The 70,123-nt window shown below is 51.8% G+C and overlaps 2 long non-coding RNA genes and 5 gene segments (V, D, J or C); 2 read left to right on the forward strand and 5 right to left on the reverse strand.

Annotated features, from left to right (window-relative positions):
• Positions 1-2,490: 2,490 nt before the first annotated feature.
• LOC137144273 (Ig heavy chain V region 3-like) lies at positions 2,491-3,263 on the reverse strand. The segment is given in 2 exon segments: positions 2,491-3,125; positions 3,218-3,263. Coding segments are annotated over 2 exon segments (681 nt in total).
• Positions 3,264-9,267: 6,004 nt separating this feature from the next.
• On the forward strand, positions 9,268-11,694 carry LOC137144278 (uncharacterized). The gene is made up of 3 exons (XR_010917367.1): positions 9,268-9,497; positions 9,878-9,955; positions 11,422-11,694. It is a non-coding gene; the product is annotated as an uncharacterized lncRNA (long non-coding RNA).
• Positions 11,695-35,558: 23,864 nt separating this feature from the next.
• On the reverse strand, positions 35,559-36,057 carry LOC137144274 (Ig heavy chain V region 3-like). The segment is given in 2 exon segments: positions 35,559-35,905; positions 36,006-36,057. Coding segments are annotated over 2 exon segments (399 nt in total).
• A 2,960-nt stretch (positions 36,058-39,017) lies between these two features.
• On the reverse strand, positions 39,018-39,486 carry LOC137144275 (Ig heavy chain V region PJ14-like). The segment is given in 2 exon segments: positions 39,018-39,331; positions 39,441-39,486. Coding segments are annotated over 2 exon segments (360 nt in total).
• Positions 39,487-42,721: 3,235 nt separating this feature from the next.
• Positions 42,722-43,465, reverse strand: LOC137144276 (Ig heavy chain V region 3-like). The segment is given in 2 exon segments: positions 42,722-43,038; positions 43,414-43,465. Coding segments are annotated over 2 exon segments (369 nt in total).
• Positions 43,466-44,061: 596 nt separating this feature from the next.
• On the forward strand, positions 44,062-46,525 carry LOC137144279 (uncharacterized). Its single transcript, XR_010917368.1, has 3 exons — positions 44,062-44,179; positions 44,556-44,614; positions 46,134-46,525. It is a non-coding gene; the product is annotated as an uncharacterized lncRNA (long non-coding RNA).
• A 7,023-nt stretch (positions 46,526-53,548) lies between these two features.
• LOC137144272 (Ig heavy chain V region 3-like) lies at positions 53,549-54,375 on the reverse strand. The segment is given in 2 exon segments: positions 53,549-54,037; positions 54,130-54,375. Coding segments are annotated over 2 exon segments (495 nt in total).
• Positions 54,376-70,123: the final 15,748 nt, after the last annotated feature.

Here is a 70,123-nt window from a genome sequence, read left to right on the forward strand (position 1 = left end):
GCAGGGCCACAGGCCTCTCTGCTCGGCCCCCTCAGAGGAGCAAATTTCACCCCCAGAGAATTACCGATGGGCGGAGGGGGCAGGTCACCTCTAGATTAGTGACCCACCTTTCCAGTCAATCACCTTCACGCAGGGCTCCGCATCCCCACCGGCCTTCCCTCGGGGGGCTCAGTTTCTCCCTCCAACGGGGGAAGGAGGGAGCCGCTGTCTCCTGAGAAAGCCCCGCTGAGTCAGGGGGAGCGTCGCAGAGGGAGGGCGGACGCATCTGCTCCTTCTTGGCTATAAAAATATCCATTTCAGCGTCTGCTCCCTCGCTCCCCAGGGGCGATGAAATCCGCAGAGCCTCCCCCTTCCCTGCCAGCTGTGTGCGGTGTGCGGAGGGGAAACACTTTGTGTCTCTGGCTTCTCACTGCGGTGGATGGAGAGCGCCACCGCCAGGAAAATTCTCCCCCGTCTCTGCAAGGCGAGGTTTTTGTCTGAAATTACCCTGACTTCCCCTCGCTGTGTCTCTGGCACAGTAATACACGGCGGTGTCCTCGGCTCTCAGGTTGTTCATTTGCAGGTAGAAATTGGAGCTGTCCTTGAAGGCTGTGAATCGCCCCTTTATAGTGGAGGAATAATACTCGCTCTGTCCTGCTTTCCAGTAGCTGACCAGCCACTCCAGCCCCTTGCCCGGCTCCTGTCTGACCCAAGACATCCACCGGTCGGTAACAACAAAGCCGCTCACGGCGCATTTCAGCCGAGTGGATTCTCCGGGCTTCTTGATTTCTGGGCCCGACTGGGTCAGAACAATCTGTGCCCGGGCCCCTGTGGGACAGGGAGAGAGAAAAGACAGCAATGAGGGAAGCAGGCACATGACACACATTCCCCTGCAGCTACCAGGGGAAGACGAGCCTGAAAACACATGATCAAATAGGTTTAGAGCCCTGCAGTAAACCAGTAAGGCGCGCCCGCTGCTCCAGGAAAAGTGATGGGGACCAAGTACCTGCCAGAGCCGCCGCCAGGAAGAGTAAATGGAGCCAAAGTCTCATGTTCCCGGGTGTTGGAGGGGACAGATCTCAGGGGCGGGGCTGGCTGGTAACTGCACAGACACCGGGGCTGCAGTTGGTCTGTCCAGCTGCTGCTGTTTCTGGGAGACACAAAGAGATTTAAACAGGAAAAAGTCACCCTTATTTGCATGTCCCTCTCCTTATAAGTGAGGTGCTCCTTCCTTGAGCCGTCACGTTTTCTTTTCATGGGGTGCAGAGACCATGGAAAAGTCTTTTCTTCTTGCTCTGGGCCTGGCCCAGAGCTCACAGCATTCGGTGGGAGTCTTTCCTTCGCCTTCATTAAGCCCTGCCTCTGACACAGCTCACAGCAATGCTACAGACACCTGTAGTGAGATCTGCCATCGCCTGTTCTAGGGACTTCTGGGAACCCCCATGATTACAGCATCTCAGCACCCCGCCGCTTTTAATTCATGTCACAGCACGGCACACCAGTGGTGCACAGAAATGCTCTTTTTTAACAAAGCTGGGCCCACTCAGCGTGGGGCAGGATTTTCAAGGTATTTAAGTGCCTGACAATGCGGGAAAACACCTTGTGGGATCTACAAAATGTGCCTAGGCCTCTAACGCCTCTTGGTTTCAATGGAATTTAGGGGTTTAGGCTCCTCATGCCTTTCATTAGGTGTTTATATCCTTTTTCGGGGACCCAGACACCTCTTCCGATCTGGTTCCGAGTGACTCGCTCTCACCAGATGATCGATGTTAAAAACAATCATATTTGCGGATGTCTTCATCTAGGACTGAAGGGGAAGAGGCAGACAGTAATTTGGGCCTCCTCTCAAAGTCACTGGAGGCCACGTGGTTGGCTGTGAGTGGAACCTGAATATTTCATTTTGTGGCTGCTTTTCTTTTGGAAAAATTTACCAGAGAAATTTCTCACAGGTTTGAGGGGCAGTTGCCAGAGTCCAAGTGCACCTGCAGTTTCTCTGTGTAACCGAGCAGTGTGTGTTGGCACAGAGTTGAAGGGAGGTTTTCCAGACCCAGGGCCCTTTTCCACTCTTGTCCCCAAACCTGTTCTGTTTTTGTTATTCCTACCGCTTCATGGTGAATGGAAGAAGGGGAGTCTGCAGCCCTCCTCTCTCTCTTTCTCTTTGTCCTCCCTCTTTTGCATTATAATTACAACCAAAAAATGAACACTTTGGGGGGTTCTTTATTTATTCGTTTTAAGCAGGATAGTTTTCTCCTAAGAAAATGCTCCATGTGCCAGAAAAGCCACTTTTGGTGGAAAAATTATTCAACTGAAAGAACAAAACAAAGAAACAAACAAACACAAGCATAGAAACTTGGTGCGTTGCAGTGTCAAAAGCTGAGAGGTGCCTGTCTTTCTGCTTGAATGTACCACGGACAGGGGTGACGCTAATCACAGCATGGTGTGTTATGGAGTGTGCTAGCCGGAACCCGAAGGAGTCAGGTTGAGGATCTCTGGTCTGTGTTACGCAGGAGGTCAGACCAATTTATCTGACCGCTTCTGTCTGGCCTTTAAGTCTGAGTCTGCGACTCTCCCGGATCCCGTGGCTGGTTCAGAATTTGTCCCCGGGAGAGAAAAGACGTAAGAAGGGCCCCATCTAAGAACGTTCTGTCCTGTGTGGGAACTTGTGGGAAGTCTTTGAGCTGCAGAAAGATGAAAGAAGCAGAATGCGAATTCGTTCTTGTTTTCTCCTCTCTCATCACTGGTCTCATTTTCACTGTACACCCTGGGCGCCCCTAGAGCCTTCTCTATCCTTGCAGCGAGACGTTTTTGTCTTGGTTCGGACCGGCTTCCCTGCACCGTGTCTCTCGCACAGTAATAGCGGGCGGTGTCCTCGGCTCTCAGGCCGGCCATCTGCAGGTACAGCAGGTTGTTGGAGTTGTCCCTGGAGATGGTGAATCGCCCCTTCACTGCGTCAGGGTAGTATGTGCTGCTGCCACCGCTGCTGATACGGGCCACCCACTCCAGCCCCTTGCCGGGAGCCTGCCGGACCCAGTCCATATCGTAGCTGCTGAAGGTGAAGCCGGAGGCTTTGCAGGAGAGGCGGAGAGACTCTCCGGGCTTTTTCACATCCCCGCCGGACTCCACCAAGCTGATCTGGGACCGGGCACCTGGGAATAAGGACACGACACAAACATTAGTATCAAAAGAGCAAACACAAAATATTCGTCAGCCTCCCCAGGGTATTTAGGTTAGAAAATACCTTGCAAGGCGGCTGCAATGAAAACGAAATAGACGGAAAGTCTCATTTTCCCTGGTGTTGGAGCGGAGAGGTGGCTGGTAACTGCGCAGACACTGGGGGCTGTGGATTGTCTCCCTGGGTGCAGCCTGGGCAGAGAGAGGGGCAGATTTAAATAGGAAACTGTCACCTTCATTTGCATATTCCTGCTGCTTATACGAGAGACAGACCCTTCCCTTGTTCATCTGAACTCGTTTCACAGAGTCTCTGACAGACGTTATTCCTCACTGTGTGTTTGTGCAGCGCCTAGGACGCTGCGGTGGGGCCCTGACTTACTTTCCTATCGCTGGAGGAACAAGGAGACGATGTGAATCGCTCGCCATTGATTTCTGAGAATTGCTCTCAAATCTTCTGAGGACAAGGTGAACATTTCCAACGTCTGTAATGGTCTTCGGGTCATGATGTGTGAGAGAAGAGTGCTTGGCCAGGGAGCAGAACGGCTGGAAGTTATACAGCCCGTGATAACTGGGATCAGAGAAGTGTTAATAATTATCCACTCTTTTACGGCTAGGTTGGAATTACAGCTGTGGGCCGGGAGGTCCAAAGAGTTCTAATGGAATTAGGTCCCCGGCTCGCACTGACGGTCAATATAGTTTTTGCACCTAACTCCTTTGCGACCCTTTTAAAATATGACCCAACCCCCCCCCCCCCCAGTGCATCCCTTTTCTGTGATTTTCATCCCACTAACTTTCCTGCTGCATTCAGTGATTTTGATTTTGTGAGTGATCAATGCCACTTCCACTTTTCTGTCCACTTCTTGAGACTGGGATTTACAACGCAACCTGAGGGACACACGTTCTCACCCCCAGGAAATTCCATCATGAATAAAATAAATGCCTAACTCGTTTAATCACCTTTAAAGCCACTCCGGAACAAGCATCATTTTCTTCTCACTGGTTCTCCATTGATAATGTAGAGGAACACTGGGCAGATAATGGAAAGGACAATATCCACGTGTAGCGGAAATCTCTTTCTTGGCAGATTAGATAGATAGGTAGATATAGGAATGGATGAAAGGAAGGCACAGTAATCTGAATTGGCTGTATGTTCTCATCTTGTATAGGTAATAGTTTATTGATGAGCCGACAGAGAGGACATCGATACTTATACGAAGTATTTAATACCTTTCTAAGTCAACATTGCACAATTATAGAACATCTCTCCACAATGTCCTTAGGTGTAGCTCTGTGACTTTCTAGATCTGTGAGGCTTTGTGTTTTGGTTTCTCCTGCTTTTTCCTCTCATTTGGTGTGAATCTGTAGTATCTTCCACAGTGTGGTGTCATACTGATTATATTTTGGGATCAGGGAAAAATCAACAGCTGACTTGAATGACCAAAGACGAGAGACAGGAATCAGTGGTCTGAACCAATAAATATTTGTGCATATGCTAAACCCCCCATTAATTTTAAAGATTTTGGGATTAGACACACAGAAAAATATTTGGTTAATGAACAGGGAAGATGCAGATGATAAACTCTTTTTGAGTATCAGGTTAATAGGTACATGAAAACTGATGCTCTGTCTCGAGGCTGTGTAAGACGTAGAGCTGCGGGATGGCATTTTCTAAAAGGTTTAAGGTACTTAGGGATTCCATGCCCTACGAATTTCAATTTGATTTTAGGCCCTTTGATAATCGCACGTGTATTAACCATCCTCTGCAGATTTCTTTCCCAATAATCTCCCGCTCCACTGTGGGTTTCCTAGATTCTAGGGTCAGAAGCAGTCACTGTAACCAGCCATGTGACCTCCGGCACAGCACAGGCCACAGAACTTAACTGCTTCCTGTTTTGCCCCAAATTCTTGTTGATTTCATCGAGATGGGGGGTGCCTAGCGCCCACAGGAAGCTGTGAAGCGCCCCTGTGTGCCAGAGACACAGGGTGGTTTTCTCATCGCACTAGCTTGCCCAGTCTTTTAAACCTGCTCACGCTACACAACAGGGTACAAGACTCTCTGGGCTTTCTGACCGCTGAACCAGCCTGGAGCAGAGCCATGGTATAGGGGAGAAAGAAAAACTTTTTCACTGTGGCCCCAGTTTCTAGCTATCTGCACGAGAACGCTTTGTGTGATTTTCCCTTCGTCCTCTGTGTATCTGCTGCCCCCTCCTGATTAACACGGTCCGTGGGCCTTCAGACGTCTGGTTTTTGTATGAAGCACAACAGGCTTCCCCTCACTGTGTCTCTCGCACAGTAATAAACCGCGGTGTCCTCCGGCTTCAGGCTGGTCATTTGCAAATAGAAATTGGAGCTGTCCTTGGAGGCGGTGAATCGCCCCTGGATTGTCGGGGAGTAGCTCTTGTCGGACTCTGAATAATAGTAAATCAGCCACTCCAGCCCCTTTCCCGGAGCCTGCCGGATCCAATACATACTAGTGCTCATCACGTTAAAACCGCTGCCTGCACATTTCACCGTATGGGACTCTCCGGGCTTTTTCACCGCCGTCCCCGACTGGGTCAGCACCACCTGCGAGCGGGCACCTGAGGGGGAAATGCAAAGCGAGAGATGGCCCGTGAAATTCAGATTATCAGACTAAATGATGGGCAAGCGGAGAAAGGAGCGACGCCGAGCCCAACTCACAGGAGAGGGTGGCCAGGGCCAGGACCAGCTGCACCAGAGGCCAGGTAGCCATGGAGCGGTTGGGGGGGAAGCAATGAACGGTTGGGTCTGACGCGAACAGGCGTCCCTGAGCCGGATCCGGGACTCTGTGTGTGGACGGAGGCGGTGGGGTGGCGTTAAGTAGGAAGGACGAGCGGTCAGTTTTTGCATATCGCTGGCAGGAGGGGCTGTGACGGTATTAATGTTAGCTCCCGCCCTAGGGGTGCGTGTGAGATCCCCAGAGGGGGCACGGCCTTGGAGACGAGTGAGGCGCCTGAGTTAGAAAGGAGCCAGCCCAGCTGTGTGGCCCCGAGAGTAGCTGGGGTGGGGGTGGGGGTAGCTTTGAGCAGACGCTGTTCTGCTATGAGTAAAGTGGCTTGGGGGGGGTATAGTGGGGTGGGGAGCAGGACGTTAATTTGGGTTTCTATGGGGCTAGATGCCTGCAGAAGGGAGAGGCACACAGGGAAGGAGTGAACCTCTCCGTTGGAGTCTGTACGGGTGAGAGTGGTTGGCCAGTGACGATGGATGTTTTCGTTAATGTGCGTACTAAGGAGGAGTGTGTGCTTATAAAACGTGCCGATGATAGCAGGCTGGGAGGCATGGCACGCACGTGGGAGGACAGCATTAAAATTCAGAAGGACCTTTGCGAGTCGGTCTGAATTCAGCATGATGACGTTCCGTGCGGACAATGCAAAGTCCTGCACTGAGGAAGAAAAACCCAGTGCACACGTCTAAAAGAGGGGGATAACTGGCTAGGCAGTAGCACTGCTGAAAGGGATCTGGATCCCACATCGAATATCAGACAAGAGTGTGGTGCAATTGGCAAAAACAGGCCCATATAAGTCTGGGCTGTATTACCAGGCCTGTGATAGGTAAGACACAGGAGATAATGGGTGAGTTGCACAGCTGCAGCACGGGTCCATTTCTGCGCACCGCACTGGGAGAAAGAACTGAACAAACTGGAGCGAGTGGAGAGAAAAATCAACATAAAGGGTCCAAGGTTCACAAACCCAGACCTGTGGGGAAAGGGGAAAGAAAACTGGGTTGGTTTCGTCTAGAGAAAAACAGACGGATCGGAGACCAGATTACAGTCTTCAGCCGTGTTAAGGTCTGTTGTAAAGAGGACTGGGGTCAATTTTTCTCTATGTCCACAGAGCTAGGACAAGGAGTAAGGGGCTTAATCTGCAGCCAGGGAGATTTCATTTAGATCCTCGGGGAAACTTTTCTCCGGAGAACTAAGCAGCGGAATAGGTTTCCAAGGCTGTGGAGTCTTTGGAAGTTTTTAAGACCAGGTTCGACACAGACTCGTCAGGGATGGGCTAGGGTTACCTGGTCCTGCCTCAGAGCAAGGACTGGATTCAATGACCTCTTGAGGTGCCTCCAGCCCTACGTTTCTACAAATTCTGTATGGGACCCTTGTCTGTAAACGTGTCCCTTTATATCACTGCTGTTAAAAAAAATAATAGGAGTGGAATAGGTGAGTGAGAGTGCAGAGAGGATGGACTGGGGAATAAGAACCGGTTTTACTGCAGGGAAATTATTACTAAACATTCACATTGAGGATGACATTGATAGCCACGTGCATGTACTTATTCACACTCCCACTGGAACAGCGGTTCCTGTTCGGATTTCCATTCACACTCCTATTCCCCGTCTCACTCCCCTTTACGTTCACACACATAGGCCCATTCCTGTTCGAATCCCCCAACCTCCTCCTCATTCATGTTAACACTCACGTCCCCGTTCACCTTTAGCTAATGGTTATCTGTGATTGCAGCAGGGGTTAGGGGCCAGGCATCAGGAATGCCGGTAATACAAATCACGGGTACAATACAGCTCCTCTTTGAATATCTCCCCTCCCCAACCGGTATCAATAACGCCAGTGGTGCATAAAGGCGAGCCAGCATGGCCCATCGGGCTGGATGCTTGGCTGACCCCGAAAATTTAGGAAATCACGTGGGAGGAAAGGCTGCAGGAGGGGAGGGAAGCGAGGCGGGACGGGCCCGCTATTTGTCACAGGGGATGTCTATTCACCACCTGGTCTGCGGTATAAATAACCGGGAGGGAGTGAAATAAAAGGACAGGCTTCCTGGGTTTGTTTTATTTATCCTCATCTGGCTTCATCCGTTTTACGGACAAGGAACTCCACCAGCAGCACAATCCTCCTGCAGCGAGGCGGGGGACGGTTTCTGTCCGAGCTCAGCCCGGCTTCCCCTCACTGTGTGTCTAGCACAGTAATGCAGGGCCATGTCCTCCAATTTCAGGCCGCTCATCTGCAGGTGCAGCAATTGTCCCTGGAGATGGTGAATCGCCCTTTGACTGCCTGGGAACACAGCTCTTCACTGCCACTTTGGGATCTAATCTGAGCCACCCAGTCCAGCCCCTTCCCGGGAGCCTGGCGGACCCAGTGCATGTAGTGGTCGCTGAAGGTGAAGCCGGAGGCTTTGCAGGAGAGGCAGAGAGAGTCTCCGGGCTTTTTCACATCCCCTCCGGACTCCACCAGCTGCACCTGGGACCGGGCACCTGGGAATACAATAATACTTCAATTCATATCCATTTTAGCTGGAGCAATCTCACTTTCTGTCTCCCAGCGCACTGAGTGGGGTTAATTACCTGCGAAAGATGCTAGAAGGAAAACTAAGGGAAGCCAAAGTCTCATTTTCCCTGGTGTTGGAGGGAGAAGTTCTCAGGGGGGTTGGCTGGTAACTGCACAGACCCCGGGGAATGTCTCTGCGGGTGAAGGCTGGGCAGAGAAAGAGAGAGCGCCGGAGATTTAAACTGGAATCTCTCACCTGCATTTGCATCTCCCCCTCTTTATAAGAGAAACACTCTCCTTCTGTCAGTGCTGGGCATTACTTGTACAGGGACTCAGAGAGAGAGATTCAGAGAGTCCCACACCGTGTGTGTGTGCAGTGCCCCGCACAGAGTCGATGATCATTTCATCCTACATTGGAGAGTATCCAGCACTGGGGGGCAGAGAATGAGCATGGCTGGGGTGACAGGGCTAGACCTGGTGGCTACAGGAGAGTAGGTTGTTTTTTATTATTATTTTAAACAAGAACTGTATTTAAACAACAAGACGCTTTACTTGACGGGAAAACTAGCTAGGATCAATGTTTGGTGGAGTAATTTACCCCTACCTGGACAGAAGTTGCTCTACCTTTAACAGCGACATACAAAACAGTGATAAAATTGTCCTTGGCTTTACAATGATAAAAGAAAAAACCTTGAAATGATCCGATCAAACAAAGTGTGCAAGGTTTTTGTGTGTCAACAATGAGAGCAAAATAACTGCCTGGAATATAAAGATAAAGTCGAAGGAGCATGCCACAATGGAGACAAGGGGTGTTTTCACAGAACCAGTTTGTTTTCCCCACCCCATCTCCAGTCCATGTTGATGAGAACATCCCATTGGCCATTTAGTTCGAGGGTATCTATATAATCCCCAGGGTCAACAAATCCTTGTTCCCTGGGTGATTCAGCTGGGGCCACTCCAGGGCAATTAGGCCAGCTGAGGCCAATCAAGGAGCTGGCCCCAGCAGTTAAAAGCCTCCTTGCCAGACAGATGGCAGAAGTTGAAAGGGAGTTAAAAGAAGGAGTCACTTTGCTCCGTTCTAGGGCTTGGAGCAATTGCTACCACAACCCAAAAGGTACTAGAGTCAAGGGGAAGCCTGTGCAGGCATAGCCAAGGATCCTAGGCAGAGAGGCTTGAGCGAGGACCCTCCCCCCTGATTCCAGGAAGTGACCACAAACAGTGGGGCCAAGGAGAGGTGACCTGGGGAAGGTGGTAGTTCATGGACTAAGCAATTTGAGGCTACTACTCACAGTGTCCCTGGGTTGGGGCCTGGGGTAGAGGGTGGGACTGAGCCCCCACCCAGCTGCATAGCCGAAAAAGACACAGGACCCACAGAGGGCCAGAACAGGCTGCCCTCACCACACTGGTTAGCCTGGGGTTAGGGCACCACCAGAGGAGATAGGCGACACAGAGTCCAGTCCTCACATCAATCCCGCTTTCATTATTTTTCCACAGTGAAACATCTTCAACGCAAGAGACGGAGGGAGACCCACCTCAGCGAACCCCATAAGGCAGTGCTTAGCGTGTTCACCTGTGAGTAGGAGACCCCTGTTCAAATCCTTACTCTTTATCAAACAGAAGGTGGGTGGGGGATTGAACTCTGTTTTCCACATCTCGGCTTAGGGGTTCTAACCCCTGGGCTAAAAGTCATAAGGTGGGTGCCACCATCTCCTGCTTGTCTGACTGTTTTGTATGATGCATGGTGCCAGCCGCACCAGAAAGGCAGGGGCAGGTCAGATGCCTGGCTGCAGGGGGAGATTCCTTTCCCATTCAGGAATTGCAAGCAGGGTGACGTGTATCCTGCCGCCCAGACTGAAGTGCCTATCTCCGGCAGAGGAAGGGGGTTCAGGACAAACCTCTCCTGTGCGTTTCCCACTGGTGAGCTTCGACGGCCCCTGCCTAGTGTGCTGGCTTTTGTGAATCCTGTTCTTAGGTGCCTGTTTCTCCAGGAGTTCAGGCTCCAATCTCAGGCTTTGTGGACGGTCATACATTGTTCCTGGGATTGTCTAGGTGCCTGAAAGATAGGCAGTGCCAAACTGATCTTCCCTAACCCGGGCACCTCTGTGAATCCAGGCCTAGGGCGAGAACGTAGCATTGTCTTGTCTGTCCAGTGCGTTGAGGGGAGCCGTATCCCAGTCTCCTTCCAGAGCTGCCAAAAAGACACACACACGGAAGGGAAGGGCCATTTTCCCTGGTGTTGAAGGGGGAGGGGAGGTGCTCAGAGGGACTGGCTGGTAATTGCACAGACACGGGGGGCTGAGGATTGTCTCTCGGGTGCAGAGACAGAGACGGATATAAACAGGAAACAGCCGTGGTTGCACAGCCTCCTCCTGAGAAAGGAGACCAACTTATTTCCTGAATTATCTGAACCTTTGTTCTGGGGGGGAATCAGGGAGCAGGATCCTTTCCTTTCCTGGAACAATAAGGCTGAAAAGGGATTTGAATCCGGGCTGGGTTTGAGACCCTCACCCTTTGGTCCTGCCCCAGATCCTTGCTTTCTGAAGACGCCAGGCTGTTCCCCCATCCCTACGCGGTCTAACCCTGGAGCCCCCAGCCCATCACCAGTGGGGCTCTGCTTCCGCCGAAGCGCCTCCGGAGAACCCTGCTGGGCTCGGATCTAGAACCCCGCTCACCTGGCTGGCCTTGTTGAGGTACCAAGGCTCGGTAGATGAAGGTGGGTTCCTTTAGCTCCATGGTTACTATAGTTAATTGTGGCACAGTATTATGGGCTGGATCCCTGGCTCCGCCCCTGGACACCCGCTGAGAGTCTGGGCTGTGATTTTCAGAGGGGAGTTGGGGTGACTTAAAATCAGGGCGCTGCTTTGAAAATCGCAGCCCTGCGTCCTGTCCCGCAGGTGAGCTGCGTGGGATTTATTCAGCAGCCGAGTGAAGCTCTGTAGCCCCGGCCCCGCGGGATTTTGTGCTGCAAGGGGGGACATTGGCAGCAACTGCAGGGTTAAAACCCGAGATCGGATCTTTGTCCCCCTCCCGCTCCCCAGGCCTGTTCTCCTGCCTGTCTGCAGAGCTGCGGAGTGTGTGGAAGTGCTGCCCCCGCACGGGAGAAGGGGGATCCTGCACACTGGGGTTTTGTAGGAGTTTCTTCTCACTGTGTCTCTCGCACAGTAATAGCGGCCCGTGTCCTCCGGCCTCAGGCTGCTCATCTGCAGATAGACCAAGTTCTTGGCGTTATCCCTGGAGATGGTGACTCGCCCTTTCGCTGTGTCGGCGTAGTTCACAGCACTGCCGTCGTCGAAAATACGTGAGACCCACTCTGGCCCTTATCAGAGGAGCCTGGCGGACCCAGTGCAGACTGTAGCCGCCGAAGGTGAAGCCGGACATAAAGGCTTTGCTAGGAGATCTAAAGGCGAAGAGAGTCTCCTGTTGTCTTCCAGGACTTTTTCTGGGATCCCCTAGAATACCGGACTCCACCAGCACCTGGGAGGGGCACCTGCAAACTGAGGTGAGGCTGTGGTAGGGTAGGGCAAAGAATAGGGGAATAAGAACCCGATCTCCAGTTCAGTTGGGAAGAAGTGCCTCTGTCCTCGTGGGTCCCTGAAAGTCTAAGCATTGCGCCATTGATTGTGGGATCTTTGCACTCTAGATTTCTTTAACGTTGTGATAAGAGGACAACTTTTCTAGGGTGCCTCCTATTTGTACAGCGCCCCGCACTTAACTAATCATAGAAGATGTTGGAAGGGACCCCAAGAGACCATCTAATCCAACCCCCTCTCAAAGCAGTACCAGCCCCACCTAAAAGATCCCAGCCATTTGTCAAGCCAGGCCCTAAAAACCTCTAAGGACGGAGATTCCACCACCTCCCTAGGTAACCCATTCCAGTGCTTCACCACTCTGGTTCCTAGTATCCATAGAATCAACTGGAGAGTTGCTCCTTGTTCTGGCCACCACTGAGAACAGCCTGGCTCCATCCTCCCTGGAACCCCCTTTCAGTTGAGGCTCTATCAAATCCCCCCTCACTCTTCTCTTCTGACTAAACAAATTCCCTCAGCCTCTCCTCATAACCTCCAGCTCCTTAATCATTTTCATTGCTCTCAGCTGGACTCTCTCCAATTTGTCCATGTCTTTCCTGTGGTGGGGGGCCTCAAAACTGGACACAGTACTGCATATGTGGCCTCACCAATGCCGAATAGAGGGGAATAATCACTTCCCTCCATCTGTTGGCAATGCTCCTACTAATGCTGCCCAATATGCCATTAGCCTTCTTGGCAACCAGGGCACACTGCTGACTCATATCCAGCTTCTTATTCACTGTTCAGAGCAGACTGCCCATGTCCCCAGTCTGTGGCAGTTCCAGATTAGGGGGTTTCTTAGTCTTTTTGAAGATCCCAGGTTTGTGACTTGTTATGGATTGCTATAATTGTTCTTTGCTTAAATAGCCAATTGCTAATCACTTATTGCACTTGAATTATTGCTCCCTGATTGTTGACGGGGGCAAAAGAAATGCCTAAATGTGTAGCTAGAAAGAAGGTCCTTCTTAAATACTGATGGAGAGGTATTTTGAGGGGCCTTGCACCCGGATCTGAATGTATAAATAGGGAGGCATGCAGGGCATTGAAGAGTTAATCCACAATGTCAGTTTTCTCCATCCTGTCCGCCCTTCCCCGCCTTTTACCCAGCACAGCAGTGTTTGGCTGGTGTCCTGCTGCCGCCAGGCGCCCGACGCCAGAAGTTCCGCTGCTCTGGTTTTTGTACCAGCAGCAGCTGCTTTCCGCTCACTGTGTGTCTCGCACAGTAATAGCGGGCGGTGTCTTCATCCTTCAGGCCGGTCATCTGCAGATAGAGGTTGGAGTTGTCCCTGGAGATGGTGAATCGCCCTTGGACAGCCGGGGAATACCACTGGCTCGACCCATCGTGCTTGATCTCAGCCACCCAGTCCAGCCCTTTTCCAGGAGCCTGGCGGACCCAGTGCATGTGGTAGCTGCTGAAGGTGAATCCGGAGGCTTTGCAGGAGAGGCGGAGAGAGTCTCCGGGCTTTTTCACATCCCCTCCGGACTCCACCAGTTGAACCTGGGAGCGGACACCTGCAAATAAAGGCATGGCACAGATAATGGTATACAAACAGCAATCATTGTCTAGTGCCCTGGTTCTGCCATTTAATCAGGGGAAGAAAATACCTTCCAGAGCTGCTGCCGTGAGAACAATTGCGAACCAAAGTCCCATTTTGCCTGGAGTTGGAGGGGAAAGTGCTCAGGGAGGTTGGCTGGTAACTGCACAGAACTAGGGGGCTGCGGATTGTCTCTGGCTGCAGCCTGGTGAGAGAGACGCACGGATTTAAAGAGGAAACTCCCACCCCTATTTGCATATCGCCCTGCTTATAAAGGCCCCAAACTCCTTCCCTGAGTGGGTTACTTGCACCTGTGGTGAAGGCGGAGTCAGATCATCCCTGGCTGGGTGTTTGGAGAGTTACATTTTCCCAAAAGGGGAAGGGCAGCCTTATGGCACAGTGCCCACGGATTTAGGTGATTATCAACCTGGATCTCCGTCACCACTCGCACAGTTCCAGCCCTTCACTGATGGTGCACCTTTCAAGGGAAGTTAAGGGATTCCGGCACTCAGGAAGGACGGAGTTCCAGCCCGGATGGAAATCAAAGACCGAACTTTTGTAGTTTCCTTTAAAAACACTTTTGTAAATAAACCATTCTGTTTTAAATGGTTCCTAAATGCTAATGTATCGGAGCAGTAGGAAGATGCCGGGAAGGTCAATATCCACACAGAGCTGAAATATCTTTCCCGTATATTTATCACCTGGTTGATTTATCAGCCTGGTGTCCACATCTGGCCCAGTTATACAGCGCGGTGCACTCGGATCTGAAGGCTGCTGGTTTGCAAATGCAGCAGGTCGGTGCTTTGTTACAGCACTGCTGGTTTTAGCCTGATATCGATTCTCACCCCTTCAACCCACACTCCTTGTAAGCTTCCCCTTCCTTGTTTTCTTGCTGTTTTTAGTAAAGGGTGTGGGCTGGGACTGTAATGAAATGATTAAAAAAAAAAAGTTACTAAATATATCAGGAATTATTCTGCCCCTCCTTCCAGCAATGGGAGTTCACAGACCGAGATTTAGAAAGATGCAAATGCAACTTCATTAACATCTATGTACATGTAAGTAGAAAAATCAGAGCGTTGTGATTAGGGTTATGGAGGAGGTTATGGATCAGGGTATATGATGCAGTGGGGATATTTTGGAGGGTTTTTTTGCATGTGGTATGTGCGCCTCAGTTTCCCCTATATGTTACTCACATATTTTCATGATGTGACCGGGGTGTGTGATCTTTCCAGAGGTCTCCGGAGGGTGGAAGGGCCTTCCCCAGCGACACCCCTTTGTCCTCTTGAATCTCCCATCTCCAACAGGTTGTAGCAGGCGGTGACCAGGAGGAGTGGCCACTTTGCCGGGGGAGGAGACAATTGACTGGGGAGGGGCCAGGGGGATGGATCTATAGGTGGCTGGCTGGAAGAGGCAGACCCCTGTGGGATTTCTCATGGAAGCAGAGCCCAAAGATGGGATTTCTGGGGCTCCCTGGTTGGTCTCTGCTGTAACTTCTAATTCAGCTGCCAATAAAGTCTTTCTACGCTGTGACCCTGAGAACTAATAAACCCTTCTGACTCCCCCACTGTGCGTGAACCACTTCTGTCTGCCAGGCAGGGTGCATGGCCCCTTTGCAACATGTAGGACTCTCTAGGGTCCCATCCAGGGTAACCCACAGGGAGAGATCCTGCAGCGCAGGGGAGCTGACGTCTCCAAGGCCAGGGTCAGGACGCAGCTGTATGGGTGTGCGGACAGCCGAGGGGGCAGAAACCAAATAAATGAGTGGCTGCGTCGGTGTGGTCCCAGACCCCTATTCCTGGGGGTACTCGGTCACAGGGTGTAACTGGGGTTAGGGATAAGGTTAGGATTTGGGTTGAATTTTGGTGGACGGGAAAGGATAGAAGATGAAGGATAGAAGTCCAGTTGGGCAAACGTGTCAGGGACAGAGTTCCCTGTCCTGCTTGGGTCAGTGCTACACTAACTGTCATCAATACAGTCAGTCATGGTTAGAGGAAGGGTTAACGCTAGTCCTTTGAATAAAATCCAGGGTTTTTTCGGGTTCGCCTGTCAGTGTTAAGCCGGCTGGGACTTCCCCTTTTCACCGCAGCGGGAGGTTTTTGTCTGAGCTCAGAGCGGCTTCCCCTCGCTGTGTCTCTCGCACAGTAATACACGGCCGTGTCCTCCGCCTTCAGGCCGGTCATTTGCAAGTAGAAGTTGGTGCTGTCCTTGGAGGCTGTGAATCGCCCCTGGATGGAGGAGGCGTAGTAGTTGGTGGAGGTACTGTAATAGCTGACCAGCCACTCCAGCCCCTTCCCCGGCTGCTGTCTGACCCAGCCCATCGTGTAGCTGCTCAGAGTAAACCCGCTGGTGGCACATTGCAGTTGATGAGACTCTCCGGGCTTTTTCAGCGCTGGACCCGACTGGGTCAGAACCACCTGCGAGCGGGCCCCTGGGGAAAGGAGGGAAGAAGAATATTGTAAACCAGCCCCCATATTAAACAGCTGTCTGTGTGTGTAAAGGCACAGACGGAGCAAATCTCAATCCGACTCACCGGAGAGCCAGGCCAGGGCAAGGACTGTGTACAAGGGCGGTAACATCGCCATGGGAGCGGTTTGGAAGTGGAGCTGGGATGGGTCCAAGCCGAAGGGGACTCCCGGAGCCGGATCTGGGACTGTGTGTTTAGAGAGAGGGCTGCGTTGCTTTTTATGTCAGGAGGGAGATGTCTGAGCTTTGCATGCAGCGGGGAGGAGGGGCTGTGACCGTAGAAATATGGGATCCACCCCCCAGAGAGGGAGAGATTTCAAGAAGGGCAGTGCCCTGGGCATGAAGCGGGAGCTTGTGCCGGGGTGCAGAGGGGAGGGGAGCAAATCGTGCTGTTAGGTGTGTGTGTGTGGGTGTGTGTGTGTGTGTGTGTGTAGGTATAGTGTGGGAGGGCACCAGGCTCCTGCTGTTGTTGCATTGATAGGGTGACGGAAGCTGTTACAGGCAGTGCTGTGCTGGGTGTAAATGGGAGAGGAGCAGGCGCTGGTTTGGTGTCTCTATGGGGTGAGAGTGGCTGTGGGGGAAGCTGTGCGCTAGGTTTAGAGAGGAGAGGATCAGGCGAGGCTGGAGGGGGGATCTCTATGGGGTGACAGTGGCTGAGTGGGGCAGTGGGGGTATAATGGGGGGAAGCTGGTCCTGGTTTAGGGTCTTTCTGGGGTGATTGTGAAGTCGAGTTCTATCACAGAAATATCACATCATGTTACACGTCGTGTTCCCGCACTGCAGATACTTGCTCAATGAACACACGTGGGAGGAGATGGGTAAGTCCAGGGTGTGCACAGTGATTGAAGAGATGGATGGATAGATTCTGCTGAGTGACAGCTGGCTAGATTGATGCAATGATCTTCAGAGGGGAAATGATTGGTTTGTTCTCGATAAAAGGCACAAATGAATGTGGCTGACCCAGAAGGAAACATAAATATCCATACGATGGAATGAATCTCAGCTCTGCAGCTCCAGCCCGTTAGCAGTGGGGCCATGAGTGGGAGTGGGGGGAGACCACAGGGTTCAGTAGGGCTGGGACACCCGCTGGCGCTGGGCGTGGGTGAGGAGTGAATCCCCTGAACCTTCTTGTTCCCAGCCATGACGAGCTCCACTGAAACATGCAGGGACCATTGAGACACATTTCGTGGCAGGCTTAGCCATAGGGAGAAGGAGCTGAGGGGGCGGGAGCACATGCTTCATGCGGAGAGATTGAGCGAAATGGACTTGTTTAGCCTTCAGAAGAGAGCAGTGAGGTGGGATTTGATAGCAGACTTCAACTATCAGAAGGGGAGCTCCAGTGAGACTGGAGCTACGCTGTTCTCAGCGGTGGCAGATGACAGAAGAAGGAAAAAAGATCTGAAGCTACTGTGGGTAAGGTCTAGGTTGGATATGAGGAAAATCTTTCCCCTAGGAGGGTGGTGAAGCACTAGAATGGGTTACCTAGGGAGGTGGTGGAATCTCCATCCTTAGAGGTTTCTAAGGCCTGGCTTGACAAAGCCCTGGCTGGGAGGATTTAGTTGGGGTTGGTCCTGCTTTCAGCAGGGGGTTGCACTAGGTACCTCCTGAGGTCCCTTCCCACCTTCATCTGCTCTGATTCTATGACAATTCGTTGCTGGTGCACTCCAGTGAGACACCGTTCATTTAAATGAGAAGAGCCCTTTGCGGGAGGCGAGCAGGACCGTGCACACACTGGGATAGCGGGAGACATGCAGGGCATTGAAGAGTTAATCCGCGATGTCAGAGTTTTCCATCCTGCCGGCCCTTCCCCCCCCTTGTGCCCTGCACAGGAGTGTTTGGCTGGTGTCCTGCTGCCGCCAGGCGCCCGACGCGAGAAGTTCCGCTGCTCCAGTTTTTGTACCAGCAGCAGCTGCTTTCCGCTCACTGTGTGGGGTTTCTCTCTCGTACAGTAATAGCGGGCGGTGTCTTCAGCCTTCAGGCCGGTCATCTGCAGGTACTGCAGGTTGTTGGAGTTGTCCCTGGAGATGGTGAATCGCCCTTGGACAGCCGGGGAATACAGCTGGCTCGACCCATCGTTCTCAATCTTAGCCACCCAGTCCAGCCCCTTCCCGGGAGCCTGGCGGACCCAGTACATGTGGTAGCCGCCGAAGGTGAAGCCGGAGCCTTTGCAGGAGAGGCGGAGAGAGTCTCCGGGCTTTTTCACACCCCCTCCGGACTCCACCAGCTGCACCTGGCACCGGGCACCTGGCAATAAAGACGCGATAGAAATATTAGTATCAACATAGTGAATGTACAATATTGAGCTGCCTCTCTAGGGCATTTAGGTTGGAAAATACCTTCCAAAGCAGCTACAAAGAGAACGAAATGGAGCCAAAGTCTCATTTTCCCACGTGTGGGAAGGGAAGTTCTCAGGGGGAGGTTGGCTGGTAACTGCACAGACAGGGGGTTGGAGATTGTCTCTCAGTGCAGCCTGGGCAGAGAGAGACCGATTTATACAGGAAACTGTCACCCTGATTTGCATATCGTCTGCCTTATAAGAGTCACAAACTTTCTCTTCATGGTGTAAACTGACAGATTTGCTGTGGGAGTCAGACAGAGGCAGAATATTTGTACAGCGCCCCGCACAGCAGGGTGGGATCCTGAGTATAGTTAGTTAATTTCTCCATTAGACAATCTCCTTGAGAGAGCTCCTATTCCTAGCTTGATTCCAAAGACTACTGTACTCATAGGAAAGAGACCCCGACTGGTTTCAGTGGGTTTTGGATCAGCCCTTTAGAGATAAGACTCTATCCAGAGAGAATCAGGGAGATGAAGAAGATCTCTGTGAATGGGGGGGGGGGCAGTGGTTTGTGAAAACTGATTTCTCTTTCTAAATCTGTATTCGCACCATAGGCATAGGCGGGGAGTTTGAGTCAAGGTTGTCTTTTCAATACTGACGGCATTTCCAGAGGTACTTGTGGGGGTCTTGCACCCGCATCTTCATGTATAAACAGGGCCCCTGGGCTAAATAATGTGTTTGTTTTCCTGTTTGAATAAATGTGTCAGTTCCTCCGCTTTTGTGGCTGGGGGTAAGGTTGTTGAAATCAATGGAGCCTCCCCAGTGTACAACAGCTGCCGACCTGGCTCTGTGAGGTGTGTTTTATTTCGGGTTTTATTAAAAGTCCAGTGAAACTCGGTAAAAGCTGCCCCGGAACATTCACTGACCGGCTAAACAGAGGGGAAAGTGAACAGGCCAGGCCATGGATATGCGCACTGTGCCTGGTTTATCAAAGGCGAGAAAGCTCGTGTGTGTGTGTGTGTGTGTGTGTGTGTGTGTGTGTGTGTACACAGCAGCTGCTGTCCAGTGCCACTGCAGTATTTCTGGGTCACGCCCGCCTGTTCCCCGGCAGGGACACTGGACAAAGTGTCTCCTTTCATCTCGGCCCCTGTGTTTCCGCTTCGCTTAGGAGTTCGGAGCCTGCGCGCCTCCCACCCGGGAAATCCTTCTCGAGCCGCAGTCGGGGACAGTTTTTGGCAGACCTGCCCGGCTGTGTGACTCCCTGGCACAGGAATACACGGCGCTGTCCTCGGCTCTCAGGCCGGTCATTTGCAAGTACAGCAGGTCGCGGGCGGTGTCTTTGGAGATGGTGAAGCGACCCCTTACCGAGTGCGGGTACTAGGTGCTGCCCCCGCCGCCAATTCCCGAGACCCACTCCAGCCCCTTCCCGGAGCCGGGCGGACCCAGTCCATCCAGTGGCTGCTGAAGGTGAAGTCGGAGGCTTTGCAGGAGAGGCGCAGAGAGTCTCCGGGCTTTTTCACATCCCCTCCGGACTCCTCCAGCTGCGCCTGGGACCGGGCACCTGCAAATCAAGACACGTTAAGAACCAGCAGATTCTGAGTGAGAAGAAATCTCAGGAGCCTGCATTATTTGGGGCGGACGGAAAATCACCTGTGAGCCCTGCCACGGCTAGGAGGAGAGGGAGCCAAAGTCTCATTTCTTCGCCTGGGCCGGGGGCTTTACTCTGGATTTCTCTCTCCCACTGCCCGCACCCACAAAGCTCTGGCAGCGGCTCAGCGCGGGTGTGGCTGGGGCTGGGCAATGCAGGGTTTAAGCCCGGAGCTAAGTACCCCTATTTGCATATCCCGCTTTTAGTAACGGGCTGATAAACCCAGCCCCGAGCGACTCGAACTCCCGAGATCCGAGCGCGGGCAGGCGAGCGACACCAAGGGCGGGGCGGCTTTATTCTCAATACACCGCCTGGTACTTAACCAGGGAATCCGCATTGTCCTGACCCGAGAGCTGCGGGGCCGCTGTTCTGCTAATGCAAGTTTTCCCATGGTGCTTTCTAGCCAAGATTTTCCAGAACAACGAGGTCTTTTAACGGCCTCAGTTTTGCCTTCGGTCAGCCTGAGACGCCTTGGAAGGGTTTTGTTCTCAGAGTTTGGGGGTGCGGCATTTTCTGAGGAGGAGATATCGCCAGGTGGGAACCCAAGCCGAACACCCAGGCTGCGAGAGAACTAAAACCACGTAGGGAAAGTGTCTATTTTAACACGAGGAAGCACACACAGGAAGAAGAAAATGTTACCTTTTAAATGTTGGAATTGTAACTTTGTCCGGGGGGGGGGGGGATTTACAAAGGGCCGTTTGGTACCCGGGTGCCATGGAAAGGGAATGGCCATTAAGCACCCCAAACCTGTGTTAGTGCCTCTGAAAAATCTCCCTGTCTTTCTCTGCAGCAGAGATACACGGTGTGCAATATTCTTCTCTAACTCACCCCTTGCTCTAAGCCAGGGAGCTGCTTGTAACGTGACCTTGATGGTCTGTGTACCTAGGCTCGGTGGAGATGAATACAATTCAGCCTGTGAAATGTTTGACCTGTTCCCGTGGAATATTCATCCGCAGTTCATTTAAATGGTGGCTCTGGTCACCTGGTCAATTGGGCTTCTCCGCCTATTCTACATATTAGCTGACGTCCACTCTAGTAATGGGAGATGAACCTGCCCCTGTTCAAGTGTAGGAGGTGCTGTCCATCAAAAAAGGCCAACGTCCCATGCACTTTATAGAGGTTAAAAATGGGCCGCAGATGAGAATCCGGATTGTTCATCTCTCAGCATCGGTCTGGGTTTGAGAAATGCCTGTGGGTGACCAATGCCTTGTGTGTGGAGATGAAGTTCCAGCCGAGGCAGTCGAGTGCACACCTGACAGTGGATCTCTGGGAACATTTGTTTGATTATGAATTGGTTCGATGAGGCTGAATGTGGGAGTCACAAAAGGCAACACCTGCGGGGCAATGCTGTGAAAAGAGAGAAGCTGGCTCGACAAGGCCTGTGAAATATTAAAAGGACACGTCATGTTTAGGTGGGGCTCGGTAGCGGAGACGTTTCACCCACGGAGAATTAACAGCCGGTTGTGGGGAAAGAGATTTAGCCCCCTCAGCACCTCACAGGCATCGAGCCAGAGTCACTTGATGGCTCCTGGCTCTGAATCAAGGAGCTCTTGGGCCAGTGACTCAGTCTTTGTCCTCCACGACACAGAGGCCGGGTTGTGTTCCCAGCTGTACTGTGAGAGTCGGGCTCTCCTGTCTGTGGGAGACACCGGTACAAAGAGGTTCCTTGTGTATTTTCCCAGCCAGGGGAGGGAGGAATAATCCATTTGCTATAGCGTGAGTCTAGCTGTGAATATCCCTGTGGGTTTTCTTCTTTCACTTCTCAGCAGAATGACAGACAAACTGGTGGAGCGGGGCCCTGGGAGGCAGGACTTCTGGGTTCCCTTCCCAGCTGTGGTATTTCAGATTCACTGCGAGAGTTTGGGTGAGGCGGGGTAACTTTCTGTGCGATCTGCAGAAAGCAAACAACCAACCAAGCAGAAATCAGATTGTGTGGGCAGCTGCTGCTCTCGGCCGCTCTTACAGACAGGCTGGTTCTCCGCACGGTTAGTTTTAGTGCTGGCTCTGGTAGGTTTTCCCTCACTGTGTGTCTCTGGCACAGTAATACACGGAGGTGTCTGCGGGTTGCAGGCCGGTCAGTTGCAGGTACACTTGGCTCTTGGAGGCGTCTCTGGTGATGGTGAGGAGACTTTTCAGAGCCTCGTTATAAGCGGTGCCTCCACCACTCCAGATAACTCCGACCCATTCCAGCCCTTTCCCCGCTGGCTGGCGGGCCCACTGCACCTCGTAGCTAGTGAGAGAGAATCCGGAGACGGTGCAGGTCAGTTTGAGGGTCTCTCCGGGTTTCTTCACTCCCCCTCCGGACTCCACCAGGCTAACCTGGGAATAGACACCTGCAGAGGGGGGAAATAAAAGGGAAATATTGCAGTGATTCCCAGAGGCGCAGCTATTAGGGCACATGCGGTACCGTTGGGCACAGCTGTAGCGCAGATCCAGCCCTTACCCGCTGGGAGCAGCAGGAGGAAGGCGAGGACCAGGCTGGGGGCCATGTCTGCGGCTGGCGGGCTGGTTCCCTGGGCGGGCTGGGAAGCTGAGCTGGCTCTGAGCGGTGTGAGCGGCCTGCCACTGGGCTATGAACAGGGCCCCGGGGGGCTCATTTGCATGGGACAAGGGGTGGGACAATATAAGGGGGACCTGGGAGGTTTGGTTCAGTCTAGCAGCAGGTGGGTTAATGAGTCTCAACGGAGAATCCGAGCTCCATAAACAAACGTGCTGCATTTCTTGGGCACTGTTTGATTGGAAAACATAAAACCACTGAGTGAAAACGATCTCGCTCTATCTGCACCGATCTAGATCTGTATCTCTGTCTCTGTCTCTCTGCCCTTCAGTGTAGTTGTCAGTGTGATGTACCCGCAATTAGTGCTAGGACTGATCAGTGGGGACATCCACGGAGCGAGGGCGGATGCACCTCTCCTTTATTCCTGCTCGTGGCTCGAAATATGCTCGGGGCATCTTCTCCCTGCGCTCCCCAGGGCGTGATGGAATCAGCAGAGACTTTCTCTTCTCTCACAGCTGTGTGCGGGGTGGCTGAGGGGAGACATGTTGTGTCGGTTCTCACGGCTGTGGAGCAGGAGCGCCACCCCCAGGAAATGTATCCCCCTGTCTCCGCAGGGGAAGGTTTTTGTCTGAGCTCAGACCTGCCTCCCCGCACTGTGGCTGGCAGGTGGGGTTGTGACGGTAAAAATATGGGATCCGCCCCTCTGAGAGGGAGAGATTTCAAGAAGGGCAGTGCCCTGGGCATGAAGGGGGAGCTTGTGCCGGGGTGCGGAGGGGAGGGGAGCAAATCGTGCTGTTAGGGTGTGTGTGTGTGTGGTGGGGGAGGAGGAGGAGGAGGAGGAGTGTGTTTCCGAAGTGGGCTAGGGCGGTGCAGGTATAGAGGGGAGGGGATCAGGGCCCTGATGTTGCAGTGTCGATGGGGTGACGGAAGCTGTGGAAGGCAGTGCTGTGCTGGGTGTAAATGGGAGAGGAGCAGGCGCTGGTTTGCTGTCTCTATGAGGTGACAGTGGCTGTGGGGGAAGCTGTGCGCTAGGTTTAGAGAGGAGAGGATCAGGCCAGGCTGGAGCGGGGATCTCTATGGGGTGACAGTGGCTGAGTGGGGCAGTGGGGGTATAATGGGGGGAAGCGGGCCCTGGTTTAGGGTCTTTCTGGGGTGACAGTGAAGTCGAGTTCTATCACAGAAATATCACATCATGTTACACGTCGTGTTCCCGCACTGCAGATACTCGCTCATTGAACACATGGAGGTGAGGAGATGGATAAGTCCAGGGTGCACACGGTGATTGGAGAGATGGATGGATAGTTTCTGCTGAATGACAGCTAGCTAGATTGATGCAATGACCTTGAGAGGGGCAAATGTTTGGTTTCTTCTCGATAAAAGGCACAAATAAATATGGCTGACCCAGAAGGAAACATAAATATTCATACGATGGAATGAATCTCAGCTCTGCAGCTCCAGCCCGTTAGCAGTGGGGCTGTGAGTGGGGAGAGGGGAGACCACAGGGTTCAGTAGGGCTGGGACACCCGCTGGGGCTGGGCGTGGGTTAGAACTGAGTCCCCTGTCCCTTCTTGTTCCCAGTCATGACCAGCTTCACTTAAACATGCAGGGACCATTAGGACACATTTCCTGACAGGCTTAGCCATATGGAGAAGGAGCCGAAGGGGCTGGAGCACATGATTCATGAGGAGAGATTGAGGGAACTGGACTTGTTTAGACTTCAGAAGAGGGGAGTGAGGGGGGATTGGATAGTTGCTTTCAACTACCTGAATGGGGGCTCCAGTGAGTATGGAGCTAGGCTGTTCTCAGTGGTGTTGGATGACGGAAGAAGGAGAAATGGTCTCCAACTACTGCGGGCAAGGCCTAGGTTGGATATGAGGAAAATCTTTTCCCTAGGCGGGTGGTGAAGCACTGGAATGGGTTACCTAGGGAGGTGGTGGAATCTCCATCCTTAGAGGTTTTTAAGGCCTGGCTTGACAAAGCCCTGGCTGGGAGGATTTAATAAGAGTTGGTCCTGCTTTCAGCAGGCGGTTGCACTAGACACCTCCTGAGGTCCCTTCCAACCCTCATCTGCTCTGATTCTATGATGATTAGTTGCTGCTTCACTGTATGGAGACCCCCCGTTCAGTCAATGAGAAGAGCCCTTTGCGGAGGCGGGCAGGACCGCGCAAACACTGGTATGGCAGGAGGCATGCAGGGCACTGAAGAGTGAATCTCCGATGTCAGAGTTTTCCATCCTGCCGGCTCTTCCCCCCCTTGTGCCCAGCACAGGAGAGTTTGGCGTGTGTCCTGCTGCCACCAGGCGCCCGACGCGAGAAGTTCCGCTGCTCTGGTTTTTGTAGCAGCAGCAGCTGCTTTCCGCTCACTGTCTCTCTGGCACAGTAATAGCGGGCGGTGTCCTCGGGCTTCAGGCCGCTCATTTGAAGATAGAGCTCACTCTTGGAGTTGTCCCTGGAGATGATGAATCGCCCTTGGACAGCCGGGGAATACCACTGGCTCGACCCATCGTCATTAATCGTAGCCACCCAGTCCAGCCCTTTTCCTGGAGCCTGGAGGATCCAGTGCATCCTGTAGCTGCTGAAGGTGAAGCCGGAGGCTTTGCAGGAGAGGCGCAGAGAGTCTCTGGGCTTTTTCACATCCCCTCCGGACTCCACCAGCATCTGGCAGCGGGCACCTGCAGACAAAGACAGGTTATGAATATCGCTATAAAAGCAGCGATGACACAATATTCTCCTAACCCCGCCACTTATTCAGAGGAAGAAAATACCTTCCAGAGCCGCAAGAGCGAAAATCATAGGGAGGAATTTCCTGGTGTCAGTGGGGAAAGTCCGCAGCGGGGCTGGCTGGTCCCTGCACAGACACAGGGGTGCGGGGTGTGTCTGCGGGTGCAGCCTGGGCAGAGGAAGACCCAGATTTAAAGAGGCAACTCGCTCTGCTATTTGCATATCTTCCTCCTTATAAGGGACTCCAATGTTTTCCGCAGATCGAACTCAGTGTCTGTGTGTGAGGCTGAGGGAAGGGCCGGCAATTGATCTCTGAAAAACAAGTCGCCTCGCAGTCGGAGATTCCTACTTCACCGTTATGGGTCACATCCCCGTCTTCTTTGTCCCTGGCCCCAAGGATAAACTGTATGTTTAACCTTAATACTGATCTCAGCCTGACAACTAACTGAACACCTCAGTCAGAACACTGACTCCGAGCTTTACTCCTGAACGCAATTCTAACCCTGAATGACATTTGCAACTGTGAAAGAACTGAAAGGAGGTATCCATCTATCCATCCCGATACACACACACCATCCATCTATCTAACTTCTCACCCACTTGTTTTTGAGGTTTCCTTCTGCCTCCCATTCCATAGGATCTGAAGGCCTTACCTACAGTAGCAATACAGAAGCTCTATATTTTTTCATAAATTCTCTGGCTGATCCTTTACGAGGGAAGATCGGTGCTTGGAGTGTCTTTGGTATGTTGGATTATGTCAGTGGAATTCCTTGGTGGGGGGGAGAGTGATCATTCGTTAATTCCATCTGAGAAATATTTAAGTAGAAGGGTCCCATGGTAAGAATACTTCTTGCTGAGGAGGAAAGGAATGTCGAAGTAGTACCCATCTTCCTCAGTCATCTTTGAACTAACAGGAGTAATTACTTTCTCTCCTTGTAGACATAAACAATCCAGCTGTCTGTGTCGGAAGCTGGAAGAGGAATTTCCAGAGATATAACTGTGCTGTTCAGCTAAGGGCTCCAGCTTTGTCATGTAGGCCTAGATCTCCTGTGTTCTCTTCCCACCTTCGATAAGAGAGCGTGGCTCTGGATCATAGAACATTAAGACTCTTGGGTGCTCTGCACAGTTCTGGGTGGGGAGAGCAATCCAGATGTTACAGCATGAGACCGAGTACGAAGATTTTTGTGGTCCTTCCCTTCACTTCTTCAAGAAATGATAAAGAAATTGCTAGAGCAGGGGCCTGGGAAACAGGACTCCTGGGTTATCTTACCAGGCCTGGGATTTCTGATACATTCTTTGACTTTGGGTGGTATCAGGATTAATTCACAAGTGCCTGTGCCTTGCCATAGAAAAATAGAGCCATAGGTTCAGTAGGGACCACATGGGTCATCCAGTCTAAGCCCGGGCCAAGATGCAGGATTTGTTGTGTCTAAACCACTGAAGACAGATGTTTATCCAGCAATGTGGATGAGGCGAATAGCTAACCAAGCAGAAAGGACACTGTGTTGGCAGCTGCTGCTCTCTGCCACCCACCAAGAAGGCTGGTTCTTCACAAGGTTAGTTTTAGTGCTGGCTCTGGTAGGTTTTCCCTTACTGTGTGTGTATCTGACACAGTGATACACGAAGGTGTCTGCGGGTTGCAGGCCGGTCAGTTGCAGGTACACTTGGCTCTTGGAGGTGTCTCTGGTGATGGTGAGGCGACTTTTGAGAGCCGCGCTATAAGCAGTGCCTCCATCAGGCCAGATACCTACGACCCATTCCAGCCCTTTCCCGACTGCCTGGTGGGCCCACTGCACTCCGTAGCTAGTGAGAGAGAAACCGGACACGGTGCAGGTCAGTTTGAGGGTCTCTCCAGGTTTCTTGATTCCTCCTCCGGACTCCACCAGGCTAACCTAGGAATAGACACCTGCGGAGGGGAGAAATAAAAGGAAAATGTTTCAGTGATTCCCATAGGAGCAGTTATTAGGGCACATGTGGTAACAGGGGCACAGCGGGAGCACAGATCCCGCCCTTACCCGCTGGGAGCAGCAGCAGGAAGGCGAGGACCAGGCTGGGGGCCATGTCTGCGTCTGGCGGGCTGGTTCCCCAGGCAGGTGGGATGCGTAGCTGAAGCCCAGCGCTGGCTCTGAGCAATGTGAGCGGCCTGCGTGTGGGCTATGAGGTGGGCCCCAGGGGCTCGTTTGCATGGGACAAGGGGTGGGGAAAATATAAGGGTGGGGACCTAGCAGGCGTGTGACACTGTATCGGGTTGTAAACCCAGTGACGGGTTGATCTGACTGTTCAAGCTTAGTTGAGACATTTCCTTGATGGTATTAAGTTGCTCCTTTCATCTGAAAGTATAAAACCACTAAATGTCAACTCACTATCTAATCTCTCTCTCTTTCTCCCCCTCCCCCCCATCTCCACCCACCTACTTTCCTACTGATTCTCTCTCTCTCTCTCCTTATTTCATATGGCAGTCTGCCACGTAAAAACAGTCCTCTTCTGAATGTCATCCTTGGTATGGTGGAAAATCTTTTGAAAGGAGCACCTAATTCCCTTAGGCATCTTTGACATTGGAAGGCTGAGGCCGTGTCTCCACTGACGGTGGCGAATTCGCTGCCGTCAGATCAACTTATCTGGATCAATTGAGCGATCAGTGAAGACCCGCTCAATAGATCCAGTAATCGATGTATTAAGATCACCTTCGCAAGCGGTGTAGCGCTGCGTCGACTGGAACGCGGTTCCCGTCAGCACAGTGCAATGAAGACGGCGAGCAGAACAGCAGCACAGAAATCGACAGGAGTTACGCAAGTTTTTTGCGTAGTTTGTGTAACTCCGGATGACTGAGGCCGAATCTCCGAGAGAAGGGAAGACAAGCCCTAAGTTATTTATTTTCCTGTAGGCCTACACAGTCAGAATTGCCTCTGTCCGAATCTGTAGGAGTCTTTTCAAGTTATACAGGATATCTTTAGAAAAGAAGGGAATTCATTATCTTCTCCTTCCCCTTCTTGAACACCACAAATACTAATCAGAGAACAAGTTTCTGAAAAGGGAAAATATTAAAAGCAGATAAAGGGCTTTCATTGGCCTTTTCATAATGATGTTAATGGGAAATGTACATCCCAATCCATTAACCGGTTTAGAAATTCTCATCCCAAGAGCTTTCGGAAGGAGATGAATTTTTGCCTAGGTGACGAAACCGTCTGTTCAATGATTATGAGAAACCTCCCCTGTGGCTAGCTTAATTCATAGAATCATAGAATATTAGGGTTGGAAGGGACCTCAGGAGGTAACTCATCCAACCCACTGCTCAAAGCAGGACCAACCCTGACTAAATCATCCCAGCCAGGGCTTTGTCAAGCCAGGCCTTAAAAACCTCTATGGACGGAGATTTCATCTCCTCCCTAGATAACCCATTCCGGTGTTTCACCACCCTCCTAGGGAAAAGGTTTTTCCTAATATCCAACCTAGACCTCCCCAACTGCAACTTGAGACCATTGCTCCTTGTTCTGCCATCTGCCACCACTGAGAACAGCCTAGCTCCATCCTCCCTGGAACCCCCTTTCAGGTAGTTAAAGGTGGCTATCAAATCCCCCCTTGTTCTTCTCTTCTACAGACTAAAGAAGCCTAGTTCCCTCAGCCTCTCCTCGTAAGTCTTGTGCTCTAGCCCCCTAATCATTTTTGTTGCCCTCCTCTGGACTCTCTCTAATTTGTCCACATCCTTTCTGTAGTGGGCAGCTAATTGACAATACTCAGGTTTTTTGCTGCTCTCTATAAAGCAGCTGGTCAAGGACGCTGTTGAGACAAGTGACTGAGATAAATGAGTTCTGGGAGATTTTTGAGGGTGGCAGTTGTTCGGACCCCATGTTCCTAATGGTGCTGTGAGAGAACAGTGATTATTGCAGCGTGACTGGGGATAATTCTGTGTGGAAAGGGACTGAAACATGGGGGCTGGCATAGATGAGATCCGAAAATGCAAAATTCTGAGTGTCTGAGTTATTGAGCTCTCATGTGACAATCCCAGAGGTTTTAGCACACTCGGGCCTTTGCACCGTTGATTGACAATCCCTTGTTGAATGTTGGATCTGAATAAATATCCTGTTCAGATAAGCTCTCAGACTTTGCCATGTAGCAGGGAACGGAATTCCCACCTCTGTGCTATGATAGCAGGGCTCAGGATTCCACAGCAGACAGCGGATTTAAGGACTCCGGGTTCATCTTCCCAGCCACGGGAGAGAGCAACAGTCCGGTGAGTCCAGCTGCAACAGCAAGAGTTTGGGAATGAAAATTCCTGTGGCCTTTCCCTTCCCTGCTTGGCAGAATGGCAGAATAACTGAGCGAGTTGGAGGCCGGGTGTCAGAAATGCTGGACTCGATTCCCAGGCCTGGCAGTTCTGATTCTCTGTGCGACTTTGGGGTTCTATGTGGTTGAGTTCACATCACACGTGGGTTCAACTTGCCATGGATCCTGGATGAAGCATAGCTACCGAAGCAGAAAGAACTCTGTGTTGGCAGCTGCTGCTCTCTGAGACTCACACAGGCAGGCTGCTTGGTTAGTTTTAGTGCTGGCTCTGGTAGGTTTTCCCTCACTGTGTCTCTGGCACAGTAATACACGGAGGTGTCTGCGGGTTGCAGGCCGGTCAGTTGCAGGTACACTTGGCTCTTGGACGTGTCTCTGGTGATGGTGAGGCGACTTTTCAGAGCCTCGTTATAAGCAGTGCCTCCACCACCCCAGATAGCTCCGACCCATTCCAGCCCTTTCCCCGCTGGCTGGCGAACCCAGTTCATATCATTGCTAGTGAGAGCGAATCCGGACACGGTGCAGGTCAGTTTGAGGGTCTCTCCGGGTTTCTTGATACCCCCTCCGGACTCCACCAGGCTAACCTGGGAATAGACACCTGCAGAGGGGAGAAAGAAAAAGGAAAACGTGTTAGTGATTTCCAGAGGCGCACTTATTAGGGAACATGCGGTACCGGGGGCATAGCTGGAGCTCAGATCCAGCCCTTACCCGATGGGAGCAGCAGGAGGAAGGCGAGGACCAGGCTGGGGGCCATGTCTGCGTCTGACGGGCTGGTTCCCTGGGCGGGCTGGGAAGCTGAGCTGGCTCTGAGTGGTGTGAGCGGCCTGCCACTGGGCTATGAACAGGGCCCCGGGCGGCTCATTTGCATGGGACTAGGGGTGGGGACAATATAAGGGGAGATCTCGCAGGAGTGTGACACTGTGTCGAGTTTAAACCCAGTGTCGGGGAGATCTGAGGGTTCAGTCTTAACACAGGAGCTTCCCTTTGAGTATTTATATATGTGTAATAACACTTGGAACTTATAATAATACCAATTGCACCTACGTATCTATCTATCCTACCTCTCCGCCCCACCCCACTGTTGATGTCGGTGTCAATGTTATAACCTAGCAGCCCCTGACATCACTGAACCATCCCTTGTCCGTGAGAATCTGCAGAACTAGTCTGCAAACCAAGTGTGCAAAGCTGCGTCGGGAAAGTCTCTGCTTTGGGCTGTGTGGCTGGAAAGGATTGTGGAGCACGATGGCTTAGTGCGATGAGAAGGGACCGTGCTGCACGGGCAGGATAATGTCACAGCTGGTGCTCAGTCGCTGGACAGGCCCTTGTGATGGTCCCTGTACAAAGGGGTGAATTTCATCCCTAGAGAATTGCCAGTGGCTGGCGGGGAAGGTCCCTGGTAGGTTATTGGCCAGGCCCTGCCATTCATTCCCGTTGCTCTTCGCTTAGGACCCAGCCCCTCCATTGACTTCAGTGGGAAAGGAGGGAGGTGGCGAGTGGAGAGTGTCTGAGCAGAAAGCGCTGGTGAGTCACTGGGGGCATCCACAGAGCACGGCCGGATGCACCTGCTTCTTCTTCCTGTTCCTCTGAAATACACTCTGGGCATCTGCTCCCTGGTCTCCCCAGGGAGATGGGATCAGCGGAGCCTCTCTCTGCTATCACAGCTGTGTGCGGTGTGGCTGAGGCGAGATATTTCAGGTCGGTTCTCATGGCTGTGGAGGGTGAGCGCCACCACCAGGAAATCCCTTCCCCGTCTCTGCAGGAGAGTAAAAGGAGGAAGAGAACTTTACACACTGTGTTACTATCGCTGCAGAAGGACAGTCATGGTCCGCTGGTTCCCGAGTGGCTATGTGGGGAGACAGAATCTTCCAGAGCTACCAGAGAGAAAAGGAAATGGAGGCAAATTCTCGTTTTCCCTGGTGCTTCAGGGGACAGTTCTCAGGGAGAGGTGTCTGCAGGTTGTCTCTTTGGGTGCGTCCTGGGCAGAAAGAGAGAGAGATTTAAGCAAGAAACAGTCCCCGCTATTTGCATATCCCCTCCTTATAAAAGACTCACATTTCCAGCCTGATTCCTAGCGTTCAGTGACATTTGACCAAGGGATACATTTACAAAGGAGTCTCCTGCTTAAATACCCAATTCCCAAGTTATCTACAGGGACTGCTGCTGGGGTTTAGTTTGCAGAATGCAAGGCTAGGTTGTTAATTTCCTACCAGTAATCAATACCTGAGAATTGCTTATCGAGAAATGGAAAGGATTCTCTTTTATTCCTTTTTACTTATTGCTGACAGATTGCTGTGGGGCACTGAATAAATCTGTAGCTGTCTGGGTAGAAAACCTTCTGAAATCAGGCTTGCCATTTCCTGCGGGAGGGCGCCTGGCCCCTCGTCTCCTGGCATAGCTCGATCCCGTGTGATTCAATGTTTTCATCTGTCGGAATAAACGGGCCAGGACAGCAGCGTTAGCCAAGCGGGGTAGCAGCCTTGGAATCCATGGAGCGTCCGGACTGCACAGCAGCGAGGCTCTGACCCGATGACGATTGTCCTTCCTTTGGCCGCATCTACAACGCAGTGAAGCCGGAGAGAGTTTTCAGAATCGATCGCGATGGTCATTGGATCCGCCCCTGCATGCATTTCTCTCCCTGCAGGTGGCAGACACCGACCTGGGATACGGGGCTAGTGTCGGTCACCTGGAGAGTGATGGTTGTAAAGAGGGACAGAGGGACAGACAGACAGACAGAGTCAGGGTTTACATAATAGTTATGCAAACACAAGATTAGCTTCGGATATATCAATAAGTCCTCATATTTCTCAGGGACTAAGCCTGAATTTAATCCTTCCTTTCTAGTCTGATCTATGAATTCCTCCAGCAGTATCTTCAGGTAATATCCATACCTAGCACAGAGGAGATGCCCATTTGTGCCATGGATACATTTACCCCGTCTACTCAGGGCAGGGGCCGAGAGGCCGTTTCAACTCTCACACTCCCTGTGTGAAATATGTATGCAAATCCCTGTCCGGGGGATTGCTGTTTAAATGCAGGTGGATTAATAGAATTGTACCAGAGAGAAAGTTGGATGGTTGAGAGATCCATTATGTGACATGGCCGGAGGATGTGTGGGCCCATGGATGTGTGGGAGTTAGTTGATGAGGCCCGTAGAGAGGAGGCAGTGTGCAGGGGGAGGGAGTCGATGAGTTATATCACGTGTGATACCTTTAAACAAATATTGGTGAAATACCCAGCACTGACTGATAGCTTCACTGTGCTCATATTTTTATCTGACAGTGTTTGTGGTTTTGTTTATCGCGTTCTCCCTCCGACCCCCGACTTAAAGGCGGTGTTTAATGGGAGATTTTATTTGCCCATAGACTAATTTTAAAACGTATTACAAATAGGGGGAAAGGTTCAGGTTCAGCCCTTCTCAGTCAGGTCGGGACCGGCCTTGGCTCTGTGCTCGGTGTGAAGCTAGATTTGGCTCAGACTGAGCCGCTGGCCATGAACACGTCGCTTCCTCTCTTGAGTTCCCAGTGCCCGGAGTGTCACTGTCTCAGCAGCTGGGACTTTCCCTGCTGCCCGCAGCGGGAGGTTTTTGTCTGAGCTCAGACCGGCTTCCCCTCACTGTGTGTCTCGCACAGTAATAGCGGGCGGTGTCCTCGGGCTTCAGGCCGCTCATTTGCAAATACAGCTCGCTCTTGGAGTTATCTCTGGAGATGGTGAATCGCCCTTTCACTGAATCAGGGTAATACGTTGTACTCCCATCGGGGTTTATATACGCGACCCATTCAAGTCCCTTCCCGGGAGCCTGTCGGACCCAGTCCATGTACGAGCTGCTGAAGGTGAAGCCGGAGGTTTTGCAGGAGAGGCGGAGAGAGTCTCCGGGCTTTTTCACATCCCCTCCGGACTCCACCAAGCTGATCTGGGACCGGGCACCTGGGAATAAAGACGCGATACAAACATTATTATCCAAAGAGCGAACACAAAATATTCGTCGGGCTGCCCAGGGTATTTAGGTTAGAAAATACCTTGCAAAGTGGCCACCATAAAAACGAAGTAGACGGAAAGTCTCATTTTCCCTGGTGTTGGAGCGGAGAGGTGGCTGGTAACTGCACAGACACTGGGGGCTGCGGATTGTCTCCCCGGGTGCAGCCTGGGCATAGAGAGGGTCAGATTTAAACAGGAAACTGTCAGCCCTATTTGCATATCCCGCTCCTTATACGAGAGACAGACCCTTCCCTTGTTCATCTGAACTCGTTTCACAGAGTCTCTGACAGACGTTATTCCTCACTGTGTGTTTGTGCAGCGCCTAGGACGCTGCGGTGGGGTCCTGACTTACTTTCCTGTCACTGAAGGAACAAGGAGACGATGTGAATCGCTCGCCATTGATTTCTAGGAATTGCTCTCAAATCCTCTGAGGACGAGGTGAACATTTCCAACGTCTGTAGTGGTCTTCGGCTCATGAGGTGTGAGAGAAGAGTGTTTGGCCAGGGAGCAGAACAGCTGGAAGTTATACAGCCCGTGATAACTGGGCTCGGAGAAGTGTTAGAAATTATCCGCTCTTTTACGGTTAGGTTGGAATTATAGCTGTGCGCCGGGAGGTCCAAAGTGTTCTAATGGAATTACGTCCCCGACTCCCTCTGACGGTCAATATAATTTTTGCACCTAACTCCTTCGGGACCCTTTTAAAATATGACCCCCCTCCACCCAGTGCATCTTTTTTCTGTGGTTTTCATCCCACTAACTTTCCTGCTGCATTCAGTGATTTTGATTTTGTGAGTGATCAATGCCACTTCCCCTTTTCTGTCCACTCCCTGAGACTGGGATTTACAACGCAACCTGAGGGACACACGTTCTCACGCCCAGGAAATTCCATCATCAATAAAATAAATGCCTAACTCGTTTAATCACCTTTAAACCCACTCCGGAACCAGCATCATTTTCTTCTCACTGGTTTCCCATTGATCATATAGAGGAGCACTGGGCAGAGAGGGGAAAGTCAATATCCACGTGTAGCGGAAATCTCTTTCTTGGCAGATTAGATAGATAGAAAGATAGATATAGGAATGGATGAAAGGAAGGCACAGTAATCTGAATTGGCCGTATGCTCTCATCTTGTATAGATAATAGTTTATTGATGAGCCGACAGAGAGGACATCGATACTTATACGAAATATTTAATACCTTTCTAAGTCAACATTGCACAATTATAGACCATCTCTCCACAGTGCCATTAGCAGTAACGCTGTTATTTTCTAGATCTGTGAGGCTTTGTGTTTTGGTTTCTCCTGCTTTTTCCTCTCATTTGGTATGACTCTGTAGTACCTTCCATAGTGCGGTGTCATACTGATTCTATTTTGTGGGCAGGGAAAAATCAACAGCTGACTTGAATGACCAAAGACGAGAGATAGGAATCAGTGGTCTGAACCACTAAATATTTGTGCATATGCTAAACCCTCCCCTCCCCCCATTAATTTTAAAGATTTTGGGATGAGGCACACAGAACAATATCTGGTCAATGAACAGGGAAGATGCAGATGATAAACTCTTTTTGAGTATCAGGTTAATAGGTGCATGAAAACTGCTGCTCTGTCTGGAGGCTGTGTAAGACGTAGAGCTGCGGGATGGCATTTTCTAAAAGGTTTAAGGTACTTAGGGATTCCATGCCCTACGAATTTCAAATTGATTTCAGGCCCTTTGATAATTGCACGTGTATTAACCATCCTCTGCAGATTTCCTTCCCAATAATCTCCTGCTCCACTGTGGGTTTCACAGATTCTAGGGTCAGTAGCAGTTACTGTAACCAGCCAGTGTGACCTCCTGCACAGCACAGGCCACAGAACTTAATTGCTTCCAGTTTTGCCCCAAATTCTTGTTGATTTCATCGAGATGTGGGGTGCCTAGCGCCCACGGGAAGCTGTGAAGCACCCCTGTGTGCCAGAGACACAGGGTGGTTTTCTCATCGCACTAGCTTGCCCAATCTTTTGAACCTGCTCACGCTACACGACAGGGTACAAGACTCTCTGGGCTTTCTGACCGCTGAACCAGCCTGGAGCAGAGCCAACGCATAGGGGAGAAAGAAAAACTTTTTCACTGTGGCCCCAGTTTCTAGCTATCCGCACGAGAACTCTTTGTGTGATTTTCCCTTCGTCCTCTGTGTATCTGCTGCCCCCTCCTGATTAACACGATCCGTGGGCCTTCAGACGTCTGGTTTTTGTATGAAGCACAACAGGCTTCCCCTCCCTGTGTCTCTCGCACAGTAATAAACCGCCGTGTCCTCCGGCTTCAGGCTGGTCATTTGCAAATAGAAATTGGAGCTGTCCTTGGAGGCGGTGAATCGCCCCTGGATTGTCGGGGAGTAGCTCTTGTCGGACTCTGAATAATAGTAAATCAGCCACTCCAGCCCCTTTCCCGGAGCCTGCCGGATCCAATACATACTAGTGCTCATCACGTTAAAACCGCTGCCTGCACATTTCACCGTATGGGGCTCTCCGGGCTTTTTCACCGCCGTCCCCGACTGGGTCAGCACCACCTGCGAGCGGGCACCTGAGGGGGAAATGCAAAGCGAGAGATGGCCCGTGTAATTCAGATTATCAGACTAAATGATGGGCAAGCGGAGAAAGGAGCGAAGCCGAGCCCAACTCACAGGAGAGGGTGGCGAGGGCCAGGACCAGCTGCACCAGAGGCCAGGTAGCCATGGAGCGGTTGGGGGGAAGCAATGAACGGTTGGGTCTGACGCGAACAGGCGTCCCTGAGCCGGATCCGGGACTCTGTGTGTGGACGGAGGCGGTGGGGTGGCGTTAAGTAGGAAGGACGAGCGGTTAGTTTTTGCATATCGCTGGCAGGAGGGGCTGTGACGGTATTAATGTGAGCTCCCGCCCTAGGGGTGCGTGTGAGAGATCCCCAGAGGGGGCACGGCCTTGGAGACGAGTGAGGCGCCTGAGTTAGAAAGGAGCCAGCCCAGCTGTGTGGCCCCGAGAATAGCTGGGGTGGGGGTGGGGGTAGCTTTGAGCAGACGCTGTTCTGCTATGAGTAAAGTGGCTTGGGGGGGTATAGTGTGGTGGGGAGCAGGACGTTAATTTGGGTTTCTCTGGGGCTAGATGCCTGCAGAAGGGAGAGGCACACAGGGAAGGAGTGAACCTCTCCGTTGGTGTCTGGACGGGTGAGAGTGGTTGGCCAGTGACGATGGATGTTTTCGTTAATGTGCATACTAAGGAGGAGTGTGTGCTTATAAAACGTGCCGATGTCAGCAGGCTGGGAGGCATGGCACGCACGTGGGAGGACAGCGTTAAAATTCAGAAGGACCTTTGCGAGTCGGTCTGAATTCAGCATGATGACGTTCCGTGCGGACAATGCAAAGTCCTACACCGAGGAAGAAAAACCCAATGCACACCTGTAAAAGGGGGATAACTGGCTAGGCAGTAGCACTGCCGAAGGGGATCTGGATTGCTAACTGAATACCAGACAAGAGTGTGGTGCAATTGGCAAAAACAGGCACATATAAGTCTGGGCTGTATTACCAGGCCTGTCATAGGTAAGACACAGGAGATAATGGGTGAGTTGCACAGCTGCAGCACGGGTCCATTTCTGGGCACCGCACTGGGAGAAAGAACTGAACAAACTGGAGAGAGTGGAGAGAAAAATCAACATAAACGGTCCAAGGTTTACAAACCCAGACCTGTGGGGAAAGGTGAAAGAAAACTGGGTTTGTCTCGTCTAGAGAGAAAAAGACGGATCGGAGACCGGATTACAGTCCTCAGCCGTGTTAAGGTCTGTTGTAAAGAGGAGTGGGGTCAATTTTTCTCTATGGCCACCGAGCAAGGACAAGGAGTAAGGGGCTTAATCTGCAGCCAGGGAGATTTCATTTAGGTCCTAGGGGAAACGTTTCTCCGGAGAACTAAGCAGCGGAATAGGTTTCCAAGGCTGTGGAATCTTTGGAAGTTTTTAAGACCAGGTTCGACACAGACTTGTCAGGGATGGGCTAGGGTTACCTGATCCTGCCTCAGAGCATGGACTGGATTCAATGACCTCTTGAGGTGCCTCCAGCCCTACGTTTCTACAAATTCTGTGTGGGACCCTTATCTGTAAATGTCTCCCTTTATATCACTGCTATTAAAAGAAAAAGAACAGGAGTGGAATACATGAGTGAGAGTGCAGAGAGGATGGACTGGGGAATAAGAACCAGTTTTACTGCAGGGAAATTATTACTAAATATTCACATCGAGGATGACATTGATAGCCACGTGCATGTACTTATTCACACTCCCACTGAAATAGCGGTTCCTGTTCGGATTTCCATTCACACTCCTATTCCCCGTCTCACTCCCCTTTACGTTCACACACGTAGGCCCATTCCTGTTCGAATCCCCCAGCCTCCTCCTCAGTCAGGCTAACACTCACGTCCCCGTTCACCTTTAGCTAATGGTTATCTGTGATCGCAGCAGGGATTAGGGTCCAGACATCATGAATGCCGGTAATACAAATCACGGGTACAATATAGCTCCTCTCTGTGAATATCTCCCCTCCCCAACCGGTATCAATAATGACAGTGGTGTATAAAGGCGAGCCAGCACGGCCCATCGGGCTGGAGGCTTGGCTGACCCCGAAAACCTGGGAAATCAGGTGGGAGGAAAGGCTGCAGGAGGGGAGGGAACCGAGGAGGGACGGGCCCGCTATTTGTCACTGGGAACGTCTATTCACCACCTGATCTGCGGTATAAATAACCGGCAGGGAGTGAAATAAAAGGACAGGCTGCCTTGGTTTGTTTTATTTATCCCCATCCGGCTCAATCCGTTTTACGGACAAGGAACTCCACCAGCAGCACAATCCTCCTGTAGTGAGGCCGGGGATGGTTTCTGTCCAAGCTCAGCCCGGCTTCCCCTCACTGTGTGTGTCTCGCACAGTAATACAGGGCCGTGTCCTCCGCTTTCAGGCCGGTCATCTGCAGGTGCAGCAAATCGTGGGGATTGTCCCTGGAGATGGTGAATCGCCCTTTGACTGCCTAGGAATACAGCTGTTCACTGCCACTTCGGGAGCTAATCCGAGCCACCCAGTCCACCCCCTTCCCGCGAGCCTGGCGGACCCAGTGCATGTAGAGGTCGCTGAAGGTGAAGCCGGAGGCTTTGCAGGAGAGGCGGAGAGAGTCTCTGGGCTTTTTCACATCCCCTCCGGACTCCACCAGCTGCACCTGGCACCGGGCACCGGGGAATACACTAATACTTCAATTCATATCCATTTTAACGGGAGCGATATTACTTTCTGTCTCCCAGCGCACTGAGTGGGGTTAATTACTTGCGAAAGTTGCTAGAAGGAAAACTAAGGGAAGGCAAAGTCTCATTTTCCCTGGTGTTGGAGGGAGAAGTTCTCAGGGGGGTTGGGTTTTTTTTTCCCCCTCTCACTTTTTCGCAGAATGACAGACAACCTGGTGGAGCGGGGCCCCGGGAGGCAGGACTCCTGGGTTCCCTTCTCAGCCGTGGTATTTAGACTGTGAGACTTTGGGTGGGGGTGGGAGGGGTAACTTGCTGTGCGATCTGCAGAAAGCAAACAACCACCCAAGCAGAAAGCAGATTGTGTGGACAGCTGCTGCTCTCAACGGCTCTTACAGGCAGGCTGGTTCTCCGCAAGGTTAGTTTTAGTGCTGGCTCGGGTAGGTTTTCCCTCACTGTGTGTCTCTGGCACAGTAATACACGGAGGTGTCTGCGGGTTGCAGGCCGGTCAGTTGCAGGAACACTTGGCTCTTGGAGGTGTCTCTGGTGATGGTGAGGCGACTTTTGAGACCCACGCTATAAGCAGTGCCTCCATCAGGCCAGATACCTCCAACCCATTCCAGCCCTTTCCCCGCTGGCTGGCGGACCCAGTGCACCGCGTAGCTAGAGAAAGAGAAACCGGACACGGTGCAGGTCAGTTTGAGGGTCTCTCCGGGCTTCTTGATTCCTCCCCCGGACTCCACCAGGCTAACCTGGGAATAGACACCTGCAGAGGAGAGAAAGAAAAAGGAAATGTTTTAGTGATTCCCAGAGGCGTGGTTACTAGGGAACATGCGGTACCGGGGGCACAGCTGGAGCGCAGATCCCGGCCTTACCCGCTGGGAGCAGCAGGAGGAAGGCGAGGACCAGGCTGGGGGCCATGTCTGCGGCTGGTGGGCTGGTTCCCTGGGCGGGCTGGGAAGCTGAGCTGGCTCTGAGCGGTGTGAGCGGCCAGCCACCGGGCTATGAACAGGGCCCTGGGGGGCTCATTTGCATGGGACAAGGGGTGGGGACAATATAAGGGGAGATCTAGCAGGAGTGTGACACTGTGTCGAGTTGCAATGGCAGTGTCCGGCAGGTCTGAGGGTTCTGTTTTAATAAACAAGTTTCCCTTTGAGTATTTCTATTTTCCTAGTTACATTTGGAGGTATAAAACTGTCAGGTCTCTCTCTCTCCTCTCTCTCATGTCTTTCCACCTCCCCCCGCCTTTTTATGGTGTTGTCAATGTTATAACCCAGCAGCCCCTGACATCACTGAACCATCCCTTGTTCCTGGCAATCTGCAGAACTGGTCTACAAACCAACTGTGCAAAGCTGCGTCGGGAAAGTCTCTGCGCTGGGCTGTGTGGCTGGGAAGGATTGTGGAGCACGATGGCTTAGTGCGATGAGAAGGGACCGTGCTGCACGGGCAGGATAATGTCACAGCTGGTGCTCAGTCGCTGGACAGGCCCTTGTGCTGGTCCCTGTACAAAGGGGTGAATTTCATCCCTAGAGAATTGCCAGTGGCTGGCGGGGAAGGTCCCTGGTAGGCTATTGGCCAGGCCCTGCCATTCATTCCCGTTGCTCTTCGCTAAGGACCCAGCCCCTCCATTGACTTCAGTGGGAAAAGGAGGGAGTCTGCGAGTGGCGAGTGTCTGAGCAGAAAGCCCTGGTGAGTCACTGGAGGCATCCACAGAGCACGGCCGGATGCACCTGCTTCTTCTTCCTGCTCCACTGAAATACACCCTGGGCATCTGCTCCCTGGTCTCCGCAGGGGCGATGTGATCAGTGGAGCCTCTCTCTGCTATCACAGCTGTGTGCGGCGTGGCCGAGAGGAGGTATTTTGGGCCGGTTCTCATGGCCGTGGAGGGTGAGCGCCACCACCAGGAAATCCTCTCTCTGCAGGGGCAGGTATTTCTTTGGTCTGAGCTCAGATTCCCTTCCCTGGATGTCTCTTGCACAGTTATACAGGGCGGTGTCCTCGGGTTTCAGGCTGGTCATTTGGAGGTAGAAAGTGGACCTGTCCTTGGAGGCTGTGAATCGGCCCGTTAAGCTGCAGGGTATTAATTTGTAGTTGAAGGCACGTGGTAGCTGACCAGCCAGTGCCGCCCATTTCCTGTCTCCTGTGTGATCCAGGTCATATAATAGCAGGTAACCCTGACGGTGTATTTAATCAAAGTGGACTCTCCGAGCTCCTTGATTCCTGGACCAGAGTGGGTCAGAACAATCTGTGACCAGGCTCGTATGTAGGAGTGGAAGAGGAGGGGAGAATGAGAGAACCGGAAACATGAAACACCTTCTCCTTTAATTAACAGGAGAATAAAAGAAGGAAGAGAACTTTACACACTGTGTTACTATCGCTGCAGAAGGACAGGCAGAGTCCGCTGGTTCCCCAGTGGCTTTGTAGAGAGGAAATACCTGCCAGAGCTGCCAGAAGGAAAAGGAAATGGAGGAGAAAACTTGTTTTCCCTGGTGCTTCAGGGGAAAGTTCTCAGGGTGAGGTGTCTGCAGGTTGTGTCTCTGGGTGCGTCCTGGGCAGAAAGAGAAACAGTCACCGCCATTTGCATATCCCCTTCTTTATAAAAGACTCACATTTCCAGCCTGATTCCTAGAGTTCAGTGATATTTGACCAAAGGATACATTTGCAAGGGAGCCTCCTGCTTAAATATCCAATTTGCACGTTAGATACAGGGAGTGCTCCTGGGGTTTATTTTGCAGAATTCCAGGCAAGGATGTTAATTTGCTACCAATAATCAATACCAGAGAATTGCTACTCGAGAACTGGAAAGGATTCTCACTTGTTCCTTTTTACTTATTGCTGACGGATTGTTGTGGGGCACTGAATAAATCTGTAGCTGGATGGGTAGAAAACCTTCTGAAATCAGGCTTGCCATGTCCTGTGGGAGGGCGCCTGGCCCCTCGTCTCCTGGCATAGCTCGATCCCATGTGATTCAATGTTTTCATCTGTCGGAATAAACGGGCCAGGACAGCAGTGTTAGCCAAGCGGGGTAGCAGCCTTGGAATCCATGGAGCTTCCGGACTTCACAGCAGCGAGGCTCTGACCCGATGACGATTGTCCTTCCTTTGGCCGCATCTACAACGCAGTGAAGCCGGGGAGAGTTTTCAGAATCGATTGTGATGGTCATTGGATCAGCCCCTGCATGCATTTCTCTCCCTGCAGGTGGCAGACACCGACCTGGGACACAGGGCTAGTGTCGGTCACCTGGAGAGTGATGAGTGTGAAGGGGGACAGACAGACAGACAGATATGTAGATCCAATCAGGTCTTCTATAACATTAGTTATGGGCACACAATATTACCTTGGATATATCGTTAAGTCCCCATATTTCTGAGAGACTGAGCCTGAATTTAGTCCTTTTCCTTGGGCAAGTCTGATCTATCGAATTCCTCCAGCAACATCATCTGGTAAAATATCGATACCTAGCCCCGAGGAGATGCCCGTTTGTGCCATGGATACTGTTAGCCCGTCTACCTAGGGCAGCGGCCGAGAGTCCCTTTCAACTCCCAAACTCCCTGGGTGAAATATGCAGGCAAACCCCATTCAGGGTGTTTGCTGTTTAAATACAGGTGGATTAATTGAATTGTACCGAGAGAGGAAGTTGGATGGTTAAAAGATCCGTTATGTGACATAGCCCGAGGATGTGTGGGAGTTAGTTGATGAGGCCCATGGAGAGGAGGCGGTGTGCAGGGGGAGGAGTTGATGAGTTATGTAACATGTGTAATGTCTTTCAGCAAATATTGGTGAAATACCCAGCACTGATCGATAGCTTCACTGTGCCCATGTTTTTATCTGACACTGTTTGTGGCTTTGTTTATCGCGTTCTCCTCCCACCCGCGACTTTAAGGGGGTGTTTAATGGGAATCTTTATGTGCACATAAAGTAATTGTAAAATGTATTAAAAATTCGGGGGAAAGGTTCAGGTCCAGCCCTTCTCAGTCAGGTCGGGACCGGCCTTGGCTCGGTGAAGCTAGATTTGGCTAAGACTGAGCCGCTGGCAATGAACACGTCGCTTCCTCTTTTGAGTTTCCAGTGCCCGCAGTGTCAGTGTCTCAGCAGCTGGGACTTTCCCTGCTGCCCGCAGCGGGAGGTTTTTGTCTGAGCTCACAGCGGCTTCCCCTCACTGTGCGTCTTTCGCACAGTAATAGCGGGCGGTGTCCTCGGGTTTTAGGCCTGTCATTTGCAGGTACAGCAGGTTGTTGGAGTTGTCCCTGGAGATGGTGAATCGCCCTTTCACTGTATCAGCGTAGTATGTGCTGCTACCACCTGGGTTAATACCAGAGACCCAGTCCAGCCCCTTCCCCGGAGCCTGGCGGACCCAGATCATCCAGTAGCTGCTGAAGGTGAAGCCGGAGGCTTTGCAGGAGAGGCGCAGAGAGTCTCCGGGCTTTTTCACATCCCCTCCGGACTCCACCAGCTGCACCTGGGACCGGGTACCTGGGAATACAATAATACTTCAATTCATATCCATTGTAGCTGGAGCAATCTCACTTTCTGTCTCCCAGCGCACTGAGGGGGGTTAATTACCTGCGAAAGATGCTAGAAGGAAAACTAAGGGAAGCCAAAGTCTCATTTTCCCTGGTGTTGGAGGGAGAAGTTCTCAGGGGGGTTGGCTGGTCGCTGCACAGACTCCAGGGAATGTCTCTGCGGGTGAAGGCTGGGCGGAGAAAGAGAGAGCGCCGGAGATTTAAACTGGAATCTCTCATCTGCATTTGCATATCCCCCTCTTTATAAGAGAAACACTCTCCTTCTGTCAGTGCTGGGCATTACTTGTGCAGGGACTCAGAGAGAGAGATTCAGAGAGTCCCACACCGTGTGTGTGTGCAGCGCCCAGCACAGCGTCGATGATCATTTCATCATACATTGGACAGTATCCAGCACTGGGGGGCAGAGAACGAGCTTGGCTGGGGTGACAGGGCCAGACCTGGTGGCTACAGGAGAGTAGGTTGTTGTTTTTGTTTTTTTAAATATTATAAACAAGATGTTTATTTGAACAGCAAGACGCTTTACTTGACGGGAAAACTATCTAGGATCAATGTTTTGTGGAGTAATTTACCCCGACTTAGACAGAAATTGCTGTATCTGTAACAGCGACATACAAAACAGTGATAAAATCATCCTTGGTTTTACAATGATAAAAGAAAAACCTTGAAATGATCCAGTCAAACAAAGTGTGCAAGGTTTTTGTGTCAACACTGAGAGCACAATAACTGCCTGGAATATAAAGATAAAGGTTGAAGGAGCATGCCACAATGGAGACAAGGGGTGTTTTCACAGAAACAGTTTGTTTTCCCCACCCCATCTCCACTCCCTGTTGATGAGAACATCCCATTGGCCATTTAGTTCCAGGGTATCTATATTAGCCCCAGGATCAACAAATCCTTGTTCCCAGGTGATTCAGCTGGGGCCACTCCAGGGCAGTTAGGCCAATTAGGCCAGCTGAGGCCAATCAAGGAGCTAGCCCCAGCAGTTAAAAGCCTCCCTGCCAGACAGAGGGCAGAAGTTGAAAGGGAGTTAAAAGAAGGAGTTATTTTGTTCTGTTCCAGGGCTTGGTGCAATTGCTACCACAACCCATAAGGTACCAGAGTCAAGGGGAAGCTTGTCTGGGCATGGCCAGGGATCCTAGGCACAGAGGCCTGAGGGAGGACCCCCACCCTCGGTTCCAGGAAGTGACCACAAGCAGTGGGGCCAAGGAGAGGTGACCTGGGGAAGGTAGAAGTTCATGGACTAAGCAGTTTGAGGCTGCTCCTCACAGGGTCCGTGAGTAGAGGATGGGACTGAGCCCCCCTGCTCCCACCCAGCTGCATAGCCGAAAAAGACACAGGCCCCACAGAAGAGCAGAACAGGCTGCCCTCGCCACACTGGGTAGCTTGGTGGTTAAAGCACCACCAGAGGAGATAGGTGACCCAGAGTCCAGTCCTCACATCAATCCTGCTTTCATTATTTATCCACAGTGAAACATCTTCAGCACAAGAGATGGAGGGAGACCCACCTCCGCGTACCCCGTAAGGCAGTGAGTAGAAGACTCCTGTTCAAATCCTTTCTCTTTATCAAGCAGAAAGGGGGGGGGGGGGAGGTTTGAACTCTGTTTTTCCACATCTCGGCTTAGGGGTTCTAACCCCTGTGCTGAAAGTCATAAGGTGGGTGCCACCCCCTCCTGCTTCTCTGTTTTGTATGCTGCATGGTGCCAGCCACACCAGAAAGGCAGGGGCAGGTCAGATGCCTGGCTGCAGGGGGAGATTCCTTTCCCATTCAGGAATTGCAAGCAGGGTGAAGTGTATCCTGCCGCCCAGACTGAAGTGCCAATCTCTGGCAGAGGAAGGGTGTTCAGGACAAACCTCTTCTGTGCGTTTCCCATGGGTGAGCTTCGACACCCCCCTGCCTACCCCAGTGGCCGCTGAAGGTGAAGCCGGAGCCTTTGCAGGCGAGGCGGAGAGAGTCTCCGGGCTTTTTCTCATCCCCTCCGGACTCCACCAAGCTGATCTGTGACCAGGCACCTGCAAGTAAAGCCATGGCACAGATAATGGTATAAAGTGTTGGAGGGGAAAGTTCTCAGCGGGAGGTTGGCTGGTAACTGCACAGACAGGGGGTTGGAGATTCTCTCTCAGTGCAGCCTGGGCAGGGAGAGACCGATTTATACAGGAAACTGTCACCCCGATTTGCATATCGTCTGCCTTATAAGGGTCCCAAACTCTTTCTCTTCATTGTGTAAACTGACAGATTTGCTCTGGGAGTCAGACAGAGACAGAATATTTGTACAGCGCCCCGCACAGCACAATGGGATCCTGAGTGTAGTTTGTCTAATGGAGAATTTAACGATCTCCTTGAGAGAGCTCCTATTCCTAGCTTGGTTCCAAAGACTCCTGTACGCAGAGGAAAGAGACCCCGACTGGTTTCGGTGGGTTTTGGATCAGCCCTGTAGAGAGAAAACTGTATCCCTAGAGAATAAGGGAGAGGAAGATGATGACCTCTGTGAATGGGGGAGGGGCAGTGGTTTGTGAAAACTGATTTCTCTTTCTAAATCTGTTTTCACACCAAAGACATAGGCGGGGACTTTGAGTCACGGTCGCCTGTTAAATACTGATGGCATTTCCAAAGGTACTTTTGGGGACCTTGCACCCGGATCTTCATGTATAAACAGGGCCCTGGGCTAAATAATGTTTATTTTCCTGTTTGAATAAATGCGTCAGATCCTCCGCTTTTGTGAATAGGGGGAAGGTTGTTGAAATCAATGGAGCCTCCGCAGTGTACAACAGCTGCTGACCTGGCTCTGTGAGCTGTGTTTTACTTCGGGTTTTATTAAAAGTCCAGAGAAACCCGATAAAAGCTGCCCCTGAACGTTCACTGACCGGCGAAACAGAGAGAAAAGTGAACAGGCCAGGCCATGGATATGCGCACTGTGCCTGGTGTATCAAAGGCGAGGTGTGTGTGTGTGTGTGTGTGTGTGGATGTGTGTGTGTGTGTGTGAGAGAGAGAGAGAGAGAGAGAGAGAACACAGCAGCTGCTGTCCAGTACCACTGCAATATTTCTAGGTCACGCCCGCCTGTTCCCCGGCAGGGACACTGGACAAACTGCCTCCTTTCATCTCGGCCCCTGGGTTTCAGCTTCGCTTAGGAGTTCGGAGCCTGCGCGCCTCCCCCACAGACCCCCGTTCAGTCAATGAGAAGAGCTCTTTGCGGGAGGCAGGCCGGGCACTGAAGAGTTAATCTCCGATGTCAGAGTTTTCCATCCTGCTGGCTCTTCCCCCCCCCCCCTTTTACCCAGCACAGCAGTGTTTGGTCTGTGTCCTGCTGCCGCCAGGCGCCCCACGCCAGAAGTTCCGCTGCTCTGGTTTTTGTACCAGCAGCAGCTGCTTTCCGCTCACTGTGCGTCTGGCACAGTAATAGCGGGCGGTGTCCTCAGCCTTCAGGCCGGTCATCTGCAGGTACAGCAGGTTGTTGGAGTTGTCCCTGGAGATGGTGAATCGCCCTTAGACAGCCGGGGAATACAGCTGTCTCGACCCATCGTAGTTAATTGTAGCCACCCAGTCCAGCCCTTTTCCGGGAGCCTGGCGGACCCAGCTCATCCAGTAGCTGCTGAAGGTGAAGCCGGAGGCTTTGCAGGAGAGGCGCAGAGAGTCTCCGGGCTTTTTCACATCCCCGCCGGACTCCTCCAGCTGCACCTGGGAGCGGGCACCTGGGAATAAAGTCACAATTAGAAATCACAGGAAGAGCAGCACGCCTGCTGACTCTGAGATGCGTTTCTGGGGAGAGAAATACCTTCCAAAGCCGCTACAAGTAAAGCGAAATGGAGCCAAAGTCTCATGTTGAAGGGACAATTCTCGGGGGGGGGGGGGGGGGACTGGCTGGTCAGTGCACAGACACAAAGGGCTGCGGGTTGTCTCTGCCGGTGCAGACTGGGCAGAGGGAGAGACAGATTTAAACAGGAAACTCTCACCCTCATTTGCATAGCCCCTGTCTTATCAGAGACACAGAGAGACCGTCCCTTTATGGTCAGAGTTGCTAGCCATAGGACTCAGAGCAGGAGCCAGACAGTTCCTGACGGTTTCTTTGTGCAGCGCCGAGCACTGGGCGCTGTGACGCTGATTACGCTCTTGCCTAAGGGAGACATAAAGCCATCTCGAATCTCTAGGCATCTTTCTCTGATCTAAAGCTTTGTGAAGTGACTGCGGAGACTCCCGTTGTCCTCCATGGACTTTTGAATCTGGGATGAGAGAAACTGGCTAGAATACGAGGGGCGATGCTATCAGAATCTCTCGGAGTCTGAGCGGAGAGTGGGTTTCAGTTTGTTTGTATTGATGGGAGAGCTGAAAATAAAACTGAGGTGAGGCCTGTGGTAGGGTAGGGTTTTCCAAAAGACTAGGGGAATAAGAACCCTATCTCCAGTTCAGATGGGAAGAAGTGCCTCTGTCCTCGTGGGTCCCTGAAAGTCGAAGCATTGCACCATTGATTGTGGGATCTCTGCACTCGAGATTTCTTTAACGTTTTGATAAGAGGACAAGTTTTCTAGGGTGCCTCCTACTTTAACTGACCATAGAATCATAGAAGATGAGGGATGGAAGGGACCCCAAGAGACCATCTAATCCAACCCCCTCTCAAAGCAGGACCAATCCCAACTAAATCATCCCAGCCAGGGCTTTGTCAAGCCAGGCCCTAAAAACCTCTAAGGATGGCGATTCCACCACCTCCCTAGGTAACCCATTCCAGTGCTTCACCACCCTCAGAAAATTTTTCCTAATATCCAATCTAGACCTCCCCCACTGCAACTTGAGACCGTTGCTCCTTGTTCTGTCATCTGCCACCACTGAGAACAGCCTAGCTCCATCCTCCCTGGAACCCCCTTTCAGGTAGTTGAAGGCTGCTATCAAATCCCCCCTCACTCTTCTCTTCTGCAGACTAAACCAGCCTAGTTCCCTCAGCCTCTCCTCATAAGTCTTGTGCTCCAGCTCCTTAATCATTTTTGTTGCCCTCCGCTGGACTCTCTCCAATTTGTCCACGTCTTTCCTGTGGTGGGGGGCCCGAAACTGGACACAGTACTGCAGATGTGGCCTCACCAATGCTGAATAGAGGGGAATAATCACTTCCCTCGATCTGCTGGCAATGCTCCTACTAATGCAGCCCAATATGCTATTAGCCTTCTTGACAACCAGGGCACACTGCTGACTCATATCCAGCTTCTTATCCCCTGTTACCCCCAGGTCCTTTTCTGCAGAACTGCTGCCTAGCCCCTCGGTCCCCAGTCTGGGGCAGTTCCAAATTATAGACGGGGGGTTTCTTAGTCTTTCTGAAGATCCCAGGTTTGTGACTTGTTATGGATAAACTATAATTGTTCTTTGCTGAAATAGCCAATCGCTAATCACTTATTGCAGTTGAATAAGTAAGAAATAAGGCCATTTCTTAAGTACTGGTGGCATTTCCAAAGGTATTTTGGGGGGGCCTTGCACCCGGATCTGAATGTATAAATAGGGAGGCATGCAGGGCATTGAAGAGTTAATCCGCGATGTCAGAGTTTTCCATCCTGTCCGCCCTTCCCCGTCTTTTACCCAGCACAGGAGTGTTTGGTCTGTGTCCTGCTGCCGCCAGCCGCCCGACGCGAGAAGTTCCGCTGCTCTGTTTTTTGTACCAGCAGCAGCTGCTTTCCGCTCACTGTGTCTCGTACAGTAATAGCGCGCGGTGTCTTCAGCCTTCAGGCCGGTCATCTGCAGATAGAGCTCACTCTTGGAGTTGTCCCTGGAGATGGTGACTCGCCCTTGGACAGCCGGGGAATACCACTGGCTCGACCCATCCTCGTTAATCAAAGCCACCCAGTCCAGCCCTTTTCCGGGAGCCTGGCAGACCCAGTACATGTAGGCGCTGCTGAAGGTGAAGCCGGAGGCTTTGCAGGAGAGGCGCAGAGAGTCTCCGGGCTTTTTCACATCCCCTCCGGACTCCACCAGCACCTGGGAGCGGACACCTGCAAATAAAGGCATGGCACAGATAATGGTATAAGCCAGAAATGATTGTCTAGTGCCTGGTTCTGCCGTTTAATCAGGGGAAGAAAATACCTTCCAGAGCTGCTGCCGTGAGAACAATTGCGAACCAAAGTCCCATTTTGCCTGGTGTTGGAGGCGAAAGTGCCCGGGGGGGCTTGGCTGGTAACTGCACAGAGCCAGGGGCTGCGGATTGTCTCTGGCTGCAGCCTGGACAGAGAGACGCACGGATTTAAAGAGGAAACTCCCACCCCTATTTGCATATCGCCCTGCTTATACAGGACCCAAACTCCTTCCCTGAGTGCATCGAGTTACCTGCACCAGCGGTGAAGGCAGAGTCAGATCATCCCTGGCTGGGTGTTTGTGTACATTCGTCGGGCAGGACCGTAATTTTGGGTGTAAAGGTGGAGAAACAGCAGCTTTATGTGAGCACAGTTGCCCAGTGAAGCAGTTCGGATATAACTGTGTTATCGTCCAGTTACAGGGTGGTAGGGCCGTGATCTCCGGCAGCCGTGCCCGGGCGAAGGTCGGGTCCGTGACTGGGGAGGGTCGGTCTGGGGCACTCACTGCAGAGTTAACAGTTCCCGCAGTGGCGAGTGCAGTGTGTCGGGACCGCTGTCACACGTCTCCCCAGTCACTGGCGCTGCGCTGTTCAAGGGGACGGAAGGGATTCGGGCGCTCGGCGAGCACGGAGTTCCAGCGTGGATGGAAATTAAAGACCGAACTGTTGTTAATTCGTTCCAGAAACATGTCTGTGAATACAAAACTTCCGTTTTCAAACGATTCCCAAATGCTAATGTAGCGGAGCACGAGGAAGAGGATGGAAAAGAAAATATCCAGATAGAGCAGAAATATCTTCCAGGCATGTTTATCACCCGGGTGGTTTCTCACCTGGTGTCCACATCTGGCCCAGTCATTCACAGTGCTGCGCTTGGAGATGAAGGCTGCTGCTTTGCAAATGCAGCCGGTAGTTGCTGTGTTATAGCACTGCTGGGTTTAGCCTGCTGTCGGTACTCACCCCTTCTACCCACACTCCCTGTAAAGCTTCCCCGTCCTTGCTTTCTTGCTGTTTTTAGGGAAGGGTGTGAGCTGCGGCTGTAATGAAAGTGTATCTATTAACAATAATTACATGTATCCGGAATGATTCTGCCACTCCTTCCAGCAACGTGAGCTCACTGCAGGAGATTTACAGAGATGCACATGAACCTCTTTAACATCTATGGACACGAAAGTACAAAAATCAGAGTGGTGAGGTTGGGGTTACGGATGAGGTGATGGATAAGGTATGTGACGAAGTGGGGGTACTTTAGAGGTTTCCTTGAGTGCTGTGTGCGTGTCTCAGTTTCCCCCATATGTTACTGAGGTATTTTGGTGATGTGACCCGGGTGTTTCGTCTTTGCAGAGGTGTCCAGAGGCTGGCAGGACCTTCCCCAGCCCCACGGCCACTGACCAGACCCCTTTGTCTTCCTGAGTCTGCCACTTCCAACAGGCTGTAGCAGGTGCAGAGCAGGAGGAGTGGCCACCCTGACTGAGAAGGAGACAAGAACTGGGGAGGTGTCATGGGCATGGGGCGGTGGCTGGAAGAGGCAGACCCCTGTGGGGTTCTTTCAGGAGCAGAGCCCAAGGATGCCGTTTGTGGGGCTTCTCGGTTGGTTGCTGCTGTAACTTCTAATTAGACTTTGTTGGCAGCTTTTCTCCACTGTGACCCTGAGGACTAATAAACCTTCTGAGCTGCAGGCTGGCTGTGAACCGCTCCTGACTGCGTTCAGGGTGTATGGTTCCTTTGGGCCGTGTAGGGCTCCCCAGGGTCCCAGCGAGGGGGACCAAGAGAGGGAGTTGTGGTGAATGAGGGGAGCTGACCCCTCTAATGCCAGGGTCAGAAGGTGGCTGCATGGGTGTGCGGGGACCCCAGGGGCAGATTCCCAAGCAGGGAGTGGCTGCGTCTGTGTGGTCCCAGAGCCTGTTCAAGGTTGGACTCCGTCACAGGGTGTAACTGGGGCTAGGGATAAGGTTAGGATTTGGGCTGAATTCTGGTTTAGGGAAAAGGATAGAATTCCAGTGGGGCAAACGTGTGAGGGTCAGTGTGACCTGTCCTGCCTGGGTCAGTGCTACAGTAACTGTCATCAGTACAGTCAGTCAGCGTTAGAGGAAGGGTTAAAATCGAGGCTTTGAATAAACTCCAGGGTTTTTTCGGGTTCGCCTGTCAGTGTTAAGCCGGCTGGGACTTCCCCTTTTCACCGCAGCGGGAGGTTTTTGTCTGAGCTCAGAGCGGCTTCCCCTCGCTGTGTCTCTCGCACAGTAATACACGGCCGTGTCCTCCGCCTTCAGGCCGGTCATTTGCAAATAGAAGTTGGTGCTGTCCTTGGAGGCTGTGAATCGCCCCTGGATGGAGGAGGCGTAGTTCTTGTTGGAGGGATCATAATAGCTGACCAGCCATTCCAGCCCCTTCCCCGGCTGCTGTCTGACCCAGCTCATCCAGGTGCTGCTGAGAGTAAACCCGCTGGTGGCACATTGCAGTTGATGAGACTCTCCGGGCTTTTTCAGCGCTGAACCCGACTGGGTCAGACCCACCTGCGAGCGGGCCCCTGGGGAAAGGAGGGAAGAAGAATATTGTAAACCAGCCCCCCCATATTAAACAGCTGTCTGTGTGTGTAAAGGCACAGATGGAGCAAATCTCAATCCGACTCACCGGAGAGCCAGGCCAGGGCAAGGACTGTGTACAAGGGCGGTAACATCGCCATGGGAGCGGTTCGGAAGTGGAGCTGGGATGGGTCAGAACTAAATTGATTCCCGTAGCCGGCTCTCGGAATCTTTGTTTAGAGAGAGGGCTGCGTTGTGTGTTATGTAGGGAGGGAGATTTTTGAGATTTGCATGTGGCTGGCAGATGGGGCTGTGACGGTAAAAATAGGGGATCCGCCCCTCTGTGAGGGAGAGATTTCAAGAAGGGCAGTGCCCTGGGCATGAAGCGGGAGCTTGTGCCGGGGAGCAGAGCAGAGGGGAGTGGAGCAAATCGCGCTGTTCGTGTGTGTGCGTGCGTGCGTGCGCGTGTGTGTGTCTGAGGTGGGCTAGGGAGGTGTAGGTATAGAGGGAAGGGCACCAGGCCCCTGAGGTTGCAGTGTCGATGGGGTGATGGAAGCTGTGGAAGGCAGTGCTGTGCTGGGTGTAAATGGGGGAGGAGCAGGCGCTGGTTTGGTGTCTCTATGGGGTGAGAGTGGCTGTGGGGGAAGCTGTGCGCTAGGTTTAGAGAGGAGAGGATCAGGCCAGGCTGGAGCGGGGATCTCTATGGGGTGACAGTGGCTGAGTGGGGCAGTGGGGGGTATAATTAAAGGAAGCTGGTCCTGGTTTCAGGGTGTGTTTGGGGTGACAATGACATCGAGTTCTATCACAGAAATATCACATCATGTTACACGTCGTGTTCCCGCACTGCAGATACTCGCTCAATGAACACATGGGGCGGGGTGAGGAGATGGGTAAGTCCAGGGTGTGCGCAGTGATTGGAGAGATGGATGGATAGATTCTGCTGAGTGGCAGCTGGCTAGATTGATGCAATGATCTTGAGAGGGGAAATGATTGGTTTGTTCTCCATAAAAGGCAGAAATGAATGTGGCTGGCCCAGAAGGAAACATAAATATCCGTACGATGGAATGAATCTCAGCTCTGCAGCTCCAGCCCACGAGCAGTGGGGCTGTGAGTGGGGAGAGGGGAGACCACAGGGTTCAATAGGGCTGGGACACCCGCTGGCACTGGGCATGGGTTAGAACTGAGTCCCCGGTCCCTTCTCCTCCCCAGCAATGACCAGCTCCACTTACACATGCAGGGACCATTGAGACACATTTCCTGGCAGACTTAGCCATATGGAGAAGGAGCAGAGGGGGCTGGAGCACGTGATTCATGAGGAGAGATTGCGGGAACTGGACTTGTTTAGCCTTCAGAAGAGGGGAGTGAGGGGCGATTGGATAGCTGCTTTCAACTATCTGGAGGGGGGCTCCAGTGAGACTGGAGCTAGGCTGTTCTCAGTGGTGTTGGATGACGGAAGAAGGAGAAATGGTCTCCAACTACTGCGGGGAAGGCCTAGGTTGGATATGAGAAAAATCTTTTCCCCTAGGCGGGTGGTTAAGCACTGGAATGGGTTACCTAGGGACGGGGTGGAATCTCCATCCTTAGAGGTTTTTAAGGCCCTGCTTCACAAAGTCTTGGCTGGGATGATTTAGTTGAGGTTAGTCCCGCTTTGAGCAGGGGTTGGACTAGATACCTCCTGAGGTCCCTTCCAACCCTCATCTGCCCTGATTCTATGATAGCTTCACTGTGCCCATTCTTATTTTATCTGACAGTGACTTTAGCTTTGTTTATCGTGTCTTCTCATCCTTCCCTCTCGACTTGAAGGGGGTGTTTAATGGCAGTCCTTATTTCAACACAGACTTGTTTTAAAATGTATTAAAAATTAGGGGGAAAGGTCCAGCCCTTCTCAGTGAGGTCGGGACCGGCCTTGGCTCTGTGCTCGGTGTGAAGCTAGATCTGGCTAAGACTGAGCCGCTGGCCATGAACACGTCGCTTCCTCTCTTGAGTTTCCAGTGCCCGCAGTGTCAGTGTCTGAGCAGCTGGGACTTTCCCTGCTGCCCGCAGCGGGAGGTTTTTGTCTGAGCTCCCAGCGGCTTCCCCTCACTGTGTGTCTCACACAGTAATAGCGGGCGGTGTCCTCGGGCTTCAGGCCGGTCATTTGCAGATAGAGCTCGCTCTTGGAGTTGTCCCTGGAGATGGTGAATCGCCCTTTCACCGAGTCACTGTAGTAGATGCTAGAGCTGTAAATCGAAGCGATCCACTCCAGTCCCTTCCCGGGAGCCTGGCGGACCCAGCCCATGTAGTAGCTGCTGAAGGTGAATCCGGAGGCTTTGCAGGAGAGGCGCAGAGAGTCTCCGGGCTTTTTCACTTCCCCGCCGGACTCCACCAGCTGCACCTGGCACCGGACACCTGGGAATGAAGAGAATTGCGGGGACATCAGTGTCCAGGAGAACCGTGTAACAATCCCCCGCCTCCCCAGCACAGGGAACGGGAGAAATTACCTCGCAGAGCTGCTGTGAGGAGAACGAGATAGACGCACAGCCTCATTTTCCCTGGAGTTGGAGGGGAAAGTACCCAGGAGTGTTGGCTGGGAACTGCACAGACACCGGGGCTGCGGAGCGTCTCCCCGGGTGCAGAGTGAGAGATTTAAAGTGGAGACTCTCCCTGTCATTTGCATATCGCCTCTTTATAACAGACGCCCCGTGTTTCCTGGAGCGAGCTCAGTTTCCTGCTCTGTGGCTGAGGGAAGAGCCGGCAGTTTATCTGTGTGGTAGCAGAGCACACAATCGGTGCTGCACGGCTGCACTGGAGATTGCTGTTTGACTGGAAGGAATCCAATTCTCATCTACTTTGTCCCCCCCAACTCCGAAAACTCACCCTAAGAAAGAACTCTGTCCTTACCCTTAAATTTTATCTCAACCTGAAAAGTAAATGAACACCTTAGTTAGACCACGAAATCCTGCCTTTACCCCTGACGCAATTCTCACCCTAAGTGTAAATTCTTATGCTGACTTTTAATGCTAGCCCGAACCCTTCATTGCAACCTGGAAACTAACCCTAAACCCCAGCCTCACACCGTCCGGTAGAGGTAAAGCCTTAGCCAAAATTGGACACGTAACCAAACACAAACCAAAATGTGAACCCTAATCATAACTCTAAATCCGAACCCTAATTCTAAAGGTAAAAAACTACCTTCATCGTTAACTCTTTTCCGTACCCTAAAGATATAAATTAACCATAATCCTCAGTCTGGACCTAATGTTAAACGTCGTGTGTCACACTAACCTTTGAGTGGTACCTCAACCCCAAATGTAAATCCTGTCTCTAAATCCTAACTCTAAATTTAATCCTGTTTGTAACCTTAACGCTAACCCTAAACCTAACCCTAATATCAGCCCTACACTTTAATCCTGCCCTGAGGGCTGAATCCTCGCTCTAACCCTGAAGTCTAATACCTAAAGTAAACCAGAGTCTTTATGCATGGCTGGAAGGAGGTCGGTGATGATGTTACTGGAGCTCAGCCAGTCTGAACGGCACAATACATAGAACCAGAGAACGAGGTTATCCTGTTTAGTAGCCTTGGACACAGAAGTGTCAATGGTCCATTGTCGTGTATTGAAACCTGTGCGAAAATTACAAGCCATCACTTTAAGTTTGAAACTCGTTGTCTTGTCCTGCTGATAGGTTACTGGGCTCTGGAGGAAAGTTTGTGAGCTGGGTTTTTAACAGTCACTCTGCAAAGAGCCACGTGGTGGGTCAGGCTGGGTGTGAGTTCTGCCCTCAGCCTCAGGGAGCAGCCTTCTTTGTCTCGCTCTGCCTTTGGTTCTTGTGCAGTAGGGTTCTGGATGCTGAACAATAATAGAATAGTAGAAAGTTGCAGCCTCCCATGAAGAGTGTTTTGTGGGGAGGTTTTTTAAACTAACATTTCCTAGAGACTAGACAGCGGCATGTCGGTCTCATTTGTGTCAAACCAACTTCCCAGGCTCCAGGCGAGTCCCTTGAAAGTGTAGGTCGACTGTATGTTTAACAAATCCACGTGAGAGTCCAGCCGGTCAAACGTCGTGAGGTGTTTTCCATCCCTAAGCTGCCGTCATTCTCTGGTTCCACCGTGAGGGGCTCCATCTAAGGTATAATGTACTGATAACCTCCAGACAGCCCCGTTTGACAACTGGCCAGATCCTCACCGGTGTAAAGAAGGAGTAACACAAATTTAAGGAAAGCAGTGACGTGACTTTACCCTAGCCGAGGATTTGGCTCCATGAGGAATTCACCACATCTTTGGGTGTGATACAAGGGCCCCTGGGGTCAGAAGGACGGATCCCGCTGACTCTGACTGGCGCTGGGTCAGTTCTGCAATGCACATGCCTCCTTCAAACTGGCAGCTCCTGTGCTGTAAGTGTGACACACAGACGGGCCCCAGCACAGCCAGCATTTCCTCTCCACGAGGGGGAGAGTGATTCAGAGCCGGAGTCACTCCGGAGTGGGGCTCACGGATGAAGCGAGGGGTCTCTGCACCGTGGGCCCGGCGGGGCTCTGGGCAGGAAGGGCAGACACTGGTAGGGGACGGGAAGGGTTAAATCCGAGGGCAGGTTTGTGTGACCGTCACCCCGTGGCCGTGTCTGTTTTCTGAGCCCCCCCAGCTGTGCCTGTGTCACTGTTGCCCCCGCGCAGCTGCCGGAAGAAGGGCGACTCCACAGCCCGGTTTTTGCACGAGCACGGATAGGTTTGGTGTTACTGTGCCTGTCCCGAACAGTAATAGTGCGCTGTGTCCTCGGGCTTCAGGCCGGTCATTTGCAGATAGAGCTCGCTCTTGGAGTTATCCCTGGAGATGGTGAATCGCCCTTTCACTGAATCATAGTAATGAGTTACCCCACTGCGGTCTGTATACGCGACCCATTCAAGTCCCTTCCCAGGAGCCTGTCGGACCCAGTCCATCTCGGAGCTGCTGAAGTCTAACCCAGAGGCTTTGCAGGAGAGGCGCAGAGAGTCTCCGGGCTTTTTCACATCCCCTCCGGACTCCACCAGCACCTGGGAGCGGGCACCTGCAGACAAAGACAGGTTGTGAATGTCGCTATAAAAGCAGCGATGACACGATATTCTCCGAACCCCGCCAGTTGTTCAGAGTAAGAAAATACCTTCCAGAGCCGCGAGAGCGAAAATCACAGGGAGGAAAAATCTCATTTTTCCTGGTGTCGGTGGGGAAAGTCCGCAGCGGGGCTGGCTGGTCTCTGCACAGACACAGGGGTGCGGGGTGTGTCTGCGGGTGCAGCCTGGGCAGAGGGAGACACAGATTTAAACAGGAACCCATCTCCCTCATTTGCATATTGCCCTGCTTAGAAGAGACACAAACTCCCCCCGTCACTTCTCTGCTTTACTCGCTCTGGGGCTCAGGGTGCAGGAGTCAGAGTGACCCGTCCCGTGCGTTTGTGCAGCGCCCGTCACAGGCCGCTGGGATCCTCACCAAATCTTTGTCCCCTGGGAAGAATAAACAGCTCCCAGCAGTCAGGAGATTTCCTCCCGCACGAACTGAGGGGCTGGTTATTGTGAGGCGATTTCGTGGGGGGCACTGAGCTGTGCTGCCCCGTCCCATGCACAGCGGGGCCATGCAACCTCCGATCAGTGGGGCCAGTGTCTGGGCAGGGATCGTGTCCCAGGGATCCATGGGGCTAGGACAGCTGCAGGAGAGGAAGATTCCCCAGCGCGCTGGGAACGGTTGGGGCCCGAAGCTGGTTCCCAGCAGTGACCGGTGACATTGAAATGACCAGGACACTGGGAACGTGACCTCAGCACGCGGGACACGCGCTGTCCAGCAGGTCTGGGGACCCGGTGGTGGGTGCAGCTGGGACACGCTGTGGGAAGGCTGAGGACGGAGTCAAGGGTTTTGCGGTAGAGCCGCAGAGGTGAGTGTGCGGAGATCGGCGTGTCTGGGACTCTGTGGTTAGAGCACAGTCCAGGGAGGATTCATGCAGCACAGCAGGGAGGTGATTATCCACCACTGACATTCATAGTCCTGTCTACATTGCTATCGCCGTTCCCATCGACGCGGCACTTCCCAGCTGTTCTGCTGCGTCCCTTTTGAAAGGCCCAGCTGTGCCCAGCTTTCCCGGTCTAGCTGAGTGCGGTTTATTCAGGCACCGAGTGATCTCCGCAGCACAGCCCCAATCTGCCGTCATTCTCTGGTTCCACGGTGAGGGGGCCCGTGCGTGGTATAATGTACTGATAACCTTCAAACAATCCAGTCTGCTCAAAGTGCCAGATCCTCACAGGTGTAAATCTGGAGTAACTGCAGTCAAGGGAAAGCAGTTGTGTGACTTTAAACTAGCTGAGGATTCGGCCCCACATGCGCTGGGTGTGATGCAAAGGCCAAGTGGGGTCAGAAGGATCGACCTCCGTTGACTCTGATCCGGCCCGCAATGCACTGGTCTCCTTTGAAATCACACACCCTTAGAATGATAGAAGATTAAGGTTGGCAGGAACTTTGGGAGATCATCTAGTCCAGTTTTTCTCAATGACGAACACAGTATAGGATGTCGGTCCCTGATATAGAAAAGGTTGCTAAACATTGACCTAGTTCAACCCTCTGCTCAAAGTAGGGTCAACCTCAAATAAATCATGACAACCAGGGCTTTGTCAAGACTCCCTTTAAAAACCTCTGAGGATGAAGATTCCACCACCTCCCTAGGTAACCCATTCCAGTGCTTCACCACTCTCCTAGTGAAAAAGTTATTCCTAATGTCCAACCTAGGCTTCCCCCACTGCAACTTGAGACCATTGCTCCTTCCTTGGACATCTGCCACCACTGAGAACAGCCTAGCTCCATCCTCCTTGGAACCCCCCCTTTCAGGTAGTTAAAGGCTGCTATCAAATCCCCCCCTCACTCTTCTCTTCTGCAGACTAAACAAGAGGACTTTCCTCAGGTGCTCCTCATAAGTCTTGTGCTCCAGCCCCCTCATCGTTTTCCTTCCCCTCCGCTGGACTCTCTCCAATTTGTCCACATCCTTCCTGTACAGGACACAATGCTCCAAATGTGGCCTCACCAGTGCCGAACGGAGGGGAACAATCTCCATCTGCTGGCAATGTTTCTACAAATGCTGCCCATGTGTCGTTAGCCTTCTTGGCAATAAGGGCAACCCTTGACTCATATCAAGCTTCTTGTCCACTGTAATCCGACAGGTTGTCCTGTGACTCTGAGACAGGCCCCAGCACAGTCAGCATTTCCTGTCCACAAGGGAGAGTGACTCAGAGCCGGACTCACTCCGGAGTGCGGCTCACGGATGAAGCGAGAGGTCTCTGCACCACAGGTCTGGCGATGCTCCGTTCAGGGAGGGGAGACACTGGCAGGGAACGGGGTGGGTTAAATCAGGGGGCAGGTTTATGTGACAGTCACCACACTGAGTCCCCAGCTGTGTTTGTCCCGTTGCTGCCCCTGTGCGGAGAAGGGTGATTTTGCAGCTAGGGTTTTTGCACAAGCACATCACACGTGGGTTCAATTTCCCATGGATCCTGGATGAAACTTAGCTGACCAAGCAGAAAGAACTCTGTGTTGGCAGCTGCTGCTCTCTCAGACTCACACAGGCAGGCTGCTTGATTAGCTTTGGTGCTGCCTTCAGTACGTTTCTCTCACTGTGTGTCTCTGCACAGTAGTACACGGAGGTGTCACCGGGTTGCAGGCCGGTCAGTTGCAGGTAGACCTGGCTTTGGAGGTGTCTCTGGTGATGGTGAGGCGACTTTTCAGAGCCTCGTTATAAGCAGTGCCTCCATCAGGCCAGATACCTCCGACCCATTCCAGCCCTTTCCCCGCTGGCTGGCGGACCCACTGCACTTGGTAGCTAGTGAGAGAGAAACCGGTCACGGTGCAGGTCAGTTTGAGGGTCTCTCCAGGCTTCTTGATTCCTCCACCGGACTCCACCAGGCTAACCTGGGAATAGACACCTGCAGAGGGGAGAAATAAAGGGAAAATGTGTTAGTGGTTCCCAGAGGTGTGATTATCTGTTAATAGGGGCACAGGAGGAGCTCCGACTCCGCCTTTACCCTCTGGGAGGAGCAGGAGGAAGGTGAGGAGCAGGCTGGATGCCATGTCTGTGGCTGATGGGCTGGTTCCCTGGGCAGGCTGGGAAGCTGAAGCCCAACGCTGGCTCTGAGCGGCCTGTGAGTCAGCTATGAACAGGGCCCCAGGAAGCTCATTTGCATGGGACAAGGGATGGGGACAATATAAAGGTGGGGCCCTAGCAGAGTGTAATACTGCATTGAATTGTTAACCCAACGGCGGGTTGCTCTGAGGGTTCAAGCTTACCTGAGATGCTTCCTTGATGGTATTTATTTGGTCCTGACATTTGGAAGTCTAAACCCACTAAACGTCAACTGTCTGTCTGTCTGTCAATCCAGTCTGCTTTAGGGTTTCCTTCTGCCTCTCATTCTCACAGTATTTGAATGCCTTGCCTATATTAGGAATACAGAAGTTCATTTCATTAATTCGCTGGCTGCTCCTTTTGGGAGGAAAGTAGGTGTTTGGAGAGTCCTTTGTATGTGGGATTCTGTAACTGGGCATTGAGCAGGGCACCAGGGAGCTTATTTTCATGGGCAGTGGGATGGTAACAGTATAAGGAGAGATTAATTTATATGTGCTTGTGCTATGCCATGGAATCACAGAACTGCAGGGTGAAAAGGGACAGCAAGGGACACCCAGTTTAACGCCCGTCTAGACACAGGGTTTGTTTTGTACAAATCACCAAAGACAGAGGCCATGCAGCCATGTGGATGAAGAGAATAACCAGCCAAGCAGAAAGGGGGCTGTGTTGGCAGCTGCTGCTCTTTGCCACTCACACAGGCAGGCTGGTTCTGCACAAGGTTAGTTTTAGTGCTGGCTCTGGTAGGTTTTCCCTCACTGTGTGTCTCTGGCACAGTAATACACGGAGGTGTCTGCGGGTTGCAGGCCAGTCAGTTGCAGGTACACTTGGCTCTTGGAGGTGTCTCTGGTGATGGTGAGGCGACTTTTCACCGCATCATTATAGAGAGTGCTTCCAGCACCCCAGATTTCTCCCACCAATTCCAGTCCTTTTCCCGCTGGCTGGCGGACCCAGTGCACATGGTAGCTAGTAAGAGAGAATCCGGACACGGTGCAGGTCAGTGTGAGGGTCTCTCCGGGCTTCTTGATTCCTCCCCCGCACTCCACCAGGCTAACCTGGGAATAGACACCTGCAGAGAGGAGAAATAAAAAGGAAATATTTTAGTGATTCCCAGAGGCACGGTTATTAGGGAACATGTGGTACCGGGGGTACAGCTGGAGCGCAGATCCCACCCTTACCCGCTGGGAGCAGCAGGAGGAAGGCGAGGACCAGGCTGGGGGCCATGTCTGCGGCTGGCGGGCTGGTTCGCTGGGCGGGCTGGGAAGCTGAGCTGGCTCTGAGCGGTGTGAGCGGCCTGCCGCTGGGCTATGAACATGGCCCCGGGCGGCTCATTTGCATGGGACAAGGGGTGGGGACAATATAAGGGGAGATCTAGCAGGAGTGTGACACTGTGTCGAGTTTAAACCCAGTGTCGGGGAGATCTGAGGGTTCAATCTTAAGAGAGAAGCTTCCCTTTGAGTATTTATATACATAGAATAACACTTGGTACTTCTAATACTGCCAATTTAACCTAAGTAATTCTGTCTGTCTGTCTATCATGTCTCACCGCCCCACCCCACTTTTGATGTTGGTGTCACTCTGCCCATGGTTTTATCTGACAGATTTGTGGCTCTGTTTATCGCGTTCTCCTCCCACCCCCGAGTTTAAGGGGTGTTTAATGGGAGTCTTTATTTGCACACAGACTAATTTTAAAATGTGTTACAAATAGGGGGAAAGGTTCAGGTCCAGCCCTTCTCAGTCAGGTCGGGACCGGCCTTGGCTCTGTGCTCGGTGTGAAGCTAGATTTGGCTAAGACTGAGCCGCTGGCAATGAACCCGTTGTTTCCTCTCTTGAGGTTCCAGTGCCCGCAGTGTCAGTGTCTGAGCAACTGGGACTTTCCCTGCTGCCCGCAGCGGGAGGTTTTTGTCTGAGCTCACAGCGGCTTCCCCTCACTGTGTGTCTCGCACAGTAATAGCGGGCGGTGTCCTCGGGCTTCAGGCCGGTCATTTGCAGATACAGCAGGCTGTTGGGGTCATCTCTGGAGGCGGTGAATCGTCCTTTAATGGAGTCACTGTAGTACACGGTACTGCCAGCAATGCTGGCGAGCCACTCCAGCCCCTTCCCGGGAGCCTGGCGGACCCAGCCCATCCAGTAGCTGCTGAAGGTGAAGCCGGAGGCTTTGCAGGAGAGGCGCAGAGAGTCTCCGGGCTTTTTCACATCCCCTCCGGACTCCACCAGTTGCACCTGGCACCGGGCACCTGGGAATGAAGAGAATTGCGGGGAACATCAGTGTCCAGGAGAACCGTGTAACAATCCCCCGCCTCCCCAGCACATGGAAAGGGAGAAATTACCTCGCAGAGCTGCTGTGAGGAGAACGAGATAGAAGCACAGCCTCATTTTCCCTGGAGTTGGAGGGGAAAGTACGCAGGAGTGTTGGCTGGGAACTGCACAGACACCGGGGCTGCCGAGCGTCTCCCCGGGTGCAGAGAGAGAGAGATTTAAAGTGGAGACTCTCCCTGTCATTTGCATATCGCCTCTTTATAACAGACGCCCCGTGTTTCCCAGAGCGAGCTCAATTTCCTGCTCTGTGGCTGAGGGAAGATCCGGCAGTTGATCTGTGTGGTAGCAGAGCACACAATCGGTGCTGCACGGCTGCACTGGAGATTCCTGTTTGACTCCAAGGAATCCAATTCTCATCTACTTTGTCCCCTCCCCAACTCCGAAAACTCACCCTAAGGAGAAACTCTGTCCTTACCCTTAATATTTTATCTCAACCTGAAAAGTAAATTATACCTTAGTTAGACCACGAAATCCTGCCTTTACCCCTGACGCAATTCTCACCCTAAGTGTAAATTCTTATCCTGACTTTTAATGCTAGCCCGAACCCTTCATTGCAACCTGGAAACTAACCCTAAACCCCAGCCTCACACCGTCCAGTAAAGGTACAGCCTTAGCCAAAATTGGACACGTAACCAAACACAAACCAAAATGTGAACCCTAATCATAACTCTAAATCCGAACCCTAATTCTAAAGGTAAAAAATTACCTTCATCGTTAACTCTTTTCCGTACCCTAAAGATATAAACTAACCGTAATCCTCAGTCTGGACCTAATGTTAAACGTGGTGTGTCACACTAACCTTTGACTGGTTCCTCAACCCCAAATGTAAATCCTGTCTCTAAATCCTAACTCTAAATTTAATCCTGTTTGTAACCTTAACGCTAACCCTAAACCTAACCCTAATATCAGCCCACACTTTAATCCTGCCCTGAGGGCTGAATCCTCGCTCTAACCCTGAAGTCTAAACCCTAAAGTAAAGCAGAGCCTTTGTGCATGACTGGAAGGAGGTCGGTGGTAATGTTACTGGAGCTCAGCCAGCCTGTACAGCACAATAAATAGATTCAGAGAATGTGGTTACCCTGTTTAGTAGCCTTGGACAGAGAAGTGTCAATGGCCCGTTGCCGTGTATTGAAACCTGGGTTAAAATTACAAGCCATCACTTTAAGTCTGAAACTCGTTGTCTTGTCCTGCTTATAGGTTACTGGGCTCTGGGGGGAAGTTTGTGAGCTGGGTTTTTAACAGTCACTCTGCAAAGAGCACGTGGTGGGTCAGGCTGGGTGTGAGTTCTGCCCTCAGCCTCAGGGAGCAGCCTTCTTTATCTCTCTCTGCCTTTGGTTCTTGTGCAGTAGGGTTCTGGATGCTGAGCAATAATACAATAGTAGACTGTTACAGCCTTCCAGGAAGAGTGTTTTGTGGGGAGGTTTTTTAAACTAACGTTCTCTAGAGACTAGACAGCGGCATGTCGGTCTCATTTGTGTCAAACCAACTTCACAGGCTCCAGGCGAGTCCCTTGAAAGTGTAGGTCAACTGTATGTTTAACATGTTTAACATGTTTAACAAATCCACCTGAGAGTCCAGCCGGTCAAACGTCGTGAGGTGTTTTCCAACCCTAATCTGCCATCATTCTCTGGTTCCACGCTGAGGGGCTCCGTCTAAGGTGTAATGTACTGGTAACCTCCAAACAGCCCCGTTTGCTCAAAGGGCCAGATCCTCACGGGTGTAAAGAAGGAGTCACTCGAGTTTAGGGAAAGCAGTTGCGTGACTTTATCCTATTTGAGGATTTGCCCCATGAGGAATTCACCACATCCTTGGGGTGCTATGCAAGGGCCCCTGGGCTCAGAAGGACGGATCCCGCTGACTCTGACGGGCGCTGGGTCAGTCCCGCAATGCACGTGTTTCCTGCAAACTGGCAGCCCCTGTGCTGTGAGTGTGACACGCAGACGGGCCCCAGCACAGCCAGCGTTACCGGCCTAGGAGGGGAGAGTGACTCAGAGCCGGAGTCACTCCGGAGTGGGGCTCACGGATGAAGTGAGGGGTCTCTGCACCGCGGGCCCGGCGGGGCTCTGCGCAGGAAGGGCAGACACTGGCAGGGAACGGGAAGGGTTAAATCCGAGGGCAGGTTTGTGTGACCATCACTCAGGGGCTGGGTCTGTTTTGTGAGCCCCCAGCTGTGTCTGTGTCACTGCTGCCCCCGCGCGGCTGCCGGGAGAAGGGCGACTCCGCAGCCTGGGTTTTTGCACGAGCTCGGATAGGTTTGGTGTCAGTGTGTTTGTCTCGGGCACAGTAATAGCGGACGGTGTCCTCGGGCTTCAGGCCGGTCATGTGCAGATACAGCTCGCTCTTGGAGTTATCCCTGGAGATGGTGAATCGCCCTTTCACTGAATCAGGGTAATGAGGGTACCCACCAGGGCTTATATACGCGACCCATTCAAGTCCCTTCCCAGGAGCCTGTCGGACCCAGTCCATATCGTAGCTGCTGAAGGTGAAGCCGGAGGCTTTGCAGGAGAGGCGCAGAGAGTCTCCGGGCTTTTTCACATCCCCTCCGGACTCCACCAGCTGCACCTGGCAGCGGGCACCTGCAGACAAAGACAGGTTGTGAATATCGCTATAAAAGCAGCGATGACACAATATTCTCCGAAACCCGCCACTTATTCAGAGGCAGAAAATACCTTCCAGAGCCGCGAGAGCGAAAATCACAGGGAGGAAAAATCTCATTTTTCCTGGTGTCGGTGGGGAAAGGCCGCAGCGGGGCTGGCTGGTCCCTGCACAGACACAGAGGTGCGGGGTGTGTCTGCGGGTGCAGCCTGGGCAGAGGGAGACAGATTTAAAGAGGCAACTCGCTCTGCTATTTGCATATTTTCTTCCTTATAAGGGACTCCAATGTTTTCCGAAGATCGAACTCAGTGTCTGTGTGTGAGGCCGAGGGAAGGGCCGGCAATTGATCTATGAAAAACAAGTCCCATCACAATTGGAGATTCCTGCTTCACCATTATGGGTCACATCCCCGTCTTCTTTGTCCGTGGCCCTAAGGATCAACTGTATATTTAACCTTAATACTGATCTGAACCTGACAACTAACTGAACACCTCAGTAAGAACACTGAACATTAGCTTTACTCCCGAACGCAATTCTAACCCTGAATGACATTTGCAGCTGTGAAAGAACTGAAAGGAGGTATCCATCCATCTATCCATCCATCCCGATACACACACACTATCTATCTCTCTACTCACCTACTTGTTTTTGAGGTTTCCTTCTGCCTCCCATTCCATAGGATCTGAAGGCCTTACCTATAATAGCAATACAGAAGCTCTATATTTTTTCATAAATTCTCTGGCTGTTCCTTTACGAGGGAAGATCGGTGCTTGGAGTGTCTTTGGTATGTTGGATTATGTCAGTGGAATTCCTTGGTTGGGGGGAGGGCGATCATTCGTTAATTCCATCTGAGAAATATTTAAGTAGAAGGGTCCTATGGTAAGAATACTGCTTGTTGAGGAGGAAAGGATTATCGAAGTAGCACCCATCTTCCTCAGTCATCTTTGAACTAACAGGAGTAATTACTTTCTCTCCCTGTAGACATAAACAATCCAGCTGTCTGTGTCAGAAGCTAGAAGAGGAATTTCCAGAGATATAACTGTGCTGTTCAGCTGAGAGCTCCATCTTTGTCATCTAGGCCCCCAGTTCTCCTGTGTTCTCTTCCCACCTTCAATAAGAGAGCGGGGCTGTGGATTATAGAACATTAAGACTCTTGGGTGCTCTGCATAGTTCTGGGTGGGGAAAGCAATCCAGATGTTACAGCATGAGACCGAGTATGAAGATTTTTGTGGTCCGTCCCTTCACTTCTTCAAGAAATGATAAAGAAATTGCTAGAGCAGGGGCCTGGGAAACAGGACTCCTGGGTTATCTTACCAGGCCTGGGATTTCTGATACATTCTTTGACTTTGGGTGGTATCAGGATTAATTCACAAGTGCCTGTATCTTGCCATAGAAAAATAGAGCCATAAGTCCAGTAGGGACCACATGGGTCATCCAGTCTAAGCCCGGGCCAAGATGCAGGGTTTGTTGTGTCTAAACCACTGAAGACAGATGTTTATCCAGCTCTGTGGATGAGGCGAATAGCTAACCAAGCAGAAAGGACTCTGTGTTGGCAGCTGCTGCTCTCTGCCACCCACCAGGAAGGCTGGTTCTTCGCAAGGTTAGTTTTAGTGCTGGCTCTGGTAGGTTTTCCCTCACTGTGTGTGTATCTGACACAGTAATACACAGAGGTGTCTGCGGGTTGCAGGCCGGTCAGTTGCAGGTACACTTGGCTCTTGGAGGTGTCTCTGGTGATGGTGAGGCGACTTTTGAGAGCCGCGCTATAAAAAGTGCCTCCATCAGGCCAGATACCTCCGACCCTTTCCAGTCCTTTCCCCGCTGCCTGGCGGGCCCACTGCACTGCGTAGCTAGTGAGAGAGAAACCGGACACAGTGCAGGTCAGTTTGAGGGTCTCTCCAGGTTTCTTGATTCCCCCTCTGGACTCCACCAGACTATCCTGGGAATAGACACCTGCAGAGGGGAGAAATAAAGGGGAAATGTTTTAGTAATTTCCAGTGGCACAATTAGGGAACATGTGGTAGCGGAGGCACAGATCCCGCCCTTACCCGCTGGGAGAAGGGGAAGGAAGGCGAGGACCAGGCTGGGGGCCATGTCTGTGGCTGGCGGGCTGGTTCCCCAGGCAGGCGGGATTCGAAGCTGAAGCCCAGCGCTGGCTCTGAGCAGTGTGAGCAGCCTGCGTTTGGGCTATGAAGTGGGCCCCTGGGTGCTCATTTGCATGGGACAAGGGGTGGGGACAATATAAGGGTGGGGACCTAACAGGCCTGTGACACTATCGGGTTGTAAACCCAAGGCAGGTTGGTCTGAGGGTTCAATCTTAGTTGAGACACCTCCTTGATTGTATGAAGTTGGTGCTTTCAATTGAAAGTATAAAACCACTAAATGTCAACTCTCTATGTAATCTATCTATCATCTCTCTTCATCATCATCACCCACCTACCTACCTATCTACCCACTCTCTTTGTCTCTCTCTCCTTATTTCATATGGCAGTCTGCCACGTAGAAACTGGCCTCTTCTGAATGTCATCCTTGTTATGGTGGAAAATCTTTTCAAAGGAGCACCTAATTCCCTTAGGCATCTTTAACATTGGAAGACTGAGGCCATGTCTTCACTTCAAATTTGCTGCCGTCAGATCGAAGACCTGCCCAGTCGATTCAGAAATGGATGTATTAAGACCATCTTCTCAAGTGGCATAGCGCTGCATCAATGGGAACACGGTTCCCATTGGCACAGTGCAGTGAAGACGGCGCGCAGAACAGCAGCACAGAAGTCGATGGGAGTTATGCAAGTTTTTTGCGTAGTTTGTGTAACTCCAGTCCACTGTCACCGAGTCTCTGAGATAAGGGAAGACAAGCCCTAATTTATTTATTTTTCCTGTAGGCCTACACAGTCAGAATCGCCTCTGTCCGAAGCTGTGGGAGTCTTTTCAAGTTATCTAGGATATCTTTTGCAAAGGAGGGATTCTCCTTTCTCTGCTTGAAGACCACAATTACCAATCAGAGAACATGTTTCTGAAAAGAGGAAATATTGAAAGCACATAAAGGGCTTTTGTTGGCCTTTTCATAATGATGTTAATGGGAAATGTATGTCCCAATCCATTAACTGCTTTAGAAATTTTCATCCCAAGAGCTTTCAAAAGGAGATGAACTCTTGCTTGGGTGAGGAAACTGACTGACCAACGATTATGAGAAACCTTCCCCTATGCCTAGCTTACTTCACAGAATCATAGAATATTAGGGTTGGAAGGAACCTCAGGAGGTATCTGGTCCAACCCCCTGCTGAAAGCAGAATCAACCCCAACTAAATCATCCCAGCCAGACCTTAAAAACCTCTAAGGATGGAGATTCCACCACTTCCCTTGGTAACCCATTCCAGTGCTTCACCACCCGGCTAGGGAAAAGGTTTTTTCTAATATTCAACTTAGACCTCCCCCACTGCAACTTGAGACCATTGCTCCTTGTTCCGTCATTTACTGTCACTGAGAACAGCCTAGCTCCATCCTGCCTGGAACCCCCGTTCCAGATATTTAAAGGCTGCTGTCAAATCCCCCCTTGTTCTTCTCTTCTGCGGACTAAAGACACCTAATTCCCTCAGCCTCTCCTCGTAAGTCCTGTGCTGCCCCCCCTAACCATTTTTGTTGCCTGCCTCTGGACTCTCTCCAATTTGTCCACATCCTTTTCTAGTGGGTGGCTAGTTGACAATAGTCAGGTTTTTTTGCTGCTTCCTATAAAGTAGCTGGTCAAGGACGCTGTTGAGACAAGTGACTGGGATAATGAGGATAAATGGGATAAATGGGGCTCTGGATTCCACAGCAGACAGCGGATTTAAGGACTCTGGGTTCATCTTCCCAGCTATGGGAGAGAGCAACAGTCCAGTGAGTCCAGCTGCAACAACCAGAGTTTGGGAATGAAAATTCCTGTGGCCTTTCCCTTCCCTGCTTGGCAGAATGGCAGAATAAGTGAGCGAGTTGGAGGCCGGGTGTCAGAAATGCTGGACTCAATTCCCAGGCCTGGGAGTTCTGATTCTCTGTGCGACTTTGGGGTTCTATGTGGTTGCGTTCACATCACAGGTGGGTTCAATTTACCATGGATCCTGGATGAAGCATAGCTACGCAAGCAGAAAGAACTCTGTGGTGGCAGCTGCTGCTTTCTGAGACTCACACAGGCAGGCTGTGTGGTTAGTTTTAGTGCTGGCTCTGGTAGGTTTTCCCTCACTGTGTCTCTGCCACAGTGATACTCGGAGGTGTCTGCGGGTTGCAGGCCGGTCAGTTGCAGGTACACTTGGCTCTTGGAAGTGTCTCTCGTGATGGTGAGGCGACTTTTCAGAGCCTCATTATAAGCAGTGTTTCCGTCGTACCAGATACCTGCGACCCATTCCAGCCCTTTCCCTGTTGGCTGGCGGGCCCACTGCACCCCGTAGCTAGTGAGAGAGGAATCCGGACACGGTGCAGGTCAGTTTCAGGGTCACTCCGGGCTTCTTGATTCCTCCACCGGACTCCACCAGGCTAACCTGGGAATAGACACCTGCAGAGGGGAGAAATAAAAGGAAATATTATAGTGATTCCCAGAGGCGCGGTTATTCGGGAACTGGGGGGGGGGGGAGGGAACAACTGGAGCCCAGATCCCGCCCCTACCCGCTGGGAGCAGCAGGAGGAAGGCGAGGACCAGGCTGGGGGCCATGTCTGCAGCTGGCGGGGTGGTTCCTTGGGCAGGCTGGGAAGCTGAGCTGGCTCTGAGCGGTGTGAGCGGCCTGCCACTGGGCTATGAAGAGGGCCCCGGGCGACTCATTTGCGTGGGACAAGGGGTGGGGACAATATAAGGGGAGATCTCGCAGGGGTGTGACACTGTATCGAGTTTAAACCCAGTGTCGGGGAGATCTGAGGGTTCAGTCTTAATAGAGAAGTTTCCCTTTGAGTATTTATATATATGTCATAACACTTGGAACTTATAATACTGCCAATTTAACTTATGTAACTCTATCAATCCATCCATCCATCCAATCATGTCTCTCCGCCCTACCCCACTTTTGATGTCGCTGTCAATGTTATAACCTAGCAGAGAAATGATTTAAGCAAGACACAGTCATCGCCATTTGCATATCCCCTTCCTCATAAAAGACTCACATTTGTAGCCTGATTCCTAGATTTCAGTGACATTTGACAAACGGATACATTTGCAAGGGAGCCTCGTGCTTCAATACCCAATTCCCAACTTCGATACACGGAGTCCTCTTGGGGTTGATTTTGCAGAATTCCAGGCTACGATGTTAATTTGCCACCAATAATCAATAAATGAAAATTGCTATTCGACAACGGGAAAGGATTCTCCCTTATTCCTTTTTAATTATTGCTGACGAATTGTTGTGGGGCACTGAATAAATCTGTAGCTGGATGGGTAGAAAACCTTCTGAAATCAGGCTTGCCATTTCCTGTGGGAGGGCGCCTGGCCCCTCGTCTCC

The sequence above is a fragment of the Emydura macquarii genome, unplaced genomic scaffold (assembly GCF_026122565.2).
Source record: "Emydura macquarii macquarii isolate MOO-44397 ecotype Brisbane River unplaced genomic scaffold, CSIRO-AGI_Emac_v2 contig_3441, whole genome shotgun sequence".
NCBI lineage: Eukaryota > Metazoa > Chordata > Testudines > Chelidae > Emydura > Emydura macquarii.